The sequence below is a fragment of the Equus przewalskii genome, chromosome 10 (assembly GCF_037783145.1).
Source record: "Equus przewalskii isolate Varuska chromosome 10, EquPr2, whole genome shotgun sequence".
In the NCBI taxonomy this organism is placed as follows: domain Eukaryota; kingdom Metazoa; phylum Chordata; class Mammalia; order Perissodactyla; family Equidae; genus Equus; species Equus przewalskii.
The window spans coordinates 7,438,492-7,489,403 of NC_091840.1; the positions used below are offsets into that span (position 1 = coordinate 7,438,492).

General features: G+C 59.2%; 3 protein-coding genes across 3 annotated transcripts; 1 reads left to right on the forward strand and 2 right to left on the reverse strand.

Moving 5' to 3' along the window:
* Positions 1-4,109: 4,109 nt before the first annotated feature.
* On the reverse strand, positions 4,110-9,841 carry GPR142 (G protein-coupled receptor 142). Its single transcript, XM_008513331.2, is given in 4 exon segments — positions 4,110-7,857; positions 8,542-8,700; positions 9,624-9,675; positions 9,677-9,841. Coding segments are annotated over 4 exon segments (1,125 nt in total). The 5' UTR covers positions 9,719-9,841; the 3' UTR covers positions 4,110-6,985.
* A 4,166-nt stretch (positions 9,842-14,007) lies between these two features.
* On the forward strand, positions 14,008-19,053 carry BTBD17 (BTB domain containing 17). The gene is made up of 3 exons (XM_070560089.1): positions 14,008-14,283; positions 15,957-16,233; positions 17,715-19,053. The coding sequence occupies exons 1-3, from the start codon at positions 14,055-14,057 to the stop codon at positions 18,787-18,789; spliced, it is 1,581 nt and encodes a 526-aa protein (XP_070416190.1). The 5' UTR covers positions 14,008-14,054; the 3' UTR covers positions 18,790-19,053.
* Positions 19,054-19,610: 557 nt separating this feature from the next.
* On the reverse strand, positions 19,611-45,210 carry KIF19 (kinesin family member 19). Its single transcript, XM_008513170.2, has 20 exons — positions 44,869-45,210; positions 43,061-43,141; positions 32,280-32,390; positions 31,554-31,641; positions 31,090-31,226; positions 29,884-30,009; positions 29,318-29,512; positions 28,186-28,332; positions 26,789-26,911; positions 25,374-25,539; positions 24,533-24,707; positions 24,212-24,410; positions 23,306-23,576; positions 23,087-23,208; positions 22,460-22,593; positions 22,096-22,201; positions 21,807-21,903; positions 20,848-21,245; positions 20,485-20,644; positions 19,611-20,239 (listed from the first exon to the last, which is right to left on the reverse strand). Exons 1-20 carry the CDS (start codon positions 44,905-44,907, stop codon positions 20,109-20,111), a joined length of 3,006 nt encoding a protein of 1,001 aa, XP_008511392.2. The 5' UTR covers positions 44,908-45,210; the 3' UTR covers positions 19,611-20,108.
* Between the last annotated feature and the right edge of the window lie 5,702 nt (positions 45,211-50,912).

The window sequence follows — 50,912 nt, forward strand, 5'->3', positions numbered from 1 at the left end:
GCCGGTCTTCCTCAGCAAAAAGAGGAGGATTGGCAGCAGTTAGCTCAGGCTAATCTTCCTCAAACAAAACAAAACAAAACAAAACAAAAAACGAACAAGCAAACAAAACATCATCCCTGTGAATTGAACATCCCAGAGATCGGAGACTTGAAGGAATTGGATTGCGTTGTTCACAGGTTCCATCCCCTTAAAGTCAAAAAACACTCAGCAATCAGCCCACCCAATTACTACTCCACCTTGCTCTCCCTAGGGCAGGGCCCTCAGAAGCACTTTTGAAGGAGAACTTAGAAAAACTCTTCTGCCCTGGCTATCCCCCAACTCCCTCCAATGCCCTCCCCCCCGCCCCCGTCCCCAAGTTGTGGCCAGATGAGCCTCATGTGACGCCTGCTATTCCAAAGTGGAAATGCAGCTCCCAGCCACAAAGCTCACCAGCCATCTCATCTGCCGCCACCTCCAGCCAGCCGGTGGGCCCCTGGACCAGCGGACACCCTGCTGCAGACACTCAGGTCCCACGCTCCCTGGTTCCCTGCCCGGGGCCCACATCAGGGCTTTCTGTGCAGCCCTTGCAGTAGGTGGAAGGACCTCTTCCAGCAGGCCCGGTCCCATAGCGCCCTTCACCAGTAAGCCCCCGTTCCCAGGCCTCTTCTCCACAATCCTCGCATGTCCCTGGGAGACTGGGTCGCTCGGTTCTTCTCCCATGGAAGAAGAGAAACACCCTCCCCCCACCAGGGCCTCGAAGTCCTCTCTGAGGCCACAGCCTTCCATCGAAAGCCGGCTCACACATCCCCTGCTCCTTCCACTAGGTCCTCTCCCCTCCCACCATCCCACACCCCCTCACAGCACCCCTCCACCACCCTGCGAGTGGTGTGGCAAATCAGGGTGACAGTGCCAGGCATCTTGGCTTCCTCTCCTCCTCCAGGCGCTGCCTGCTAAATATACATCCAGGAGGAGTCCAGACAGGAAACACCACAGACCTCGTTAACTCTTTCACCTCCGGCAGCTGGGAGTGGGCAGACATGGGGGGCGGGGGCCTGGCAGTCCCCTGGGAGGGGCGCCCAAGGCCAGATTGGAGGAATCACTGCCCAGGCCCAGCTGGAGGGGCGAGGACCAGCCCCTTACACCAGGCCTGGAGGATGGAGTCCTGCGGTGGGGTAGTGGGGGTGAACTGTGGGAGAGAGACCACTGTGCCCTCACTGCCCCCTCCCCACTCCCGCCCAGAGGAGGAAACTGAGTCAAAGGAGGGCAAGTGGGACTCTGTTGTTTAAATCTCCTGGAGGCTGTAAGGCTAAGTCAGGCCCTAACCCACTTTCTCCAGAAAGAACTGAAGGGCTCTCCTTTCAACAAGAAGGTGAGGGAGTGCCGGGCAGGCGGCCCAGCTGCTCCACAGGTGAGTCACCTTTTCAGGCTTCTTCAGCAGAGGTGTGAAGGCCTGCACCCTCCCACTGCCCTGACTGGTGGGTGAGCGCCCCAGCATGGCACCCCCAGCCCAGGCAGGCCTGCCCGCCCGCCCACCCACCCAAGGTGCCCCCAGAGACCCCCCAGGCCTCCTAGCCAGGAATGCGGGGCTGTAGGCTGGTGAGGTCGGCAGGGCTGTGGCGGGGGACTGAGGTGGGGCGGGCAGAAACTCTCCTTCCTGCTTTGTGACCAGAGGGAGGAAATCAACAGCAGCTCCTGGGGGGACATCTCCAGGAGCAGCAGCAGGCATGGGCGCCATCTGCCCTGGGTCCCATGACTCCCTGGGGGGTTGGCAGTCTCCTCCCTCCTCACCTTCTGTCCCCTTTTCCTCCACCCTTGTCATGGGGGCTGCTGCCAAGGCCCAACCCCCCTTGGAAGATAGGATGCCCCAGTGTCTGCCCTGGCCAGGAACGGCTGGCCAGGAATGGCAGGGGGCCGTTCCTGGTGGAACTGGACGGGGTGGGGCGCATGGGACCCCAGAGGCACTGTCTGAGACCCTGGGGCTCTGAACACAGGCAGGCTGAGCTCCCCATAACGGGGAAGGCAGTTCAGCTGAATCTGAGGCCAGCGGGAAGGGCTGGCTGGACCCTGCCAATGGAGGGTGGAGGGTCGAGGGCGATGGAAGGGCCCTTTGCACAGTGTCACATACAGGAAACCTTTCCAATCACCAGAATGATCTGAGAAAACTGCAGCAACCTGTGGGCCTCCTGGGCTGGCCAACCCCTGGGTGGCGGAGGGACGTGGCTTCGGGGTGGAGGAGAGTGACAAGAGGAACAGCTGAGCCCTCCACCCAGTTGCTCCTTGCTGGCTGTGGGGCCCCAGTGCCGGCATAGTTTCTTTGCGACAACTTGGATCTTCCTATAAATCCGGCTTAAAGCCTGGCCCTTCGGCTCTCGGGCCAGTCCATCCTGCCGGTCCTGCAGTGCCCCCTGCTGTCTGATCCCATAGTGACAGGCAAAAGGGAGAGTTGGGCTTAAGGTCCTCTGAGGCGCTCCAACTCCTCCACTGACAAAGGAGGCAGGCCGTAGGGGGCAGCCGAGATTCCCAAGACACCCCCACATCAAAGACCATCCCGTTGCCCCTGCCAGCACACCTATACCTTGGCCCACAAAGGGGCTCAATGTTTAATCCAGACAGCGTGGTCTTGCTCTCCCGGGGCCCCTCCCCTGGGCCGGGTCGCTGAAAACAGCAGATCCCCAGAAGCCTGTCCCCCTGTCCCCATCGTGCTCTCTGCCACCCCGCACCCTGGAGGGACGTGCTCAGCTGTGGGTCCCTTTTACCCAACCAGGCTGCCTCTTTTTTGGGACAAAAGGAAAAAGGGAAAAGAACAGTAAACACCTCCAGAGGAAAGTGCAAGTGAGCTGAACGTAAGGGTGAGGCAGCGGCCGGGACTGGGCAGTGAGTGCCCGCCTGTGGGTATTGACATCCAGGAAGTGCTAACGGGGACCCTCCGCCACTGCTGGAAAGTTGAGCGAACCCACGAGCCCAATGCAGGGAGGAAAACGCTGTCGGAGGCGGAAGCAAGCAAGGGAACCGAGGAAAGCTGGCAGACCATGTACTTACTTTCCAGCCGGAGGAAGGTGTGGGTGGCGGAGGGAAAAGGGGGCCAGCAGCCCAATCACGATATGAAAATAAAGAAAACTTTTCTGAATGCAAAGGTCCTCTCAGTGTGGAATTGAAAAGATCTATAGCAGACTCTGGGAGCTTCTTAAAGAAAGACACTTGTCCGCGGACACCTCTTCGTCAGGGTTTAATCAAAAACGTCAAGATCTTCCAAGCACCCGTGAAAAAAGGAGAGGTCGGGCTTAAAGACACAGGACTGATGGAGAATCCTGCTACACTGGCCAGAAGGAAGAGAAAGGTGGAGGGACACGTCATCCCAAGCTGAGAGAAACATGGATACACAGCCAAACTAACGTTTCTCTTTAAAATAATCATAGTGTTACAGGCTGAATTGTTCCCCTCCCCCCTAAATTCACAGGTTGAAGGCCTAACACCCCTGGACTGCAGAATGTGGATTTAAAGAGGAAATTAAGTTAAAATGGGGCCATTAGGGTGGGCCCTAATCCAGTCTGGCTGGTGTCCTTATAAGAAGAGGAAATTTGGACCCACAGAGACACGACAGATGCGCCAGCACAGAGCAAAGACCAGCTGAGGACACAGAGAGAAGACGGCCGTCTGCAAGCCAAGGAGAGAGGCTTCAGAAGACACCAACCCTGCCCACACCTGGATCTCGGACTTGAACCTCCACCAGTGTAAGAAAATTAATTTCTGTCGCTGAAGCTGCCCAGTCTGTGGAACTTGGTATGGCGGCCCTAGAAAACTAATACACATAGCTATAACAGACCCGAAAACAATTTGTCAACCAACTTCCAAACCAGCAAAAATGCTATGTAGGCTTGTGAAGAAGTGAAAGATGCTTGAAATATACCTGCCCTCCAACATTAACAAAGGGTTGGTGACGGAACGGAGGATCCACGGACAAACCGGACAGCGGAGGGGGAACTGTAAGAAGAAACAGAACTTCAGAAAGGAGTTCCGTGAGCCGCAGCATTTCAGCAGCTGGGCTGGTGGAGGCCACACGTTGCAGCCCGTGCTCCTCCGGAAGCCGCTGAGAGTTGAATGATAAAAATACATAAAGGAAACAAGAGCAGTTCTAATCATACTTTTCATTTACATTTCAGTGACATGCTTATAAAGGGATGATGTCTTCGTTTTATCAAAGGTTACAAAAATGTTAAAAAGAAACGGTTACCTAACGCATTTTATTAGGAAAATATGACATCGGTTCTCAAATCTGATAAGCCCAGGACCACAAAGTTATAAGCGATGCAAAGCTGCCCCACCTCTAATCTTCTGCACCTGAGAGCACCTGAGGGCTGATGGGCAGAACAGGCACTGAACCAGGAGCCAGCAGACTTGGGTCCGGATCTCACTGTTGCCCTTGATCAGCTTAGGGCCACGTGCACATCCTTTAACCTCTCTGTGCCTCCGTTTCCTCAGTCTATGAAACGGTTACAATACTCAGGACACAGGGTTCATTGAAAACACTGATGTCGCCTCAGCCTGTGTGTACAAGTGAAGTCACGTTAATATTAACACCCAGGTTCTGGCGGCTCGAAGCCCCCACCTGTGCCAAACTCCACCTGTCACAGTAGAGCCCGCCACCTGTTTCTGGAAGTTCCAGTTGTCACGGGTGCTCAGGAATGAGGGAGTGGATCTTTCTGTCTCCTCGAGGACAGCCCACCAGCCAGCTGAAGAGGCCTCCTGTCATTGGTCTTGCCCCAACCTCGGTTGCCATCCCTGAAAATGCTCTTCCCTGATACTTGGTGGCTCCCCTGCAGGGTCCCCAGGGGTTTCCTGCAGAATGGGAAGAAGGTCCCTCCTCCACAGTGTTCCATTTGGTTCTGCATCAAAAAGGCACCTTTCTTCCCAGTGCCTCCTTCTACAGGGTGGACCTGGCCCCTCCGGTGAGCTGGGGGAGGCATCATCTCATCCTCCAGTAACCCCTTCTCCCCCAGGGTACCCACACTTGCACCTCCTCCTCCTTAAGCAAGGAACAAAGCCCTGATGATCAACTCCTGCCCGTGGACACATCTGTGTGCACAAGGGGGAGTCCTCCATGCCCAGAGCCACTCAGGGTCAGCCCAGACCACGCACTGTGGCAGAAATAGTGGGACTTACAGCTCCTCCATCTTTTCTCTGAAACTTTCGGACCAGACGTGTCTCAGAATTCAGAATCTGAGCCAGCCCTGATGGCCTAGCGGTTAAAGTCTGGCGCCCTCGGCTTCAGCAGCCCCAGTTCTGTTCCTGGGTGCGGAACCACACCACCCATCTGTCAGTAGCATGCTGTGTCAGCAGCTCACATAAGAGAACCAGAGGAACTTACAACGATACACAACTATATCCTGGGGCTTTTGAGGGGAAAGAGGAAGAAAAAAAAGAGGAAGATTGGCGACAGATGTTAGCTTAGGGTGCATCTTCCCCTGAAAAAAAAAACAATTCAGAATTTTTCAGAATAGAGGAGGGCCATGTGTGGCCTATGCTGTGTAGGAGATCTCGGTTCTAGCAGGGCGTGTGGCTGCCGTGCATAACTACACCCGCTGACAGTCTGCAGCGGGTCGCAGGTAGCAGGACCGCGTCACGACAGAAATCCTCTTGCCTCAGTTCAGGTCAGGTTTTGCCACTAAATGTGTTTGTGACAAACTCAGGACAGATTTTCAGAGCTTTTTGGAGGTTAGAATTACGGATAAAGGATTGAGGAGCTGCCGCTTCCTGCTTCTGGGTGTGGCTGTGTCCCTTCCTGGACATCCTGCTCTGGGGAGAAGTAGAGAGGGAAGGAGGAAAGCCGAGCATTTATTTGGCACTGACAGTGTGCCCGGCACACATCAGGCTCTTTTGCCCATGTTGTCCCATTAGGGGGCTGGGTGCTGCTGCGGGCCAGGCCTGGACCTCCCATTCGGGGGAAAGGTCAGCTCGGCCTGACTGGGCAGCAGAAAGCAGCCCCAGCTCCCTGCCGGCTAATGTGTTTACCCAGCGCCCGGAGCAGGTGGGAGGTCCATCTGCTAATCTCTCCCAGCTGCCCCTCTGGCTGGTATCACTGCTGAAAGGAGAGCAGGGGCCCTGGAGAGGCTGGGGAGGGGTGGAGCAGAGCCCCTCAGGGTCTCAGATCAGCTGAGCCATGTCCTTCCTCCCTGAGATGGGGAAAGAGGCCTTTCTCCAGTGGAGAGGGCTTGGTGGGCGGGGCTGAGTTATCCCTTCCCATCCTCCGGGGCCCCTGGGCTGACAGGTATTTCCTTTCTCTCCTGGTCACAGCCATAGTGAAAACCGCAGGCCCAGGGCTGATCTGGGCGCCTGAACCTGTTCCGGCTCCAGGGCAAGGAGTTAAGGGAATCAAACCAGGATGCTTGAGACCCAAGGGGGTTGTTGCCCCAGGGCTGGGGCATCAAATCTGCTTCAAGACCACCCCCTTTCCCAAGGAGTCCCTTGCCCATCACTCCGCCTGGCACGTTTGGTTCCCTCAGCCCAGGAAATGCCTGGAATCCTGCAGAATCTTGCTTTTCACCCTGGTGTTGCCACTGGAAACCAGAGAAGTGATCAACTCAGGGAATGAGAGGTGGGCTCCAGGAAAGGGGGTGGGCAGAAACAATTCACATTCATTCATTCTTTCCATCCATCCATCCATCTTTCCATTCATCCATCCATCCATTCATCCAACATTAATTTAGCCTTCGTAATGTGCCCGGCGAAATGTCCCTTGCAAAGGAAAGCCCATAGCAGCTGACATCATTAGCCTGTACCTGGCAGAGCCCTTTCCTTGTCCCAGGAATGGGAATTGCTGGTGAAGCTAATGTAAGAGTTGGAGAACTTGTCCTCCCCTCTACCTCAGGAGCCACCCCCAAAGGAAGGAGCCTCTTTCCCCACCCCCAGACAGCAAGTAGGGTGTTGATGAAGTCTTGTGGGCACAGGCACAAATGCCCCAGCACATCGGGCCCTGAGCCACCCCAAGTTCCCCGGCTAGACCCCTCCTCTACAATTCTGCCCCTTTGAGGAGTTCTGGAGGCTTCAGCACAGGCTCCACCACCATGTCCTCTGGCCGGGCTCCCAGCGTACAGACCAGGCGGGCATCCTGGATGACCTCTCGCACAGTGGCCCGGAAAGTCTTGCTGACAAAGCAGTAGAGGCCAAAGTTGACGGCTGTGTTGAGCATGGCTGCCATGTTGGCCACATCCAAGGCCAGGTGGACCCTCCAGTCCCGGTGGACAGGGGCCACATACAGGTGGTAGAGCATGACAAAGATCCGGGGTGCCCAAAGGAGGGCAAAGAGCGTGGTGATGCCCAGGAGGATGGCTGTGCTCTTGCCCACCCGGGGCCGCAGCCCACTCTGGCCCCTCCTCCGTAGTCGGCAGATGATGGCCGAGTTGGCCACCAGGAAAACGCCACAAGGGATGAAATAGACGGTGAGGCAGTGAGCCCACTTGAGGACCTTGTCCAGCGTGCTGGGGGGGTCTGTATCCCTCCACACGTCCAGCCACCAGTAGAAGGGGATGCCAGTCAGCAAGGCAGCACTGAGGACAATGGCGATGGCCCGGCGGGCCCGGCCCAGGGATGAGGCGGCCCGATGGTGCAGGGGGTGGCACATGGCACTGTACCGGTCCACTGTGAGCAGGACGGCGATCCAGACGGAGGCGTGGTTGGCAGCGAACTGCAGGATGTTAGCCGTGCGCACCACAGCCTGGGGCACCTCTCGGGCCAGCACTGCTCCCTGCAGGAGGAAGCCCACGAACACGATGACCACCTGGGTGACGACGTCTGAGGCCGTGAGCGCCAGGAGGTAGTAGTAGGAAGGCTTCCTGGTCCTGGCGGCGAGGCGGCCCAGGGCCACTGTGGTCAGGAGGTTGACTGAAGACCACCAAGGTCACAGAGGGGAGAGGTCAGAGGCATTAGAAGGGCTGCTCAGACTTTGCCTTCCAAGGTGTCATCACAGTCCCTCCCCATCTGCTTGTGCCGGAGGCTGTGCAGGCTTCTCTATTCCTCTCTCCAGGCCCTTCTTAAAACCTACTTTGTCAGGAAGGCTAACCAGATGAACCCTGCTCTGTCCTGTGGCATTCCCCTCTCCATCCTTTTCCAGTATTCCACGTCCTCTGTGATGGAGGTTTCCCTGGCAATGGGCGGGGGGCAGGCGGTATTCCCCAAGGCCAAGACCACCTATCCTTTCCTGCATCCATACCCCCACCCCGACCCCCAGCTCTGCTCTCGATGGTACAGGAAGCTCTGGACTCAGCTGAGGGCAGTCCTGCGCAAACCCAGCCATCCTAGGACTGTGCCCACTGCTGGGGTAGGAGGGGGCTCTCTGCTTGCATGAAACTTTGGGTTTAGCTCAAGTACCCCAAATCCTAGCCCCTCACCTTTACTCCTCACTATGCTTTGTTCCCCAGTGACCCAGATCACCCCCATAAAGGCAAGGGGAGCCCTGGGATCTATGGTCCTGGGTCTCGGGGGCCAGCACAGAGGATTGGCACCCATCAAAAGAGGACTCCAATTTCTGGCCCAGCCCAAGACCCCGGGCCCCAGCTCCCCACTCACCAGGCAGCCCCAGGCCCAGCAGGATGCTGTAATAGATGACAGGGATAACACCAGCCACACATGGGGACCTCTCTTGGATCTCCGGCCAATGGCTTTCAAGCTCCTGGCTCAGCCCACTGCCATTGGGTGTGGGCAGCGGGGTCACTCTTGGCTGGCCATCTAGGAAGGGTGGAAGGGCGAGGTTAGAACATTATGTCTCCTTCCAGCCTGGCCTGGCAACAGCCCCACCTTGGCCCTGACCCTGAGGTCCTTATTCATCCCTGCTGTGTGCAGACCCCATGGTCAGACCCGGTCAAATGGCAACCTCTATTGTCAAGCCCTTCCCAGCCCTCCCCTGCCCCCGCCAGCCCCTGAGTGGCCAGGCTTCCCCATTGAAGGGAAGAAATCCTCAGTGGTGGCGTTTCTTGATAGAGACAAGTTCTCAATTGCATTGCTCCCAGTGGATCTGCAGCCTGGAAAGCAGGGTCCTGAAACAGGCTGCACCACACAGACGTGGGCAGGGGCGGGGAGTGGGGGGCAGGGGGCACTTGTGAAAATACAGGGCCCTGAGCCTCACTGAAGGCAGTCTGAGCCAGAAGGTCATTCCAGAAGGTCTGGAGTGGGGCTTGAGCAGCTGTGCTTTTAATAAGCTTCTTGGGTGATCATAACCCACTATGACTCTCAACAGTTGCACAGCTTTACTAACATAGCTCTTTAAGGAGAGATGTCACCAGGGTGCCCTCTTTTCTAAGCTAAAGAGCATCCCTATTCATAGGTTAGCCCTACTGGAGCTAGAATGGCCTTGTTTAAAGATGGGGAAACTGAGTCCAGAGGGGTAAGGTGACCTGCCCGCGGTCACACAGCTGGCTTGTGGACCGTCTGGAAAGAGGACCAGCCACATGCTCTGCCCGGCTCAGACACACTTTAGGTCTTTGGGTTTTACCTTCCAGCTTTTGATTTCCTGCGGAAGCTCCACCTCCACCCCCACCCCTAGCCCACCCCTCATTCATCCTCAGCTTCGAGCTCCCGTCCCCAGCCTCCAGATTCCTTACCTGTCCTTCCACCTTACTCCCCTCACCCCCAACCAGTTCTACATACTTTACCTGTCTCTCCTCCCTCAAGCCTCATGCTCCTGGGTCCTGAGTGCTGGGTCACTTTGCGGCTTTTTCTGGGGGTCCCTGCAGCTCCCTCCCAGCATCGCCAGCTGCTCCCACCCCCACAAGGCTCTCCAAACAGCTGTTTGCCCCACGGTTCTTCCAGCGGCACTGAGCCGTCAGGGTAGAGAGCTGGACTAGGGGGAGGAGGGCGGTGGAGGAAGAGAGGGTGGGGCTGACGTTCGGGGGAATGAGTCTAGACAGCAGATGCCACCTGGAGCAAACCAGGATCCCCTAGGGTGCACAGGCAGGGAAGGGGTCAGGCTGGGAGGGGGGCCTTGGGGTGGGGGCAGTGAGGTGAAGAGGCAGGATTGGGGCTCTGGAGAGGCTGCCTCGGGCCCTGGGCACTCTGGGAACTGACGTGGGCTCAGCAGGGCAGTCACGCCTGGGGTGGGGGGCACTTTAGGGAAAGATTCAGGGAGCTAACTCTGCAGGCACCAAAGAGAAGAGGGCACGTCTGCAAGGAGAGCTGGGTAGAGGAGCGGCCGCCATGGGCAGGGCCCAGATCTGGAGAGAGGCCGCATGGGCCAGTTTGCAGAGTCAGTCCTGCAGCTGTAGAGGGCGGTGGGACGAGGAGGAGGCTACCTGGGGGGCTGCTGGCCTAGAAGAATGGTGGAAGCTGTGCACAGTGGTGGCGGTGACCACCGGGGAAGCTGCCCAGGCTGCCAGTAGTGCTGGGAAACCAAGACCCAGTGGCTGCCCACAAGCTGCTGTTTTCCTGGCGCTGGTGAAGTGGACCATCTCTCCGGGAATATCAGTCATGGCAAATAAACACCAGCCGGTGCGGCGAGCACTCTAGGGAGGCTGGAATCTGCGCCTGGCTGGCTGCCCCCGACCCTGGAGACGGCTGACCACTGGGACGGTGTGTGAAATGACTCCGGAGGAGAGCGGAGGCCCAGCCCGGAATTGCTTTCTACCCCTGCCCTCTGGGCACGTAGCTGAGCCGGCTTCAGAGCTCCCTAAGTCGGATCCCACCACTGCGGCTGGAGCCACCTCAACCTCACCCCCATCCCCGCCCTGGGCACTCACAGCCAGGCCTTGCTGCTCCCTGGTGGCCAGCCCTGACCCTGCTGGCCTCTGAGAGTCCACTGGCTTTGGCCAGGTCCTGGGGTGGCACAGTGGGACTAGAGCAGGCACTACTCACTCAGGTCCCCAGGCAGAGCGTCCGGGACACCAGCCCCAGAGAGCGCAAGTAGCACCAATAGGTCCCCAGGCTGCCACCTCCCTGCACCTCGAGGCTATGGGTTGAAAAGGCCACATGTGAGGGCTCTACCAACATTTACTGCACACCGACTCCGTCCCTACACTTGTCATCCTCATGGCAGCGCCACAAGCTGACTCTGGTTACCTCCATTCCACACCAGAGGGGACTGAGGCCACAGAGCTAGCATGTGGCAGTGGGAATTCGAACTCAGGTTTGTCCCTCCCCGAGAGCTGTTTGCTTGTCACTCCCTCACACAATCTTCTCTGGAAGAACAGGAGCGAGGCAGGGAGAGGCCACAGTGAGCTCAGGCTTCACGGAGGAGGGGATGTGGATCAGACGGACAGCACTCAGACAGGGAAGGGCATTCCAGTCAGGGGAACAGCATGATGGAGGGTGCTGAGGCAGGAAAGTGGGGTTGTGGCCATGATGGGACAGCCTGGTGCGGGGGAAGCTTTCCATAGCGTGTGAGTTACTTCAGGGAGATCCCTTCTTGGTTATCATTAGCACATCCCCTGAGTACGTGGGGCGGGAACGTACTCTCAGTGTTGGAGGGCACCCTAGCTCAGGAAGGAGATGTAGGGGAGACTGTGGTTCCGGCAGGGCTGCCCCTCCAAGGTGAGTATTATGCGGTCCAGTGTCTGATCGCCCGCTCTAGAGGTTCGGGGACTCCTCATCCTACCCCGAGCTGGCAAGAGCTTTCTGTTGCTTTTACTGCACTCTCTAGTCCTTGCCCACCAGGGATCGGCTTCCCAGAAAAGGCAGCGTGGGGTTGTGGAAAGAAAGCGGAGCAGAAAAGCGCCATTTGAATCCTGGCTCTGCCCGTCCCGGCCATGAGACCTGAGACAAGTCACTCAGGTTATAAACATTCTTACCTCCAGCAGGAAGTAATCCCCCTCTCTGGGAACTGTTCCTGCCTGTGAGCTCAGCAGACTTGCTCTCAAGGAACAGTGGAGATTCCAGATCCCCAGGGCAAATAAAACAGAGCGCGGCAGGTCCTCGCTCTCAAAGGCCGTGCAGGGCGATTTTCCTCTTCCCCACTCCAAGACTCTCACACATCACACACATGCAGGCACACACGTCCATGCACACACACACCCATGCACACACATGCATACAGTCCATGCACACACACGCCCATGCACACGCACATACATACACGCTCACACACACACACACGCACACGCTTCAGCAATCCTTGGACTAAGAAAATGAGAACAGACAATGCCTGTTTTTGGAAAGCCAGTTTCTAAATCGTTAGAGGAGGTTCAGGGATAACGAACATTGGAAATAGCAGGGGTTGGGGCCTCTCAGAGCTGGGGAGTCAGAGGTGACCCCCCTGGGTCTTCTTGGTAACCTGGGGCCTCCCCAATCCCTGCACACTTGAAATGCCACCCGTCTAACTCTAGTGGGGAGATCTTAGCTTGGGGTGGACAGGACAGTTGTTCAGGATGCTCAGAAAACATTCGTGCCCTGGCTCCCAGGTGGACCATGGCAGATTCCAGTGCAGGTGGCTACACTTATAGGAAGACTGAGGCAGAGTCTCAGGAGGCTGGAGTTGAGAAGCTTGTGTACCAAAAGACTGTTTTCTGAGTAGCGCATTCTCTTGTCATCATCTCTTTATCATCAATAACATTCCTTTTGAAAAGTGTTATGCTTGAAAGCTGGGACGCCCTCAGAGGCCCAGATCACCCCACCTTCACAGTGAGGCTCCGTCTTGCTGGGCTGGGCTGGGGAGGTGGGGCAGCCCACAGGAAGGGCAGGTGGGCAGCCAGTGGGCGAGGGATGGTGGAGCTGGACAACAGGAGCCAGGAGTGAAGGGCAGGGCAGCCGGGAGGGGTTTCCGCTGGGCTGGACAGCTTCATCTCTGCCAACCCGGACGAGGCAGGTGCCAGACCCCATTCCTGCTCTCTCTGTGGCTCGAGAGAGAGGGTGGAGCCGTCGGGTCTCGCTGCACCAGCCAGGGGCAGAAATCAATGCATCGAGCTGGGCTCTGGGATCCAGAGAGCAGGGGAGGGTGGGCTCTGACCCATTCTGGTCAAGGACTTAGCCTCGGGAGAAACTCAGGAGCCCCCACTTTAGTTCATCAACCTGGAAGAAGTCCCTCCCAGAAGATCTGGGCCAGGCCCCTCTCACTCTCGGTAAAGGTGAGGCCTCAACTGCACCCACCCACACCCCCTCCCCCTGGGCTCTAGACCCCACCCTCCTCTCTCTGTTCCCTCGGTTTTAGAACACTCCTCTGCACTAACTCAACGAGACTGCGACCTAGCTCTCTGCCTTAGTTTCTCCTAGTGTCAAGGTGGGCACCAGGTCTGCTGTGTGTCTCCTTGGAACTCTGGGAAGGGAAAAATTACAGTTGGAAGTTGGAAAGAAGCTATAAAAGCAGCCTTCCAGCGAGGTGAACCTAGAGACCTGAGGCCACTTGAGAAGGGGAATTAAAGGAAGGACGTGATGGGGCAGCCAGGTGCCCACCTCAGCATCTCCAGTCTCCACCCCCAGGTTTGGGCTGGCTGTGCAGGGGGCTGGGCTGCCTGTTGAGGGCCCATGCAGCAGTGCACTGAGGAGCGTCCATCTGCTCTGTGCCCAGCCCTGCCATCTTGGTTCACTTTGACCCTGGGGCGGGCCGCGGTCACAGTCACCTTGGAGCCTCCCTAAAGGCCTATCACCCTCCGCAGAGCATGCCGGGAACATTCTTTAACAAAGAGCATGAAAACCCCATGTTACCCCACGGGCCCCTATCCAAGACTTTTGCCCTCTTCGCTGGAGAGCCAGCCCACCCCAAAATGGGAGAGGGGGAGGGGTGGGAGCCTAAGCTGCCTCTCCCCTCTCCTCTTCCAGGCCCTTCCTTTGCAGCCAGCTCGCCATGGCACTCCAGCCAGGATGCTGCCAAGCGTGCTCCGTGCCAGGGCGGAGGCTGCGCCTGGGGATTGGGGGAAGGGGGTGGGGACCCTCTGGGCTGGCGGCTGCCAAGGGTCCTGGAGCCCCTTGCCTGCCCTTTGGAGGGCCTAAAACTTCCCAGGAGAGGAATGACTAGCTCTGCTGGGTGGTAGGCGATGTGGGGGAGGGTGCCGGATCTGTCCCCCTCGGGGGCCCTCAGGCAGCACAATAGCCCCTGGGGCTGCCACTCTCTGGCTTAAGTGGTTGCCCGGGCAACAGCTGGGGCCAGCTTCCACCAATCCATGGCAGAGGCTTGGTGGGGGGAGGGAAGCCAGCTGGGAAGGGGGTGCTCTCCCCTTGCTGGATCCTATATAAGGAGGAGAGATGTGAGCGGAGTGGTCTGGGCTTCGCTGTCCTTCCAGCAGACTCGGAGCTGGGGCACAAAGATGCTTAGGCTGGGCTATGCCAAGCCTGGGTCCTGGGGCAGCTTCTGGGCCATCCTGACCTTGGTGGGCCTGGCCACTCGTGCAGGTGAGTGGGCAGTGGGCAGGGTGAGGAGCAGGGAGGAGGGGCAGGGCCTTCCAGCCCCAGCTACACATGGCTGGCAGGAGGCGGTGTCCAGCTGGCCAGGACAGACTTGACTGGATCAAACCGCTCATGGACACTTCTCCCCGGAGGGAGAAGGGCAGCCTGCCTCGGACAGGAGGGGGGTTGGGCCGGCAGGCAGGGGTCTTCATGACAAGAACACCCTTTCACTGTCCATTGTCCTAGGCAGCTGGACCCAGGCAGAAGCCGAATGGGGTGCCATCAGCATTCAGGTCCTTCAAAGTGACAGCTTGGGGAGGCGGGGCTGAGAAAGTGACCACCTGCTCCTCTCGCCCTCCCTTTCTCCCTCTGTCTCCCTCTCTTACACATGCAGATGCTCTGTTCTTGTGTGAGTCTTCTCTCCAAAAGTCCACACGTGCCACAGGCGTGCATGTGTGCATGCATACGTGCATGTATGTGTGTGCATGCATGCGTGTGTGCACGTGCACGCACGCATGTGTGTGTGCGTGTGTGCATGCATGTCAGATATCCCCTTGCCTCCCTCTGTGAGGTTCCTTACACCGCTCTCAGCTTGCGGAAGCTGATGGTAGCATTGTCTGTCACTGAGTTTTCTGTAACTGAGTGCATGTCCCCATCTGACCCTCACGGCGTCCCTGGAAACATGGCAGAAGGACCCAGCCTGGCCAGCCTGGAAGGGGATGCCTACCTCGACATGCAGTGACTGCAAGAGTCCCATTCCAGCACCAGGTGTACTTTCTCTGGTCCCCTCAGGCTGCCGGATGAGTGTGGACTTCTGTCTCACAGATCGGGACTCAGGGGGGCAGCTGGGTCTGGAAACAGCTTCCCTTCCATGCCTGCAGCTTCGGCTCATGCTCCACCCCTCTCTCCTGCCACTCAGTGCTCCAGTCCCCTACTCCTCCCCCTGCTCCCAGCACGCCAAGCTCATCCTCTTCAGCCTTTGCAGGGCTGGTTCTCTGCCTGGATGCTCGTTCTCCGGCTGGTTCCTTGTCACTTCTTCAGGGAACCTGTTCCTGGTTCCTGCACCTAAAGTAGCCTCCACCCCCATTACTGTCACCTCCCTGATTTAGCACAATCTGAAACGACAGTTCTTATTTGTGTACTGCACGTGTCCTTTCAGGAGCATCAGGACCCGGCTTGTTTTGTTCACTGCCATATTCTGAGCTCCTGAGAGAGTGTCTGGCAGGCAGTAGATGCTCAATAAATATTAGTGAAGGCACCACTTCTGACAACTCCTCCAGGGGGTTAGGTAGACGATTCTTCAGGAAGTGAGCAGTGGGGACCAAGAGGTTCCTCAACCCTCAGCCTGGGGATCTGGCATCATGCAGACCAGTTCTCGGCATCCTGTCCCACGCTGGTTCATGACTTCTCCCTGCCAGGAATCCACCCCCTTCCAGGACCATCCTCTCAGGGTCCGCTCAGGGTCAGGTTCACAACCTTCCCCATTGGGACATGCTTGTGTGCACACACACTCATCCACATACTTCATGGGCACAAACAGGTGCGCACACAGCCTCCCCAGGCCCTCCTGCCCTCTGCCCACACCCAAGCACACCCGTCTCCAGCTGGTCCCTCTGTGCCCCTAGATTGCGGCCCTGAGCCTGGGTGTCTTTTCAAGCTGTGCTGTGTTCCTGCTGCAGCCCAGAAAGCTGACGTTGGCGGGGAGGCAGCGGGCACCTCCATCAACCACTCCCAGATGCTGCTCCAACGCTTGCAGGAGCTGCTGAGGCAGGGCAATGCCAGCGACGTGGTTCTGCGGGTGCAGGCTGCAGGCACCGACGAGGTCCGAGTCTTCCACGCCCACCGCCTGCTGCTGGGACTGCACAGTGAGCTGTTCCGGGAGCTGCTGAGTAACCAGAGCGAGGTGGTGCTGGTGGAGCCCCGGGACTGCGCCGCCGTCTTTGACAAGTTCATCAGGTGGGGAGGGGATAGGCTGGGGGCGGGGACTTCATCTCTTCCCAAACCCCTGGCTCCTCCACTCCCAAGGTCAGGGAAGCCCTGGCCCCTTAGAGGGCCTGATGTCCATTCTCCAAAGGTCATTAGGATGCTGGTACCACCACCTCCTTCATCCCTTCTCCCACCGCCTTCTGGCAAAAATGCAGCACGACTCCCCTGCCCTTGCCTATAAGCTCTGCATGGTTGGAGGTCAGTTACCAAATGCTCTCAGAGCTGTTTCCAAATGGCGGCCAGGAGAGCTTTCAAAAACCAGATTCCTGGATTGTCAATTTCAGGTTTGGGGTTGGGCCCAGCAGTTGTTTTTCATTTTAAGGCCTCCACGTGATTTTGATGTCTGGCCTGGTTTTGAACCACAGAGCTAGGGAGCTGAAACAGTTAGCTAGCCCTCCCAGCCCCCCTTCCTGCCAATGCACTGCACAGGGGGCACCATTCACACTGTAGTCTGAGAAAGTAACTCTGTTTTAATGGCTTAGACAAGATGGCTGCAGAATTCCAGTCATCACTTCCAAGCTCCAAGCAACAGGAAGAGGGATAGAACAGAAGGGCAAAAGGGTCCCCCCGACCCCAGAGTTCTATTTAACCAGCCTTCCCCCAATCCCATATTGTGCCTCCACTCATATCTCACTGGCTAGATTTAGTCCCATGGCCACATCCGCAATCAGGGAGCCTTGAAAACATCTTTCATTCCCAGAGGCAAACATGGGGCCGCACCGCAGGAGAAAGGGGAGACACAGGTGTCAGGGCAGGTATCTGGCAGTTGCTGCCATTACCCCATTGAGCGTGTACCAGTAGGGACTGGCAGGAAGGGTGAGCAGAGGGACAGCAGAAGACAGAGGCAGAGAGGGAGCCAGCAAGAGTGATAAGGGATAATGAGAGGGGAAGACAGTGAGAAAGATGAGACAGCAAGAAGTGGGGAGGGGAGAACGGGATCACCCTGCGTGGACCGCCTACTTTGTGGCAAGGACCGCTCATCCTCCTCCAGTTGTCACAATAACCCTGTTAGTCCCCGTTTCCTAGATGATTAGCTTAAGGTTCAGTGAAGGTGAGCGACTTGTCCATTCTCATAGCAAGGAGGTGTAGGACATGGATCCGAACTCAGACTGTAAACCCCACAACGGCAGGAGCCGCGTCTGTCTGGTTCCAGCACGCAGCTCGGCACCTCGTGGACGCTCAATAAATACATGCTATTTCCATGTCCCCGCGAGAACGGGACAGAAGAGGCTGTGAAGTAGGATGGGCATGGGAGGGTCCTCGAGAGGAAAAGACAGGCAGCCTCGAGGCCGCTCCTCTCTTTGTGCCCCGACCACGAAGCTCTCCACCCAAGGCCAGGTGCCCTCTGGACACAGAAAGCGGCTCTGGGTGGGGTGTGGGTGGTGGGGGTGGGGGGTGTGTGGCGAGGCGGCTCCGCCCTGACCCCGCCCCACCCTTCGCCTTTCCCTCAGGTACCTCTACTGCGGTGAGCTGACCGTGCTGCTGGCTCAGGCCATCCCCCTGCACAGGCTGGCCACCAAGTACGGCGTGGCGTCCCTGCAGCGGGGCGTGGCCGACTACATGCGCGCGCACCTGGCAGGCGGCGCGGGCCCGGCGGTGGGCTGGTACCACTATGCGGTGAGCACCGGCGACGAGGCCCTGCGCGAGAGCTGCCTGCAGTTCCTGGCCTGGAACCTGTCGGCCGTGGCGGGGAGCGCCGAGTGGGGCGCCGTGAGCCCCGAGCTGCTGGCGCAGCTCCTGCCGCGCTCGGACCTGGTGCTGCAGGACGAGCTGGAGCTGTTCCACGCGCTGGAGGCGTGGCTGGGCCGCGCGCGGCCGCCCCCCGCCGTGGCCGAGCGGGCGCTGCGCGCCATCCGCTACCCCATGATCCCGCCGGCGCAGCTGTTCCAGCTGCAGGCGCGCTCGGCCGCCCTAGCGCGCCACGGCGACGCGGTGGCCGACCTCCTGCTGCAGGCCTACCAGTTCCACGCCGCCTCGCCGCTGCACTACGCCAAGTTCTTCGACCTCAATGGCAGCGCCTTCCTGCCCCGCAACTACCTCGCGCCCGCCTGGGGCGCCCCGTGGGTCATCAACAACCCGGCCCGCGACGACCGCAGCACCAGCTTCCAGACGCAGCTGGGCCCGAGCGGCCACGACTCGGGTCGCCGGGTCACTTGGAATGTGCTCTTCTCGCCGCGCTGGCTGCCCGTCAGCCTGCGGCCCGTCTACGCGGACGCCGCGGGCACCGCGCTGCCCGCCGCGCGTCCCGAGGATGGCCGGCCGCGGCTCGTGGTCACGCCGGCCAGCAGCGGCGGCGACGCGGCGGGCGTGAGCTTCCAGAAGACGGTGCTGGTGGGGGCGCGCCAGCACGGCCGCCTGCTGGTGCGCCACGCCTACAGCTTCCACCAGAGCAGCGAGGAGGCGGGCGACTTCCTGGCGCACGCAGACCTGCAGCGGCGCAACTCCGAGTACCTGGTGGAGAACGCCCTGCACCTCCACCTCATCGTCAAGCCCGTCTACCACACCCTCATCCGGACCCCCAAGTAGACGAGGGGGGCCGGGGGCCGGGGCGGGGCGGGGGAGCTCGGACGCCTCCGGGCTGGGGAATAAAGGTGTGGCATAGATGGCCTGGGAGGAGCCGGTGGAGTAGAGGTGCCTACGCTGGCCTCCAGGTTGGCCAGGCACTGGCGACGTCGGAGTTGGGTGGAATCCAAGCGAGGGGCGCTAGACCAGATGTCTGCTTTCAGGACGAGATTTCGCGGCTGATTTGAAGGCAACGCTCTTGGTTGAATAAAGCGATGCTCGCAGAGACCGGGGGATGACTGAACCACCTAAATAAGACCAGCCCAAGGACGGTTCCACAGGTCTAGGGGTTCCCCGTCTTTCATTAGGTTTTCTGCGAGGACCCCGACCCCGACGCAGAACAGGGCAGGGAAGAGTACCCAGTGGTCAGCGCTACCCCCCAGCCTGGGAAGCCCCTGGAATCCAGTACCAGGGGGTTCCTCACTTTGAAGCCGAGGGGCTTAGCTCTTAGCTGGGCAGTTTCTGAGCGCCAACTTCCAAGGGGTAACCACCTCATTTGGGTAGTGAGGCTTTCTGCCCTCTGGGCCACCCCAAGTCTCTGACCTCTGCTGTGGGTGGTGGGGGGGGCGGGGTCGTGGGCAGCGTGATGGGGCATGAATGGACCTTGCCAGCCCCATCCACCGTTCCTGGGGGCAGGGGCTCAGGGTCTAGAGAAAAACCCCTTCCTGCCGGGGTGTGTGGGTTCGTGCTGTGCAACCAGTGTGTGTAGGGGGGGAGTTGGGTTGAATCTTCACAGCCGCCCTCCCCCCCATATTCCAGACAAAGTCTAGTTTCCAACACAGCTGTCAAGACCCAAATGGGATTTTATTGTTAAAAAGGAGGAGAAAAAGCCACTACTAAGTAACAAAACCAGATTCCCTTCCCCACCCCAACCATAGTATGGGAAGTGCCGTTGGCCCCTTCCCCAACCCCCCTCCGGGATGCCCATGCCCCAGGTGTGGGCCCAGGAGCCCTCTCCAGCCAACAACTGCCCCCATCCCGAGACCGAGCCTGGCCGCAGGTCCGTGCAGGGTTTCGGCAACAGGGTCTGTCCAGGGCTGGGAGGCCAGGGAGCCCTGTCATCCTGGCTGTGCCTCCTGGCTCACCTCCCTCGCCGCGTGGCACTGCAAGCTTGGAAGGGTGGGGCAGGCACCCTCACAATTCCTGGGGTTCAGGAGCCCTGCCCTTCTGAGGACCTGAGCTCCCGCTCCCAGGTCACTGCCATCTGCCCAGCCTCTATCTCCCACTTCCTGCTAGAGCTCATTCAGTCCTGGGAGCAGGACGGCCAGTTCCAGGCAGGCCCCTCAGTTACGCCGGGGGAGTCCATCTTTGCCATGGGTACTTGTGCCGTGGGGTAGGCGGGGCCCATGGGTAGCCCGCCGGGAAACACCAGCTGGGTTGGAGGGAACAGCAAGGGGTGAGGAGTCCCCAGGGCCTGCAACAGGGGAAGGGCCAGAAGCAAAGGTTTAGGAATACCTTCCTGTCCCCTCTCTGATCACCCAGTGGCCTTGAACTCCTTAACAGCACAACTTCAAGATGCCAGTCCCACAAGTATTCTTCGAGAACCCCGTTTCCAGCAAGGGGCAGCTATAGGGGCAGGGAGCTCCACATGCCTCCTCCCTGGGCTGGCCAAGGCCTCCCCTTCCCCATTGCCCCATTGCCTCCCTTGCGGGTACTGACCCGTATTCTGGCTCGGAGGGAGTTTGACCTTGGCCAAAGGCAGTGTGACCTTTCCTAGATGCCGAATACCAGGGGCTGGGTGCTCGCACACTGGCATCCTGTGGCCCGAGATGCCCTCCATGGGACGGGGCCCCAGGAGGTGAGTCTTGGGGCGGGAGAGCTGTGTTGGTTGGAAACAGTGAGGTGAGGCGGGAGCATGAGGATCTTATACAGGGATCTCCCCCGGCTATGATGCCAGCCTGGGGCACAGAGGCATGGAGGGTGGTGCAGGGCTGGTGCAGGTACCTCTGGAGGAATCCAGCCCTCAGGCCCCCACCCACAACAAAGGCGCTCAGACACCCTACCCCCTGCCCCTGGCCTCACCCCTTGCCCTGTGACCTCAAAGGACCGGGACCTCCGCTTCCTTCTCTTCGCCTCCAGCGACTCCTCCCGTTTCTTGCCCAGGCTTTTCTTCTGGCCATGCAGCCAGGGCCCAGGGCCGTTGCCACGATGCTTGGCTGCCTGAGATGGGGCCTCGCCCGTGCTGCTAGACAGGTTGTCCTCGCTGGCAGCGTGCTGCAGCGTGGGGCTGGGCGGCCGCTTGCAGGCCAGCGGGCCAGAGGGCCGAGAATCATCAGCCTCGCTCAGCGAGTGCAAGGACAGGCTGCTGCGCTCCATCGCGGGAGCCAGCAGGTGGCACCCCTCAGTGCCCAGGGCCCGCGAGCGCCGCCGGGCGGCCTTCACTGAGATGCACTTGGTGCTGGTCAGGATCTCCTTCCTTTCTGCAGCGGGACAGGGGGAGCATCCAACCCGGGGTCAACGTCACATATTCCTCCCCTTCCTGCATGTCCACTACCCCTCTGCCAAGGCAGAAATGAGAAGGGGCCAGAACGCCCAGGTTTTGATCCCAGCATCCCCACCTGCTTGCTTGCTATTTAAGAAACTCGGGGCGAGTTTCTGAGCCTTATTTCCTGTGTAAACTGGGGGTGGTAAAACTAACCCCACAGGGTTACCATGAGGATAACTGAGAGAACGGGCTTAGCCTATGGCCAGGGGCCTGGGATTCGGTCTCCATCTGCTATTACAAGTGTTACTGAGTGGGAAGGGGGGACATGATCCTAAGTGCCATGTGTTCATTCTGATTCCTGACTGTGCCCCAGCTCTCTGTGTGTCCTCGAGCAGGTTGTTAATCCTCTCTGGGCGTTGGTGCCTCCCTTTCTAGAATGGGTAGCACCATGCATGGGTGTTCAGCAGCGCAGAGGGCAGGAACGGGCTTTGGGCTGGGTGATCTGAGCAGTTTAGACAATGCCGGGCTCAGGCCACGGGGCAGGAAGGGGGCACACCTTTGTGGGACAAGGGGATCTCTGACAGATTCTCGCTGCTGTTGGGGGAAGAGTTGATCCGGCTGCTCAGGCTGACCAGGCTGTCCTGAGTGGGGGCCTGTGGGACGAGGTGGTTGGGAAGAGAAAGGCATTGAACACAGCAGGGACCCCATGCCCCACTCGGCAGAGACGGTGGGGCATCAGGGGTGGTGGCCGTTTTGGAAAGGCTCCATCCCAACCATTGGGTGTCCACCTGTGCTCCCACCCCCACCAGTGGAGCCCATGGGGCCCGTGGGTGCTCAGAGCTCACCTCCTGGGTCACCAGGCTGCCCATCTGGATGGGGGGCGGGGTGGGCACAGAGGAGCTCTTCACCTGCCAGGCCCGGGGACTGGCCTTGAACACGCGGTTGGCTTCACTGAGGTTGGCAGAGGAGGATGGGTGGTTGTTGACCAGGTTGGCCCCACTGAGGTCCCACCCCCACCCCAGGGGACAGCTGTTTGTGTGAAGGGAAAGAGAACCCAGGAGTCCTGGCTCCAGACCTGTGCCACCTCCTCCCTTTCGTTCCTGCTCCATCTGCCCCAGTTAGCCCTAATCTGGGTTGGCATCGCTGGGACATGGTGCGGCGTCTGGGGCTCAGGCAGCGGGACTGGCTGGAAGTGGCTCCTGGTCTCACCTTTCTGGGCTGAGCGGAGGGAAGATGCTGTTCTGCAGGCGCTGGGCCTCAGAGCTCTGCGTCTTCACGCTCTCTGGGTCAGACTCCGGGGTCAGTGTGGTCCCTGCTGGGGTAATTTTGGGCAAGGAGCTGTCCTGGGGAGGGGAAGTGGGGCATCGGGGGGTCAGTCAGAAGACTTGGTCCTGGCCCAGGTAACAGCACAGAGTGACAAAGGCACACAGGGTGACCAGAGCTATAAGGCAGGCTGGGAGTCCAGGGAGGGCCGTGCATTTGTGTTCCAGGTCGCAAGGGGTAAACTGTGGTTTGCTAAGCATCTCCAGTGGCACCGCCTGATGGCCTGGTCTCCTGGGAGGGCATCTGGGGCCATTTGTGATATCTGATAGCCAAACCTGATGCTCAGACTCTGGGTGGAGACAAGTGCCAGAGAAGAACGCCCTGGGATGGAGACCTTACTCAGGCTTGGCAAGACTTTGGGTGGGGTAAGAAGGAAAGGGAGTCAACTCTTCGGGATGCCAGCCAGCTGGGTCCCATCTCCATCCCAGCCATCTGGCAGGCATTGCCTTGGGCATCAGCCCCTCCCTCAGCACAAGTGCACCTGTCCCTGCCCAGGCATGCTCAGGCTCCCACCTGCAAGGCCCTAGAGGCCACCCGGTCCATGATGGTGGCCCGCTCCAGGCTGCCCTCCTCCAGCTCCCGCAGGTACACTTCGTAGAGCTCCTCCAGGTGCTGAGGGACCGCCAGGTTGTAGTCTGCTGGGGGAGGGGCAGGGCTCAGCGCGTGCCCTCGGACCCTCCGCTGGTCCATAGGGCCCCTGGGTGGCTCCGGCGCTGGAGGCGCGGGCCCTACCGTCAATGATCTGCCGTTGGCCCTGGATGATCTCGTCGCAGAGGCTGCGGTGCTGCTCCAGGCGGCGCACGGCCTCGCGGCGGTGGCGGAGCGCGCCATCCCGGAGCAGCGCGTGCGACTGCATCTCGGTGTTCTCCACCTCCAGCTCGTGCACGCGGCACAGCAGGCTCAGCACCTCGCGCTGCTCCTCGGAGCCGATGCGCCGCGGCAGCGTCTCCTCCAGGCGCCGGCCCCGCGCGCGCAGCTCGCGGCAGCGCTGCTCCAGGGCCAGCTGGGGGCGGCACCGGGTAAGCGCCAGGCAGCAGGCGAGGGGCCGCTCCGCCGCCCAGCCTGTCCTCGCCCCCTCCAGTCCCGGACTCCAGGCTCCGGACTGAAGCTCCATTCCCAGTCCAACCCTCGAAGGTGTATCTTGGACCTTGCAATCAGGGGCTGCTCCTACGTGGCCCCTCTGTACCCACAATCTTGCCTCCCCGACCACAATCTACCCCTGGAACCAGCTCCGTGGATATCTGCTCAAGCCCAGCCCATCTGATGCCCTCGGGGCTCACGGTACCCTGAAGCCCCCTGGTTTGGGTATGCTCCCAAACAGAAGGCAAAGATCTGTTATCTGGAAAGCCCTAGTTATAATATTGGCTACCATTTTTTGAGTCCTTAGTATGTGAAAAGCATTTATTTGATCTTCCTAACACCCCCATCCCCCCCCCCCACACACACACACAAGGGCTGCACTACTCCCATTTTACAAATGAGTAAGGGAGGTGCAAAGAGGTTAAGGAACTTAGCAAGGTCACCCAAGATTGGTGGCCTGAGTTCCCAGGTCTCACGCCTCCCCACCCTGCCCTCAGCCCCAGCCAGAAGGCTCGGGCCTCCCAAACCCACTCTTCCTGCCCCCCAACCCCTGGGCACCTTCTGCTTCCGCATCTTCTTCTGCTCGCCCACCAGGGCGGCGATGCTCTCCCGGGCTGAGGCCACCTCGGGCGGCTCCAGGATGTCTGGCTGGTCATCGCCCATGTCGGAGTCCTTCTCACTGTCGTCCTTGGTGTAGGACTCCTTCCGCTGCTCCTCCCGCCATTTGAGGGCCCGGCGTGACTTCTCGTGCTCCCAGCTGCCGCAGCCCCACCCCCAGGGAGACACGGGATTCAGGCCACGGGGGACAGGACACAGCGTGCAGTTACAGGCCCAGGCCCAGGTGTGGGCCCTGGAGGGTCCTGGGCAGGGGGTGCTCACCCGGCAATGGTGAGCAGGTGGCGGGAGGTGTCGATCTGGACTTCCATGGCGTGGTTCTCCAGCTCCAGCAGGCGTCTCCGCACGTCCATCTGCTCCTGGAAAGCGCTGACGAGTTGCTCCCGCAGCTGTCCCATGTCAGCCTGCTCACCTGGCCCGCTGTGCAGCTGGACCTCGGCTGCCCAGCGGATGGGGAATGGGGAGGTCAGTGGAGGAGGGAGGGTCAGGCCAGGAGAGTCTGGATCCATGTGGGGCTCTCCCTTCTCTTTCTTCCCAAACCACTTCCCATCCAAGCACCTCCTCCAGAAAGACCTCCTAGATTACTTCCTCCTCCCACACCCCACTTCCACATTGAGTCTTCAGGCTGTGGCCCAAAGGTGATTCCCAGCTCCTCTGTACGAAATGGCTTCCGCTAGCCCTTATAGCACCTTTGTGTTAACCAGCAAAAGGTACCCCTTAGACACTTTACCGCCATCTGTTGGAAAACCATCCATAGCAAATATGCAGGTCTATGAGAGACTGGTGGTCCTTCCGGTGATCCGGGTATGGCCTCACAGCCCTGTATGGCAGCTCTGACAGTGATGCCCTACACAGCTCAAGTGTCTATCACTTATGTGATCCCCCCAATCTTCATGTCAACTCCCTGAAGCAGAGATTGCGATTCCATTTTACAGCTGAGAGACAGAAGACTCAGGGCAGTTGAGTGACTAGCCCAAGGCTACCCAGCCAGAAAGAGCCTGAGTCTGGACTTGAACCCAGCACCGCCTGACCACAGAGCAATCTGAGACAGCCTGGAAGGGCTGCAGGAGACAGGCTCCCACCACACAGACCCACACACACACACCTTGGACGTGGCGGATGTCGCCCCGCTCCAGCCGGCCCCGGGCCTGGCCCCGCCCCCCCTGCTCATCGATCTTGCACTTGAGCCGCTGGATCTCGCCCCTCAGGTCGGCGATGATGCTGGTGTACTGGGCGATGTGGTAGGAGACGTTGAGCAGGTTCTGCTTCACCTGCGGGGTGCACAGGATGGGGGCAGAGCGGGGACTGTCGCCCCAGGCGATGGGGCCTGCCTGCGGGGTCTTTTTCTTTCTCCTCCAACCCCTTTCTGGATGACAGTAATGCCCTCCTTGTCTCTAACCCCACAACCTATCACACTACATGCCTCCACCAGATCCATACTCCTAAAATGCTGCTGCCCCTGCTCATCAACCAGCAGTGGCTCCCTATGGCTTGGAGGAATATCCTAATTCCTTCACCTAGTGTTGAAGGTCCACTGATCTCTCTCTCTGGATTTTCTGTGGCTCGCTGCTTTGTCATGAACATTCTGCTCTAGCCGAGGAAACATCCTGCTCCACCGCCACCCCCCCCCCAACCCCCCTGCTACAGACACCATCTCCTTTCTGACTTTGGAACCTCTACCCTTACTGCACCCCAACTTCTGGAATGTCCTCTCCATCCTTCAGCATCCTGCTGAAGTCCCCAAAGAGCTCCCTGGGAGCCCACCAGCCCACCTAGTGTTGATATCATTTACTTGCTATTAGTAACATTTTGTACTATCAGTTAACTGTTTCATGGACATGTCTTCTTCCCCATTAAGTTCCTTGAATGTTGGAATAAAACATAAAGGACCTGAAAGAGCTGCTGGCAAAGTGCCGTGCTGGGAGAATGTTCCTTAAGTTCTGTCTACACTTATCCATTCCCGCCCCTCCACACATACAGGCGGAGAGACTTCCTGTTGGAGAGCAGGGATTCCAGCACATTTACTGGGAAACCAGGCAGCCCCGGTTCTAAGCTCAGCGCCATCACTGCCCAGCCGGGAAGTCACTTAACTTCCTTCAGCCTCATTTTTCTCCACCGCAAAGTGGGGATCAAGTGAGATGACATGTTACAGGGCTCAGGGTAGGTGCCCAATAAGGGTCACCTCTATTCTGACCATCTGATTAGGTGCTTTGAGAATGTAAACGTCTGAACGAGCATCTGAGGATGAAAACAGGAAGATGGCGGGGCATGGGGCCGGGGACCAGAGACACTGAACTGTACACGAAGGGGACCCTCAGCAGCTGTGGGCTTCCTGGCAGGCAAGCAGGGGCTGAAGGTGCAGGGAAGGGCACAGGGGGACAGTCGACTGGGGAAAGAGGCCAGTGCAATGGTGGCTGGTTCCAGAGAGAGTGGGGAGGGATGGCAGGGCCTGGAATCAGTCCAGGGGCTCCAATCTTGGCCGAGGAAGGCATGCCCTGGGGGGACAGACAGGGCCCTCACCCTGGTCTTGATGTTCTTGGCCCGGCCGGCGTAGGTCAGGGTGTTCCGGGACTCCTCAAAGGCGCTGCTCGCTGGACTGATGTGGGCGATCATCACCGTGCGGCTGTTCCCACCCAGGGAGTCCTGACCGGAGGGGGCGGGGCAGTGTCAGCCGGGGACTGTCCCCGGACCCTGCTCTTGCAGGCTGTTCATGACGCCCTCCATGGCGTGCCTTCCCTCTCTCGCTGTCTCTCTCTCTCTACTCACATACACATGCACACACACACACACGCACTCACACTCTCACAGGTCCTGGTGCTGAGCATCACGTGGACACCCCTGAGTCCGGATTTCTCCTCCCCCTCTCCTGCCCCTCCTTCCCACTTCCAGTTTCTTCTCCAGAGTTTGCATCTGAAAATTTCAAGCATCCGGGTCAGGGCCTCCTACTTTCTCTTTCCCTCCCCTCATGCATGAGAACCAGGAAGGGGAGCCCTATGGTTGACTGGGAGCCAGAGGGGAAAGAGCCCATGGGGCCCGGTGCCCCCTGCCATCTCCTCTGGCCCCCCAGGTCCCGCTACCCCATTTCTGACTGCTGGTGGCACTCCTTGGCTGGAGTCAGGATGGGGGATGGGAACCTCTGTATGAAGGTTGACTTTGGTCTGTGGCCACCCCCTGCCTTGCCCTGGGCTTGACTGTGCCCCGGGGCCATGATGCAGCTGAGTGACCGTCAGTACGATCCTTCACCTCTCTAACCATCAGCTTCCTCACTTTTTAAAACGGCAGTAACTGTGCAACCGTCCCACCACCCAGCTGGTGGGTGCAGTGGTGATGGCAGGCCGACAGCGGGCGGTAAGTAGATGACGGCTGTGATATTGGGCCAGACAGACCTCTGTTTAAATCCCACTGCCAGCACTTAGCCTCTTTGTGCCTCAGTTTCCTCTTCTGCAAATGGCCATAGTCATCCCCCTAACCCACAGAGTTGCTGACAGGATGAAAAGAGCTGAGGGGGGGCGGTGAAGCGCTGAACACAGACTGCAGCCAGTAGTGAGCCCCCAGACCCTGGGCTCTGAGCTGAGGCCAACTGTGCACCTGAACCCCCAACTCCAGAGGATCCGGGTTCCCTCAGACCCACAGCCCGGGGGTGTCAGGTGCAGCTCCTTTCCCTCCCTGCCACCCAGTCTCTGCCGAGGGTCCCCAGGTAACACACGATACACCCAGACAAATCTGAATTTCAGATACACAACGACTGATTCTTTCAGTATAAGTATGTTCCAAACACAGCATGGGATGTACTTATACTAGGACAAATTCTGTTGTTCACCTGAAATTCAGGTTTAGTGGGGTACCCGTATTTTCACTTGCTAAACCCGGCAGCCCCGTCCCCGGGGCACAGTGCTCAGGCCTGGCCACGGTGGTACCTTCAGGAGCCGGGTGAGCTTGCTGTCGCGATAGTTGATGTACTTGTTGCTGCTCTTGTCGCTCAGCGCATTGATGCAGTTGCCCAGCGCCAGCAGGGAGCGGTTGATGTGGGCCCCCTCTTTCATGCGCTGCCCACGGTTCTGTGTCTGGGGGGCGAGCAGTGGGCGTAACTGTGGCCTTATGGGGCAGGGGACGGGTCTCACCATCAACACCGGGGTTATCCCTGGTTATAACCCTTCCCTCTCCCTCAGGGCTGTGACATGTAGGCATGACTCCAGGGGGCCTTGTCCCACCCTCCCCCCGGGGTGGTGAGGGCATTTGAGAAGCTAAGAGACCTGGAAGGCTCTGAACAGAGTGAGGACTGAAGACTGAGGCTTCGAGAGCGGGGCTGAGCCTGGCTGTGCCCCACAGGGCTGCACCTTGCCGCTTAGTGCACAGGCCGAGAGGGATGCGGAGGGAGGGGGGCGCCCCAGGCCTCAGGGATGGGGGAGGGAAGTGTGTGTGAGGGAGAGAATATGTGAGGAAATAGGTGTATGTGAGTGTGTGAGAGAGAGAGTGGGAGAATGAGTGTGTGTGGTGTGAGAGTGTGTACGTGAGTGGAGAACACCTGTATGCATGTGCGTGTGAGGGTGTGAGTGTGTATGTGGTTCCTCTCCTTGGGCCTACAGGACAGTGTCAGGCCGAGGAGGTGTCTGCCCAGCCCTCCACAGCGGGGACCCGCTGGCTCACCCTTTGCCCTGTGGCTCCCCCCTGCCCCTCCAGGGAGCCCTCAGGCCTGACTGCGAGAGAGGGGTGTGCTTCTCGAACCCCACCCTGTTCAAACTCAGCCCCACATGTTCAAACAGGAAACCCTGTTAATCCTCCCGGCTGCTGTCCTGTTCCGTGCATTTTCTTCTGGGCCAACAGTGACATCACCCAGCCTCATCGCTCAGGTGACCACGAAACCTCCAAGTTTGCCTGCAGAAGTGGGGCTGGACCAAGGCCAGAGCCAGGCAGCAGGCTCCGCGCTGGGGGACAAAGGCTGCGAGAGATGGCGGATGGACCTTCTTCTCTCCTCGATGATTTTGGCAGGGCCCTTGCCCTACCCCAGCCCAACAGCCAGTCCCCCAGCCCCGGGGGCGCAGGCCTCACCTGGGCTGCACGCTCAGAGCCAGCCAGGTCGATCATGAACAGACGGCCCTGCCGCACCTCCTGCAGGACATTTGGGACCCGGCTGCGCTGGCGCACGGCGACCTGGAGCACGGCATGGGAGCGCGAGGACGTCTGGTTGGCGGCCGTGGGCTCCTGGGTCCTCTGCCGGTTCCCCTTCATCAGCAGCTGCATGACCTGGGTTGGGGGAGGGAGCAAGGTCACTCTTGGGGACCCAGGGGATGCTCCCACAGCCTGTATCTGAGAGGTTGGGAAAGGACCCAGGCGGGGGTGGGCCAGCCCTGGTGTGCTGAGGGGCCTGGGGAGGTCAGGGTCTATGTGTACAAGCGGAGGCTGGTTGCCTGGTTAGTCCCCCAGGGTCAGCGTGGCTGGGGCGTGGGGGCAGGGGTGACAGTCCCCCGCTTGCTATCATATAAGACTGTCTGTCTGCTCAGCCCCAGCCCCAGCCCCAGCCCAGCTGAGCAGGCAGCTGCTCCCTGGCTCAAGTCCCCTGTCCCTCAGGGGTGAGTGTCCCTCTCCATTGTCCCGGCTGGCTGTACAAGACTTGCCTCTTTGGCATTGATGGTGGAGACCTCAGTGATTCCAGCCACCTGGACCACCCCTTTGGAGTCCTCCCTCAGCTCCAGGTACCCCAGGGCGGGGTTCAGCAGGTCCCGGATCATCTCGTTGTAGATCTGATGGGACGGGATGGGGACAGGCATGAATGGGAGACTAAGGGTGGGAGGTTCAGGCAAGGGCCAGGTTCCCCATCCCTCCCTAGCAAGAAGGGGACAGGAGCTCACCCGTTCTGAGCCCCAGCTCAGGAGCCCCAGGCTCCTCTCAGGGAAACGCTGGTTAAAGAGAAAGACTCTTTCCTTTCTATGGGGTGGGAATGAGGGAGCTTCAGCATCCACAGGGAAATATCGGGCTGTCAGAGCTAAGGGTAGAGGAGGCAGTAGAACTAAGCGGCACTCCCTTTGCAGGCGGGCTGGGCAGTGGGCAGAGGACAGGACCTGATGGACAGCCAGCTCTGCTTGTTGCTAGGCAACCCTCACGCTACTTCTCCCCCTCACCCCAAAGTGCGTCTTGCTGGCTGAGTCAACACCGTGCTGGCTAGAGTGGCTGCTGGCAGCCACGCCTCACTGCCCTTCCTGTGCTGTCACCCAGGAGACTATCAGCTCCTGGAGAGAGCCGGAGCAGCCGGGAGCCAGATGGAGTCCAGCCCGATGGCTCTCCCACCTCTTGTGGCCTCTGCGTGCTCCCACCCAAGCTGTCCCGTCGCTGCTTGGTGGTAGCACTCCCACGGGTGAGCACCAGAGGCTGTGGCTAGGTAGCGAAGGCTGGCAGGTTCAAGCCTGTCCATGTTCTGACCCATACCCATGTACACAGAGTGCCGGGAGGCAGCCTGGCAGGGTAGACAGGGTTGGCTTTAAGGAATGGGCCCATGAGGATGGCGAGGCGGCGAGTTGATTGGGAGGGTGACCGAGCTCTGTGCTCAAGGACAAGGCTACTTTGGGATGTGGCAAAATGGGCAGGGCTCAGCTTGCAAGCCCTAGGGTCCTGAGTTTGAATCCCTGCTCCCTCACTTACTGTGTGACATCCTAGTTGCCTAACCTCTCTGAGCCTCAGGTTTTCATAAAATGAAGCCAAGAATATGCGTGCAGGAGAGCAGGAGTCATGAGCACCTCAAGGAAACTGCCCAGTGACCTGGCCCCAAGGAAGCCAGTCCCATCCTATGGGCCTCTTGTCCATACCGGGGTCGGGGGAGGGCTCACCTCCAGGTAGGACATGGACACCTCATATTCCATGTCGTTGCTGGTCTCCTCAATGGCGTGGAAGAGGTCATTGAGGGTCCGAACGTAGATGCCGGGCTCGTGGTCTGTGCCCAGCATGGTGTAGGTTTTCCCACAGCCTGGGGCAGAACAGGGTGGTGGGTGAGCAGGGTCGGGCCAGGAGCCAGGCCTTGCTGGGCAGGGGCTCCTGGCAGCCCTGGGTCTGTCCTCAAGGCTGGACCCTCCCAGAGAGCCAGAGAGGTGGGGGTGGGGAGGATGGCTTGGGGGATGGGTAGGGATGGGGCTCTGCGGCTGGAGGGTCTCGGGGGGGTTTGGATCAACCACATCCTTGATTCCCGCCTCAGTTGGGCCCAGACCAATTCTGTGATGGAGGGCGAGGGGGCTTGTCCCTCAAGGGGGACACCCGGGGCATGCAGTCGTCTCCCACGCTCTGGGCTCCCCCTCACCTGTGGGGCCATAGGCGAAGACAGTGGCATTATAGCCTGAGATGACGCCTTCAATGAGGCTTTTGGTGGTGGCCTGATACACCATCTCCTGCAGGGAAGAGGAGACCGTCAGGGGCCTGGGGCACAGGCAGGGCAGAACACACACGCCCACTGGCACGTCCTGGGCCCCAGCATAAGTGGTTTCTGTCCCTGGAGCCCTCGGCCCTAGAGAAGTGGGAGTGGGGAGTGGGGGATGCATGTCTCTGCTTTCACCCTGTAGGGGGACGCCAGTCTGAAAGAGAGCTCAGGACACCTGAGACTCCTCCCCCCACAGCTGGCTCCTGGCCCCCAGCCCCAGGGACGCATTCCATCTGCTCCTGGGAGCATCCCGCAGATTCGTGAGTAAGGGGTCCCTGGGAGGGTGTCAGCTTCCCCGAGACTCTCCTCCCAGCACCAGATGGGCTTCAAGGGCCTTCCTCCAGCTCCCACAGGGCCAACTGCAGGGTGTTCTGTGTGGGTGCCTGAGTGTGCACGCTGACCTGGATGTGTCCAGGCAGGAGGCTGTGTGCGCGACATGCAGGCACGCGCACACTTGCATGCATGGGGACGTGGTGGGGTGGAAGCTAGGGAGCAAGTGGTGGAGGGAAGGCTGAGGGTCAGAGGCGGGTCCCCTAAGGGCTCCCTCCTGAGTGAGGCAAAGGGTAGAGAGGGGCTCCTGTGTGTCCCCAGGCCCAGGCCCTCCCTCACCTGGGTGGCAGTGAAGTCAAAGGCCACATCAAACAAGTAGGACTTCTCCCGGGAGCGGTGTGCCCGCAGGATGTCATCAGGGTCCTCCATTGGGTCCATGAGAACCACCATCTGCAAAAGTCCCCGAGGGGGGCCACTGGTCACCTGGGAGCCCCAGGCCCACACCGATGTCAACACTCACCTCACTCGGGCAGGAGTGGGAGGGGCTGGAAGCCAGGCGTCCATGGCCCCAGGCCCAGCCCTGCCCCCATCAGCTCTCCGGGTATCTGGTCTGGGCACTCGGCCCTGGATGCCCAGAGGGGAAGCCTCCCTAACAACTGACAGTGTCCCAAAGGAGCGGAGAGCGCCATGGTGCCCCAGGCCACGTGGGCCCCAGATCTGGGTCCTCTTCCTCGAATGGCAACACCGCGCCCCTCGTGCCTCTACCACAGGAGGAGTCGCAGTAACAACGGCTCGCATTTATTCAACATTTATTTTGTGTCAGGACCTGCTTTAAGCACTTCATGTACATGAACTCGTTAATCCCCACCACAAGGCCAGGCAGTGAGGCCCACCATCCTTCCCACTTTACAGATGAGGAAATCGAGGCCCAAAGAAGGGACTTTCCCAGGCTCACACGCTACTGAGTCAGGGAGCAGGACCCAAAACCCAGGAGCAAGGCCTGCAGACCCTTTACCACCTCACTGCAGCCGTGCCACGCCCGGGACCCTGCCCTGCTGTCCTGTCTCCCCCCACTTCACCCCTCCTCACCCCTCCACACTCCTCCACGCCCTGCCAGGGGGTAGACCCAGGGGCGGGGTGAAGAGCCCCCTGGGAGGGGGTTAGGGGTGCCTTGCAGTGGCCCTCTGCAGCCTTGAGCCTGAGCTGGGAGTGGAAGGAGCGGCCCCAGGGCTAGAAGCTAGGACAAGGGTACAGGTGGGCCTGCCCCAGCTTAGGCTGCCCTCCCTGCAGGGTAGGGGCATCTGTGCTCTGTGTGTGTGTGTGTGTGTGTATGGTGGGATATACAAGGGGCCTGATCGGACTCTTCCTCTGCTCCATGGGTGACCAAGGGACCCATTTTCCAGAATAATCTCTGCACCCACTCCACGCCCAGCTCCACTCTGCCCCTCTCTTGGTGTCCTGGGTGTGCTCAGCCTGGTCCTGGGCTCTGTGGGGAGACGCAGAGGAAGGAGGCTGGATCCTGGTCGGGGGTTCCTGGCCTAGGATAGGGATGGGGAGAGAGACAGTGCCTGGACTCATGGAAATGCCAGGAAACACTGCAAGAGGCATGAGAGGGCTGGAGTTCGGGGGTAACAGGGAGGAGGGGTAAGTCAGGGCACGGTCTGCATGCCTGTCCTACCTCTCATTAGTGGTGGCCTGTGTGAGCAACCCTGCCCGAGCCTGGGCCTCCTCCTCTGTCAGGTGGGACAGGAGTGCATCTACCTGCGGGGCTCTGAGGAGCCCGTGAGGTAAGGTGTGCGCTGGGCTTGGGCACGGGGCGGGCACACACTGAGTGCTCAAGGGGCTGGGCTCAAGGGGCTGTTAAGAGGGACAACTGGGGTGATGGGACACACACCATGACTCTGCTGTCGGGTCGAGGACGGCAACCCCACGCTCACCGTGGAGGAGCCACCATGATGCCACAGCCTCTGCGCCTGCCCGAGGCCCCTTAGGAGCCGAGCCTCCAGGTTGGGTCCCTGCCCCCGCCCTGGCTGCCCTGTCAAGGTGTCCCCTGAGAGTGGCTGGCACCTTTAAGCCCTGCTCTGTGCCTGGGAGCACCTGGGCTCGCGCCAGACAGCCAGGGGAAAGAAGCCGGGGCTGTGCTCTATGGCTGGACGGTGGTCTCAGCCAGCACAAGCCTCACCGGCCCCCTCACTCCCATGGGGAGGGAAGGTGGTAAAGAGGAAGGGTGTGGGCAGCCTTCGCTCCCTGCCTCCTCCTCCTGGTATGTAATAACAATATCTCACCTTCACTGAGCCCTTTCACATGAATTCATGATTATTATTCTCAGATGGGGAAACTGAGGCACAAAGTCGAGCAGCTAGGAAACGGTAGGGCCAGGGCTGGAGCACTGGTAGTCTGGCTCCCGGGCTGGCACCCTGCCCACCATCCTGCACCTGCTCTCACACACCCGCCCTGGCCCTCTGTTCCCGTGGAGCCTTGCGGGGAGCGGGGCGGTGGGAGGATTTCCTGCCCAGGCCCACAGCGGTAGCCCCATGCCAGGGAGGCCACAGCACCCACTGTGTGTACTAGCCCTACCTAATGTGACCTGGTGATGAGATGCTGGCCACGGAGGTAAACTGAGTCCTAACAGAGGACAAGGCATGAGGAGAACGGCCTGTCCCAGGGCCACCCAAGGTTGCAGAGACAGTGACTGTGCTCCCTTGGTGGGTCAGCAGGGAGCCAGGGCCAGTGACAATCCCGAAAAGGGCTTGAGAACAGACAACGGGTGAGGGGCAGCCACTCCAAGAGGCAGAGGGGCTCACGGCGAGGCAGCAGGAGGCCGACCTGGGAGCCTGGCCCAGCTCTGTGGATTCGGGAGATCTGAAGTGGGTCATTCCTGGTGCACCCCGATGAGCGCCAGGATTTAGGAGGCCCAGTCCTGGGAGGGCCACAGCCTTGGACTCCCACCACGTTCCTCTGAGCAGTCTACGTCCGCCCTTCCCCACCTGGACTCCTGCAGTAGGTCTACACCTGTGCTCACGGCATCCAAACTGGCCCAAGGCCCTTGGGGTCCCAGCAGAGCCCCCTTCTGGGATTCTCAGTGGAGGAGGGAAGGGCGGGGCGTAAGGCAGCTCCCAGGAGCCTGACCCCAGGAGCCTCACCCAGAAGTCTCAGCCAATCGGATGGGATTCCGGGGAAGCCAGGTAGAGGGGACGCTCCAGACAGGCTGGGCTGGCAAAAGAACGGCAAAGAACGAGGCCCCTGGCCCAGGCCCCTCACAGCTTGCCAAAGGCGGAGGGCCACAGTGAGATGAGTGCAGGGCCTCTGGGCCTGTGCTGTCCCCTGGGCTGCCCGGCCACCTCCTCAGGGCTCCAGCTCCAATGTCCTCTAAGCTTCTTCCAGGATCCAGTTCCTGCCTCAGGGCCTAGAGCCGGCAGCAGGAGTGCTGATCGTCAGACCCCGGTGAAGATAAACCCGCCTCCAACTCCCCGGGCGTGGTCCCAGTGGGAGGTAAGAGAACCTGACCAGCCGTTACCAGCTGTCACTCCTCGGATGCTGGTGCTCCTGTGGGCGTGGGCAGGGCCAACGGCCTGAGGGACACCTGGGGTCTGCCAGTGTGGGGCAAAGTGAGCAGCATGCAGTGATGCCCATCACTCACTGATCACCTTCAAATGACCTCCAGGCACTGCCAAGGTCAGGGGACCCTGCGCCTTCGGTGTTTTTGATATCCAGGCTCCTGAATCAGTACACTGTCCGCACGGCTGCCATGATCCCCTCTTAAAGAGGGCTTTGTCTGGTCTCCATCTGCCTGGGCCCCGGCCCGCGCCCCACCCTCCAGAGCATCACCCCATCCCTGTCCACTCTGGCACACAATGGAGCCTCCAGCCCCTCGGCCAGGTGAACCGGAGCTGAGCCATGGAGGGCTGGAGAGGGACGCTCTGAGCTGCACAGGAAGCTCAGGCCAGGAGGACACGTTTGCTGGCACCTGCTACACACCAGGCATTAAGGGAGGCCCCGGGGAGAGAAGGAGACATGTGGCTTCCTGCCTCTGACACTCACAGTCCAGTGGGGAGCAGATCGTTCTAGTAACAGGTGCCGGGCTACAGGAGGCAATGGGAGCACAGAGCAGGGGCGCCTGCTCCAGCCTGACCACTAGAGGAAGGCCTCCTGGAAGAGGTGGCGCCAGCACTGGGTCTTAAAGCATGAGCAGGAGCTGGCTGAGAGGTGTGAGGTGAGGAGAGTGTTCTAGAGAAAAGCATGAGCAAGGCCACGAGGTGAGAGGGCGGCCGTGGGCAGCGTTCTCAGCTCAGAATCACCAGGGGTCTGTGAGAAATGTGGGGTTGGGAAGAGAGCTCAGGATTTCCCCTCCTGTCCTCACCACCAGGAATCTTGGGAGCACAGACCCCAGATGGCGGGCCCTGCTCCACGATGACTGGTATCCTTATAAAAAGGGGAAATGGGGACACAGAAACACATTGAAGGAAGATGATGTGAAAAGACCCACGGAGAAGATGACCGTCTGCAAACGAAGGCTAGGGGCACGCACCAGAGTCTCCCTCACAGCCTCAGAAGGAGCCAACCCTTCGGACATCCGGCCTCCAGAACCACGTGTGAAAGAGGAGATTTCTGTTGTTTATGTCCAGTCTGCGGTCCTTCGAGACAGCAGCCTTTTGAACCAATGCAGCCCCACCCCCAGCCAGGCTGGCCTGCTGCAGTGGGGCGGGTGAGGGTGGGCCCTGGGCGGCCCCTCCCTCAGCCTCCGAGGTGGAGGCTCAGCGGGGGCATTCCCTTGCACAATCCCCAGGTCATAAATCTTTATGCCCACAGCACGCTGAGCACCTGCCTCTGGGAGGTTTCAAGGGGGACGCTGCTCACACAGGAGCACAGGGGCCCTCCCTTGCTGGTGGGGCGGGGGGAAGGTGGGGTCGGGGAGGGTGGGCAGCTTCATGGCAGGCTCTGTCCCCGAGGTTCCAGGCCTCCTTACCCACAAGAGGCCTCACGGCCCCCACTCCCAGGCCCGTTGTTAATTCAACATGGATTCTGCCCTTTCCACGATTCCAGACTTTGAGCCCCGAAACCCAAGATCGGCCAGGGAAGTGAGGGGCTTCAGGCTGGGGGAGGGTGTCTAATCTGTAAACTGTGTTCCCATTAGGGCCCAGACTCCTCCCGGCCTCTCCTAGGTGAGAAACACCGTGAACAAAGCATGTCAGGAGTTCCCCTGCCCCATACCACTAAGCTGCTGGTGCTCAGATCGGCTTCACAGTTTTTTTATTTTTTAATTTTTTTTTGTGAGGAAGATTGGCCCTGAGCTAACATCTGTTGCCGATCTTCCTCTTTTTGCTTGAGGAAGAGTCACTAAGCTAACACCTGTGCCAATCTTCTTCTATTTTATGCGCGACGGTGCCAGGGTGGCTTGATGAGCCATGCTAGGTTGCACGTGGGATCCAAACCTTCGAACCCCAGGCCGCCCAAGTGAAGTGCGCAAACTCAACCACTAGGCCACCAGGCTAGCCCCAGCTTCGCAGTTTTAACCGGCTTCCTTCTGGCCTCCAAACGGCTAAACCTCGACTGGGGTATCTCAGTCTTGGCACTACTGACACTTTGGGCTGGATCATCTTTTTCGGGAATTGGCCTGTGCACTGCAGGGTGTTTAGCAGCATCCCTGGCCTCGACCCACTTGATGCCAGGAGCACAACCTCCTCTCAGCAGTGACGTTGTGAAATGTCCCCTGGGGAGCAAAATCGCCCCCAGTCAAAAATGTCTGATCTAGACTATTCCTCCTCAAGCCTCCAAGGCTGGCAGGAAAGATCCTGGGGAAGGGGGTGCCACAAATGGGGTTTAGGTCCAACGTGGTTGTGTGACCTTGAGGAAAATGCATCACCTCTCTGGGCCTCAAGTTTTTCCCAGTTGGAAGTCAGGGAGGACCCACAGGGCTACCGCCTTGAGAGAAGAATTCATTCCAAAACCCACAGCCTACTCAGGAAGCCCCAGCAGAGAATCGGAACCTGGGAAGGCCCAGCCTCCAAGACTTCATCTCCTGTCCAGGGAGCCAGGCCCACAGCCCCTTTAGTCTCAGGGTGCAAACAAGACATAGCAAAACAAAAGCATGATTCCAGGGGGATGTCACCTCATAAGGCTGTTTCTGGATTTTTGTTTGCTTTTTTTTAAGAAGGCGAATTTGATGCTGGTCACATTTCTAGGTGTAAACGTGCCATCCTGTGAGTGCTCAAGAAAGGAGACGTTGGTCCCAAGAAGGGTGTCCCTGGGCCCTGCCAGCCTTCAGAATAGATAGAAAAGACCAGAAGGGAACCCGCTGAGCTCATAAAGCCACCAAGGCCCAGCTGGCTGCTTAGGGAAGAGCTACACCTGGCTGATGTCCCGGCCGGGTCCCCACCAGCCTACAGGACTCTAGGACCCCAAGGCCTGGGGTGAGGGGAGGCGTGACCTAGAAGTCAGTCCAGGGCTGCATCTCTCACGGGTGTGCACACGCCTTCATCAGAGTCCCCGAGGGAGCTTGTAAAATGCAGATTCCCAGTACCGCCCAGATTCATTGACTCAGAATCTCTGGGGAAGCAGGCCCACAAACCTGCCTTTTTAACCAGCACTCTTGCCTCGTGCCCATCCAGACACTAAGTGGAAGAATCCTTGCACCCTTGCAGCATTATTCACAATAGGCAAAAAGTGGAAAACAACCCAAACATTCATCAACTGAGGAATGGATAAACAAAATGTGGCGTATCCACACTGTGGAATATTACTCAGCAACAAAAGGGAAGGAAGTTCTGACACACGCTACAATGTGGATAAACCTGGAAAATATTACGCTCAGTGAGAGAAGCCAGACACAAAGGACCACATATTGCATGATTCCATTTATATGACAAGTCTGGAATCTACAGAGACAGGAGGCAGATTAGCGGCTGCCTGGGGCTGGGAGGGGGCTGGGAGACCGGCAGGCTGATGGCTGAGGAGTGAGAGGTAAAGCATCCTTGGATCCTCTCCCAGTCACTATCCGCCAGGCTCAGCTCTTTGGGGCAAGAGGATCAAGAAGCACCCAGATGGTGAGTGTGTAGGGAGCACACCCCCCGCCCCCCAAGGCAGGCAAGTGGGCTAAAGGTGGGCTGCCCCCCAGCAGTCACTGTCCCTGACCCTCGGCATCGGTCACCTTAGACTCTATTTGTCTTTCACCATAGCCTCCCGTTTGTGTGGCCCAGCCCTCCCTTGCAGATCTCCCAGAATCCTCTCGACGGCTCACGGGCTGGGTGGGGCAGGTTCTTACTGTCCTGTCTTCTGATGAGGAACCAGGACGTGGAGGGCCTTTGTGTGGCTCCTCAGAAAGGACCCCAGGAGCACAGGGGGTGACAGTTGGGCTTTGAGGAGATAAAGGCTAATTATGGGATTATACATATTGTCAGGCGATTTAAATCCTGTAGATAAACACGGTCTGGAAGCCGGGAGGAGGGCCAGCGGGCTGTGGGCTTGGTACGGGCGGGAGGGGGTGGGAGGAGAAGGGGGCTGTCCTGGAGCTGCTTCTCCCACCTGAACTTCTGGGCCCCACCAGCCTCTCAGGCAGCCCCCCAAACTTTGTGGTCCCCGATGGCATCCTGAGGGGTGTGGCATCAGGGTCTGGTCCCATTCCAGATGCTACTAGGAGACTGAGCTCCTATGTCGCTCTCACCCCAGGAACACATATGTGTGGAGGTGACCATCTGGGGACCACCGGACTCAGAGCTCTGACACAGGAAGCGGGAAGGCTGGAGGTGGGCCGGGTTTCTCCTACCTGGGGCCTGAAACCATCCCGTATTTCAGCACTTGAGATAAACTAACATCTATTAAACTCCTACTGTGTGCAGGTACTGGGGTAAGCACTGTGCAAACATTAGCCCACAGGGACCCCTAAGGAAGGCATCATGATCACAGCCCAGAATTGAAAGAGGCCCTGAGACCACAGGACTGCTGAGGCACCCGAAGTGTCCCCTTTACAAATCCCAACCCTAACTCCAGCTCCCCCCCAATCCAGCACACGGGCCCCTTGTCCCCAGAGCACACTCTGCCTGTGGGAGGGGCCCCCTCGGCAAAGCCCTGTTGCTGCAGTGTCCCGCGTCTCCAGGAGAACAATGCCCAGCTCTAAGGAAGCCTGCCTAGGACTGCACATGGTGGCTCAAGCCAGCAGGTGACTGAGTGCCCTCTCTACCTCTCCCCACTCAAGACCCACCAACTGGTGGCCTTGGACAGCCTTTGCCTCCCTGCTGACCACCAAGGGGCTGGGCCCTCGATAGTGACCTCTGGGCTGCCCTGCTCAGCAGCTCCCCACCCCAGGCCCCAGACGGCACCAGCAGGGGTGTAGTAACCCATCCATGACAGAGGAGAGCAGAGCCCAGGAGCCCAGGCCAGAAGAAGCTGGGTGGGGGAGTCCCTCTGTGGGGCTGGGCCACACAGGCCATAACGGCCACAACCAAGGGAGCAACGAGCAGCAGCTGGGTAAAGAGAAATTGCGCATCCCAACAAGACGTCTTCCTTAGAGGAGGCCGGGCACTCGGGCCCAGCGGCACCTTTGCCGGAAAGAGAGTGCACAGCCAGGTTGCCGTGAAGACACTCCCAAACTCACTCCACTGGCCCACGGGGCTCCAGACCTCAGGAGGAAGGAGCAGAGCCACAACTGACCGGCTGGCCCACCGTGAAGCTGACCAAGCCTGCACCCCTGAGCCTCTCTCAGGGCGCATAAGGCAAGCCTGGGGGGCCAGGGCCACAGACAAGCTGTGGGGGTCACTGGAGAGGGACGGAGGGCTGGGGGCAGGGGCTGGTCAGAGGGGGAGACACGGGAAGTTGGCCGCCCATTTGGCTTCTTGGACTCCTGTGTCTTTGCCTCCTGCTAGCCTGGGCCTTATTTGTCAGAGGGATGGAGCAACTGAGGGACGGCTGGCTTTTCAGTTTCCCAGCCAGCCATTTGCTGTGGCTACTCCCCAGCTTCAGGCCAGGCAAGTGCATCTTTGCACCCAGTGGACACAGAAGGGGCTGGGGCCAGAAGACCAGGCTCTCTGCAGGGCCCGGAGTCTGTGTGGAGAGCCCTGCGCCCACGCTGTGCAGACAACCTCTGCATCTCCGAGCTGACAAAGGAGCAGCCCTGTTGGGACTGCCCAGCCCGGGACCTTCTCGGAGGTGCAGCTCCGCTGGGTCAGGCCGGGCCCTCCCCCTCCCCTGGCAGGGACAGAAAGGGGCCAGTGTTCCCTGTGCGTGGGCACACGGCAGCTGTACCCTAGACCAGAGCATTCCCATCAGCATCAGTTAATAGCCACAGCCCCCACTCGGCTGGGAGCCAGGGGCAGCCGAGAAAGGGCCATCATTGTCCCAACCCTGAGGACCTGATACTCTTGCGGATAAGTTGGACAAACAGGGAGTGGCCTTGTCTGGAAGGAGGTTTCCCCTCCCGAGTTCTCTGGCTCTTCAAGGCTGGCCTCTCTCATCAGCCAGTCCAGCAGCCCCTCGGACTTCTGGTTGCTAACAGATGATGATAATGCGCAGCTATTAAACTCCTACTGTGTGCAGGCACTGGGGAAGCACTGTGCATACATTAGTCCACAAAGACCGTCTAGAGAGGGCATCATGCTTACTGTCCCCACTTACAGAGGAGGCAACTGAGGCTCCCGGAGAACCTGCCCAAGGCCACACAGCTGGGGAATGGCAGAACCTGTCCCCCACGCCTGTTACGTGAGTTAATCCTGCTCCCGCGGGGCCTCCCCAGCTTAGATGGGGTCTTCCCAGGCATCCCCTGCTCTCCCTGAGGACTCTGAGGAAGGCTACCCTTTTCCAGGAGGGAAAAGAGGAAGAGAAATCAGGAGGCTGGCCCCAGCCAGCTCTGCCGTGCCCACGGCTCAGGGCTGAGGGAAGAGGCGGCAGTGAGCACCTGCCCCTGGGGAGCCCAGAGGCAGGCAGGCAGCGCAGGCTGTGCTGTCCACCTCTGGTTTGCTCCTCTTGGCCCTTGGGCTTCCTGAGTCCAGCCTGCCAGCCCCAGGCCCAGGGCCAGCTGGTGCCCGGTTGTGCCTTTCTCTGTATCGTCAGTGCCACCCCAACTTCTCTGCCACTGTGATGAGCCCTGGCACTAAGGAGAAGCCGGAAGCAGCAGCCACTGAGCTGAGGCAAGCGATCGCCTTGGGCTCCCCATAGGCCATACCACTGTGCCTCTCCCCACCCCAGCACCTGAGTCCTCAAGTCCCTACCCAAACAGACATCCTGGCCGTGGTTTACAGAGTGTGCGAGCTGGCCCTGCCCATGTCTCCAGCCTCATCTCACACCCCTCACCCCTTCTCTCTCCTGTGAGAGCCACACTGGCTGCTTCTTGGTTACCCAAGTATATCACAATCCCTCTCACCACAGGACCTTTGCACATGCAAATCCCTCTGATTGCAATTTCTCTCTTCATGCACACTCCTAATTACTTCTTCTCCATCCTTTTTGTTTCAGCTCAAGCACCATTTCCTGAGGGAGCGCTCCCTGAGTTCCGGGGCTAGGTCAGGTCCCCTCTTACTCTCAGAGCATTATGCACATCTGTTTGTGATTCAGTTCTTTGACTAATGTCTCGTCTGTCCGCACCGGACTGTGAGGTAATGGAGGGAGGACAGTGTCTTATCTGTGCACCGTAGTTTCCTAGCTCCTGGCACTGTCCCCAGTGTGTTGTGGGTATGTGATAAATATTTATTGACTCCTATGTAAACAGAGGTGGGACTCGTCCAGCCCACCTCATCACGGTGACATGAGGACCAAGAAAGCAAATAGACACCCAAAGACTTTGCAAAACATGAACACTCTGGAGGTGGGCTTTGGGTCTAAACCATATAAATCTGGGTTTGCGGGGTGGCAGACATATTCAGGTGGGGAAGTCATGTCATGGACACATGGAAGGCGTGTGAAATCTTAGGGCTAGACTGAAGGGATCAGGGCCCACCCAGGCTAGGGAAGCTTTCCGCTCTCCTTGGATCAATCTAGGAAGCCTTCCTGGAAGAAGAACCCCAGTTTCCTTGACGATGTGGCCAACTGCCCAGCCAAGAGTTCAGCGGGTAGAGGAGGATGCTGCTGCAAGCACACCAGATGTGAGCAGCCCTTTGCCCAACCCTGCAGCTCCCGGCCACGGAGCCGAGTACCTGTTCATCCACTTTGTGGGCGATAAGGGTGGCTCCCTCCTCCAGCTCTGCCACGCTGATGGGCCGGACCCGGAGCGCCACCTGGAAGGGAAGGCCAGGCCCCAGCGATTAGATGGAGAGGGCCATGCCAGGGCACAGAGAGGATGCCAGGACCCCAGGATTCCCCCTGAGTTCTCTGTCCAGCCATCCTGGCCCTCCTTTGTCTTAAGGAAAACTCAGTGGTTCAAGGCCACCACCTGGGTCGAGGGCAACAAGTCCACAGAACGTGACTGTGTCTGAGTCTATGAATTTCCCAGGAGCCCGTGCCTCAGGGAGAGCCCCAGGAGAGAGAGCTGTCTGCTCCTCCAGGCTCCAGTGGCCCGCCCAAATTAAGCACGGCAGCTCCCCCGGGGTTTGAACTTGGATCCCTCGGCACTGGAGCGGGCTGTCTGTGCGTCTGTGAACGACGCTCTGCCCCTGCAGGTGCCAGCACGGTGGGCGGTAGAAGGGGCCGGGGGCCCTGGTTTCGTCTCCTCCTCCTAACAACCTGTGACCACATTCCCACCTGAGGACAGGCCATGGGGGCTCCCTCCTCACTCTGTTCTCCAGCCAGTGAGCGATGCTGGCTCTTGATCCTGTGCCTGGGTCTTCCCGAAAAAACAGAGAGGGAGAGTGTTTCTTCTTCTGATCAAAGGGAAAGTCCTCCTGGGTGTGGGGGGTAACTGACAGGCCCTCAGCAGAGTGAGAACACCGCACTCTCAGAGGGACCTCCACTGCCCATGGGACCGTCTGTCCGGCTTCCTCAGCCAAACTCCACTGGTGGGAGGGGAGGACCCTCTGTCCCTGCCCCAGGGTGGCGGGTGGGGGCACACCCCACATGCCAAGGCAAGCCATTCTCAAAGAGACACTTCTAAACCGCCTGAGAGGATGCTCCAGAGGCTGGGGCTTGCTTGGGGGCTGGGCCCGAGGCTCATCTTGGGAGAGAGCTCGCCCTGCAGAGGCGGGTGTCTCTGGGGGTTGCATTATCCTCCAGTTACATCACCACCCACCTGCTGGTGATGAAGGCCCACTCCCAGATCTCAGAAGTTAGGGGATAGGATGGGCTGGGAAGGGGTGGTGGCCTTGGTGTCACTGAGTCTTCCCCCTTATCACACTGACCTGCCACTACTGATAATCAGGAATCTGTCTTCAGTCTCTACCTGGCCCCTATGGCCCCCCCACACACCTCTTCATCTGCCCCTGACGCGGGCGGTTCTGGGGGCCATCTGGGCTGCTTCCAACACTTCTCTGAAATATTTAGAGTTCTGGCTTGGACAGCATCTGCGATGCAACCCAATAACCAGCCACCCCCAACCCATACCAGCTCCTCTGGCACCTGGGGTCTCTAGTCTGTCTATTTGTGACCCCTCTCCCTTTACACTCCCACCCCACTGGCCCCGGTACCCTCTGTTTCACTAGGATATTCCCAACCTTCCTCCTCCTGGCAGGTAGGTCAAGCCCGCCCTGCCCCTGGCTTTTCTGGATCAGAGAGCAGAGTCTTGCCCCAGAAAACCATCTCTCTGCACAGGTTTTGGGGATGGGAGGGGTCCCCTGGCGGGAAGGTGTAAAGTGGGTGTGGGGTTGAAGGCAGGCTAACTTTAAAGGCCTCACTCAGAAGGATGGCCATGAAGCCGTCCTCCTCTCGACATCCAGGACCTCGGGAAAGTTGCTCTGGACAGTCGCAGCCCCTGAGCCCGAGCCTCCTCTTCGAGGCTGGTGAGGGAGGCCGACGGAGAGTCTGGGTTCCGGGGCCAGGGATGGGGGCGAGGCGGAGGGTGACGGGGTCTCACCATGAGTTGCTGGTCCTTGGAGTCCCCGCCGTCCTTCATGCTTGCGGCAGGTGGAGGGGCTCAGGCCGCGACGGCGGGCATGGCCGAGCCGCACTCCCGCCGCCGCCGGTCCCCGCAGCCTCGCCTGCGCCGCTGCTGCCTGACAACCCGAAACCAACAACGCGCCCGCGGCCAAGGGCGCTGACCGGGAGGCGGGGCAAGGGGAGGGCCCGCCGGCGCCGCCCCCTCCAGAGCCCCCGCCCCTCCGCGCCCCGGCTTGGAGTTGGCCGCCTCCGCCGGGAAGGCGTCCGAGCCTGCGCCGCTTTCCAAGCGAGTGCCCGCCGCTGCGAACCCCCGGCCCTCGGCGCGGCCCTGCGTCCCCCGGCGCCGCCGCGTCCGTTTGGCAGCTCTCGGCGCCTCCCCGCGCCCCGGCTCGCGGCCCGGCCCCCTCTCCCACGGCCCTGCAGGGGGCGCCCGGCCGGCCGCGCGGCTCGCTGGACAGAAGCTCTCCCTGCCCCTAGGGCCTCGCGCATCTGCTGCCTGCCTGTCTGTCTGTCTGACCCTCGGCGTCTCCAGGGCGGCGGCTGGCTGCCGTGTGTTTCTATGGGCGCTGCGTGCATCGTGGCTGTGGCTGGTGTCTCTGGCGTGGTGTCTTCACCCATTGCCCAATGACAGAGGGGTAAAGAGCTGTCCCTTTGCCCAGGCTGCCCAGCTCAGTGGTGCAGGGGAGCATCTATATATTACTGGGGGTGTGTCACGGAAGAGCCGGGTCAGTGTACTCCACTGTAAACAAGGCCCTCTCGGTGAACCCAGAATCTAGGTCAAGATGGTTGGGTCTGTGTGCCCTCCTGGCTCCCTGCCTGCTGGAAGAGCCACAATACAGTGCAAGAAAGCATAGGTCAAAGGCTGCAGTCTCCACTGTGGGTGATAACGCAGTTACACACTCGGAGCACAGGGGAAAGATTCCCTGCCCCAGGAGGCCCCCAGAAAACAGGATTCCAGTCCCAGCTCTGCATCCAACTTCCCAAACCGCCTGGCGCAGGTGTTTCCTGTCCCCTCTGGGCCTCAGTTTCCTGGGTGATGGTGCAGCTCCGCCTGCCTCTGATGGTCCACCCTGCTTGTCTTCTCTTGCCCCTGCTGAAGCTGAGCTAGGCAGCCCCCCTGCAAAGACTGGGCGAGGGGACCCCAGTGGGGTTCACGGCCCATGGAAGGAGCTGGGTAAGGAGGAGCCGCTCCTCCCCCCGGGGTTTCTCAGACGGCCTGGCACACATCCAGAGGCGCAGCACGCTGCCAGCCTGTGCCCTGGGACGGGCTTCCCCGGTTGCCTCCGAGGAGCCTGTGTTCGGTATAGTTATTAATGAACAGCGGCAGGAAGCCGCCCGCGGCCTTGGATTTGATAAATAGATAAACCAAGCGAAGCTTGCTGGAAACCAAACACTCCTGCAGGCTTCCCAGGGCTCTGTCCTGTTCTCCAGCCCGGGCTGCCCGCCAGGCTGCACACCCAGGCTGGCCAGTGCTGCACGAGATTCAAGTGAGTCTGAAGATGTGTCATTTGGATAGAAATCGCCCTCCCGGCTTACGTGCAGACCCTGAATCTCATCTATTTGGATCAGCCACAGGAGGCCCCTGGTCAATCGGACTATAGGTGTTTTTCTCTCTCTTTTCTGTTCCTCCACGTGCGTAAATCCCACCCAGGATGGACGATGGCGGTGAAACAAGAGAAGCTCTAAGCAGGAGGGCCCAGCCCATCTTCCTTGGAGACTCCTCGCAAAGTCGTCCTATTCTCCAACATTCCCTCCGCTTCCCTTCTGTGTTTTGCTCGATGACCCCACTGCCCTCTAAGGGATTTTTGAATTCCTCTTTCCTCTCCTCTTCTGCATTCACGTCCTGGAGGTTCCACTTCTGTAAGTGTTTCTCCTCATTGTCCGCTCCTGGCCACATCCCCGGCTCCACCTGTTATCTTTCTCATCAGGGCAACACCACAGCTTCTTGCCAGGCTCCCTGCCTCAAAGGGGAGGCTCCCACATGGAAGTGAAAGCAGATACCTCGCTTTTCTTTTCTCTTTTCACCACCTCCTTTCAGCCCCTGCCCAGCCTCGTCTCCTCTCGCACCTGCCTGCTCGCTCTGCAGACTCAGGCTCCTTGTTTGTTCCCCAATGCGCACGGCTGCTGGCTCCTACTTTCTGGCCTTTGCTCAGGCTGGTCCCTCTGCCTGGTACACCGCTTCCAACTTCCGTCAGATTTCCCTCAGAGCCCTCCTCTCCTCCACAAAACTCTTCTTATGCCCTTAAAGGGCCATCAAAGGAAACCCCAGGAGGGTGGGGACCCGGGACTCACTTGGTGAGTGCTCAATACGTCCCCCTACATACTAGTACCGCCCCGGAATCTGATCGCTCATCCAATCCCATTGCTCTGTCCCTCCTCTGCATCCCCGCTGCCACTGCCCACAGGCTGAGACCCCGCAGTGTCCCATCTGGATGGCCATAGCAGCCTGCATAGTCTACCTGCCAGTTCCACTCATCATCGCTCTAAAAGACAGATCGGCCTTGTTCCCTCACTTGCCATGGTTCCCGACTGCCTTCCGTGTGGAGTCCGCCCCTGGCCCACTGGCCTGGAGTCCCGGCCTTCTCGATCTCACCTTTGGCCCTTCCTCTCCTCCCCGCTGCTCTGGCCCCGACCCCCGGAGGTCCACCTTCTGCTATTTGTCTGGCTAACGCCTTCAAAACTCATCTTACGCATCCCTTCTGAGTTCCTCGAGGTCTTCATTCATTTATCTGAAGTTTCCAGCAGGCGAAAGCTCCCTTACTTAATGAAAAGGCCACTGCTGCTCTCCTGAGAGTTGACATCATCAGTGACCGTTATTCCCACGGTGCGAGGATATTTCCAGTCAGAGGTACGTGATGTTCTCATCTCCCTCCAAACCCACCTGCGGTTGGAACCTACTGGTTTCAATGAGCCCTGAGCACTTTCTAAAGCCCTGTGACCCTCTAGGGCCCAAAGGACCAAAGTCATGTCCCCCCCCGGTGTACCCCACGTCCCCCTCCAGTCCCCATTGGTAAGCTGGACATGGCTGCTTTATAGCTTGGGAGTTGAAATGAGAGTAATTGGGAAACAAAGCATCCATTGAAGATTTTTCTCTTAAGAAGCCCCAGCAGGGGGACGGCCCAGTGGCCTAGTGGTTAAGTTCACAGGCTCTGCTTTGGCAGCAGCCTGAGCATGGACCTACATACCACTCATCAAGCCATGCTGTGGCGGCCTCCCACATGCAAAATAGAGGAAGATTGGCAGAGACGTTAGCTCAGGGACAATCTTCCTCACCAAAAAAAAAAAAAAAAAAAAAGAAGCCTCAGCATCCTCTTCCAGGTTTGGGGTTCAGATGCTGAAGGGCTCCTGAGAAACCAGTTCACATATCATCCTCGTAGCTCTTCTGACTAACCCAGAACTTGCTGCCTGTGGTGAAGGCTGTCTTGGATGGCTACCAGAAGCTTCTCCGTGAGGGAGGTAATACACCCTGACTGAGCATTCACTTTGAACCCAGTTGTGGTGGTGTCATGCGTTATTTCATTTACTCCCCTAAGTAATCCCCCGACGTAGGTTAAGAGAGGTGCAGAAAGGTGAGTAACCTGTGGCCGTTGCCCAGCTCCAAGCTGCCATCTTCTCTCGCCCCACACCCCGATGTCCTCCCAGCCAGGCTCTGTGCGGCTTCCCTCCGGGCCGTCATCCTCGAGTGGTCTGGGGATGTTGTAAAAATACAGATCTTGTCATGCCACTCCTCTGCTTCTCAGTGATCTCAGGAGAAAGGTCAAAATCCTCAAGGGGACCTTCAGGGCCCTGCCCGCCTGGCCCTGAGTGTTCTCCAGGCTCCTTCCCGTCTCCCCAGCCTTCCACCACCTCGACTTCTCCCAGTTGGCCAAACGGAGCAGCACCAGGCGACTTCTCTCCTCTGCCTGGGGCGCCCTCTCCACTGTCCATCCCCATAATCACAGGTGTGCATACACGTGCTCACAGATGCACACGCGCGTGCACACACCCCACCTGGCTGCCTCCTACTCATTCTGGGTCTCCGCTCATTGTCATTTTCTCACCGAGGGCTCCCTGACAGCTCCCTCTCCACTAGAGTGTAAGTTAGTCCCTCCTATTATCCCTCTCATAGCACCCTGTACGTTCCCTTAAGGTGTCACTTTGTACAACCGTCATTCTGTGTCTGCGTATTTGTCAGCTCTCTGTCTCTCGAATTAGCTGACAAGCTCTGGGAGAGTAGAGTCTGTCTGGCTTATTCACCGCTCTGTGGCCAGTCCCTGGCACAGCGCTGAGTGAGGGCAACGTTACCCAGATGGCAAGCGCCTGAGCTGGGTGCAGACTTCAAGCCAGACCCTTTCACCTGCCTGTAAGCTCCAGAAAACCCTGCCTCTGTCCACCATCCTCAGCTTCATCCCGCAGGCCCTTGGCGCACAGGGTGCTGGCTCCTGGGTCTCTGGTTCTGGGAGCCAGGGAAGAGCCGAAAGGGGGTGCTGATCTGACTGTGTGTGCAACCAGACTGTGTTGCCTCCCCCTGGGGGTCAGTGTCATTCCGGGGGCCTCTTTATTTTGCCCCTGGGTGCACTTTACTTTGTTTCTAACAAAGGGCAAGAGGGTCCTTCTTCAGAGTCCTGCCCTGGACTGCACCCAGCTGCCCCGCAGAAGGGAATGTGGGACAGTGATTCCTGTGGGAGCCCACTGGGCTGTGACGGCTGCAAGCTGAAGCATTGTCAGTTAAGAGGCACGTTTGTCCGTCAAATCAGCTGAGCAGAACAGGTTCAAGAGAAGCAGTACACCCTCCCCCAGGTGTGCACCGTCAGGAGGGACCTAACTGTGCGGTGGACGGTTGGGTTCGGCCGCTGCTCCTGCCACTTTCCGACCCTGCTTGGATGTGTCCCCGCACCCAGGCCCGCCATCGGCATTCCACGTTCTGCATTCCACGCCTCCAGTGCCAGGGTTTTCCAGCGGCCTCTGGTTCTCCCATGGGTGGTCTGCATCGTGGTTTTGTTTTGCTCCCCTTAGAAAGACTAAGCAACAGGTTCCCAGTGAGGCTGGTGGATGAGGGGGTGAAGGTCACGGCCGTGAGGATGGGCAGCAAGGGCATCACAGCCACAGAGCTCACACCCCCTTTGCCCAGCGATGTCTGCAGGGCCCTCCTCTCCTCTCCCACGCCCATTCCTCAAATGCCATCCTGGCACAGTGGCGCTCTCTGTACCCATAGCGAAGGGTTTGCAGGCCCCAGCAGTGGCCTACCTTTGCAAGCACGAGCCAAAGGCCAAAATTCTGGTGCAGCAACAGAACATTCTCCCTTGGAGCTCATCGTCCCAGGAGCTCACCAAGGGGCCCGTCAGTGTGCCTGCACTAATGCAACAGGGAGCTATGATTTCCTCCTGAGACATTTCATTTGGAGAGATTTTCTAAGTCAGGTTTCTCGGCCTTGGCACGATCAATGTTTTGGGCTGGATCATTGTTTGTAGTGGGGCCTGTCCTGGTCAGCAGCAGCCCTGGCCTCTACCCACTGGATGCCAGTAGTACCCTCCAACCAGTTATGTCAATCCAAAATGTCCCCAGACATGGCCAAGTGTCCTGTATCAGGGGCAGAAATCGCCCCCAGTTGAAACCACTGCTCCCTGGGCAGCTCCACGGCCCCCTGTGTCCTCGCACAGTGAGGGGCCGATCACGGGAGATGGTACAGAGCAGGATGTGTGATGTGTGGGCATCCTCTGCCTGGGTGGCAACACGGGGCAGGGAGCGGAGGTCCGGCTGGTCCACTCCTCTTCCTGGGACACCTGGCAGTGGCCTGCGTATGGAAGCTCTAGGGCTGGGAGGGTGGGCCGAGGTCCGGCTCTGCGACTCGCTCCCAGGAGATTCAGGCAACTTACTCCCTCTCTCTGGGCCTCGCCTGGCACATCCAGAACTCAGGGATTAAAGATGGTGACAGCATTCCTTCTGGGGGTATTGAGACGATCAAGCACTCAATAAATGTGACCCGCCATGATTATTTTATCAAAGTCTAGCCACAGTGGCAACTCAATGTTTTTTTTTTCC

Bases quoted from the DNA above. Each gene is read 5' to 3' on its own strand.
- KIF19 (XM_008513170.2), bottom strand. From the start codon at position 44,907: ATGAAGGACGGCGGGGACTCCAAGGACCAGCAACTCATG. The intron at 28,333-29,317 runs GTGAGGCCTGCG...CTCGCCCCCCAG, and splicing joins GCTCTGAGCGTGCAGCCCAG to ACACAGAACCGTGGGCAGCG. The intron at 25,540-26,788 runs GTGAGGGCCCTG...TGCACCCCGCAG, and splicing joins CCAAGAACATCAAGACCAGG to GTGAAGCAGAACCTGCTCAA.
- BTBD17 (XM_070560089.1), top strand. From the start codon at position 14,055: ATGGCAGAGGCTTGGTGGGGGGAGGGAAGCCAGCTGGGAAGGGGGTGC. The intron at 14,284-15,956 runs GTGAGTGGGCAG...TTCCTGCTGCAG, and splicing joins GGGCCTGGCCACTCGTGCAG to CCCAGAAAGCTGACGTTGGC. The intron at 16,234-17,714 runs GTGGGGAGGGGA...CCTTTCCCTCAG, and splicing joins GTCTTTGACAAGTTCATCAG to GTACCTCTACTGCGGTGAGC.